Source organism: Protopterus annectens, chromosome 8.part0 (assembly GCF_019279795.1).
Source record: "Protopterus annectens isolate FY-2018-M chromosome 8.part0, PAN1.0, whole genome shotgun sequence".
NCBI lineage: Eukaryota > Metazoa > Chordata > Ceratodontiformes > Protopteridae > Protopterus > Protopterus annectens.
Window position 1 is genome coordinate 1,920,136,399 of NC_056741.1, and position 72,089 is coordinate 1,920,208,487.

The window sequence follows — 72,089 nt, forward strand, 5'->3', positions numbered from 1 at the left end:
GCTTCTCATTCTTCTGATAATAAAGCTCAGAGACACTTTGTCAGCTAAATCTTTTCCAATGTTCCAAAGAAAATGCTTGAAAGTCTAAAAAAGACACAGGGTTGATTAGAAGACTCGATTCTACCCAGGCTTGACCCACAGTCTCATGTTGGGAGACGAAGATGAACAGGAAGATTAGCAGCACTTAAATTAGTGAATAAATGTGAGACTATTAAGCATCAATCGCATGTCTGAAATATGACTTTACAAGAAAAACTGGCTAAGAATGAACAGACTTTTGTTGACTTTGTTAATCTTGGGGAGGGGACTGAAAGGCAAACACCCCACTTCATGAAGGACACTTAAAGGGGGGAAAAGTAAAGAAAAAGCAACTACAAACTTTTGTTCTTAACAGTATTTGTATACATTTCATGATATAAATTGCATGTTATATAGTAAATTTTCAGAGGTTGTTGCATATGATAAAGATACTGAAGTAAACAAGTACTTTTTTCTTTATTAGTTTTAAAAAATGTAGGCATTACAATGTAAAAAGAGAAGAAAGGCTGGACAAAAACATGTTTAGATTAAAAAGCTGTAATCTTGGGCTGCTGGGCATGGGGTGGGGTGTAAAAGTGCACTGGTTATAATATATGTAGAGTTGAGATATTTTATTTTACTTTTGCATAGGTGAATGCCTGGATTAGTGCCCTTGGCTTAATCTAATAAGTTTTTTTTGAGTGAGTGGGCTTTAAAAACAAGAGACTACTGGTAATGTAATCAATAGTTTTCCTTTAACAAATTATCAGTGTGAGTTGAGAAGTTTGCAGCTGATGACAGTCATACATTCTGTTCTTATGTTTCCATGGAAACATGCTGACTACAGGTGAAGACAATAAATCTTGAGATGTTTGGACATTGTTTGCTGAGAGAAACATGCAATTAAAAAGTATAAGGGCAAACAGCATAGTAAAATTAAAGTTTGAAATTGCTGAATGTGAATAAAATATAGCAGCTTTTCCAGTTCCTGAATTCTTCACTGCATTTACTATAACAGTGCATAATTTAGTTTTATTTAAAGTTAGCCAGTGCACTTTTTCTTAAGGCTAAACATTAATGCTTTCTGATTGCATATAATCTGTTTTCCACATCTGGGAGGGTAATAAACACAAGACAAGAGGGTACAGCAATTAATGCAAGTCTTAGAACAGGCTGTAGCATGTGCCTTAACATGGATAACGTTCATTTTAGGTTAGTTAATACTTGCAGCTGTTGGTCTGGGACAATTATTCTTATCTGGAGGGTTAAACTTCATTATTTAAAGATGTACATAGTTTTGTGTGATTGTTTTAAGTTAATAAAATTTTTTTGTTTTAAGTTAATAGGTTCTGAGGGTGCTTTTTTGTTTGAATGTTTTCATTAAAACAAAACTCTTGTAATATTTGACAGAAGTTCAAATGGAGATGACAAGAAACAACTGCATAAAGGATCAACCTGCCTAATATTAGTGGATGCATGTAACACAAAAACTGGAATAGACATTTAAAAAAGCTGTAATGTATTATAGGTGAGTATAATAACTTGTTATCATTATGACTACACAATCAGTATTATATTGGAACATGAATGACCTCAAAGGTATAGACAAAAAGATAAGCGTTTTAAATTATATTAAGAAATGCAGAGTGCACACAGCAATTACACAGAAGATACATTTGAAAAGCAGTGAGCATGCAAATTTGATAACAAAAGGATTTCAGGATGGATATTTAGCAGAATATCAGGGACAAAGGAAAAAAGGAGTACTTATAGTAATTGTTAGAGGAGCTCCAATAGTGATTGAAGAAGAAAAAAAGATGATCACAGGAGTAAGGTGCTATTGGCAAGGGATGAGGATTACCAACAACTGCTGTTACGGAGCTTAAATAAATTTTGGGAAAAACAATCAGCTCTCAGCAGGGAATATTACTTATAGGTGGGGACTGGAACATGATTTGCAACAGGAAGGATGCATCTGGGGGACCTAAGAGGGGAATATGTAATAAAAGAGAGTAGCTTTCTAAAGAAAATTATGAAAATATTTATCATGGAAAATGTGAATTCAATAATAGGAGCTTGGAGAGAGAATTAATGTATTATGCTCCAAGGTACAAAATGGTGCTAGGCTAGACAGAAATTATATTTTACAGGAACATGTGCACTGAAAGTTTTGCTATACGTCCAATAACTACTTCAGGTCACACACCAATAACAATTAAAAGAAACATGCATGGTAATGAAATAAAAATGAGACACTGCTACCAATCTATTAAACAGAGAGGAGGTAAAGGAATGGGCAGTGGAACATATAGCAAGGGTGTGGGATAAAATGAAAGTGGAATTTAAAAATAGGGTAGAAATAAAAGAAAAACAGATATGGTTAAGCAGTAAGCAGTAACAAGATTTATTTGAAGGGACTGACAAAGGTTAACATTTTGCAGAATAGGAATAATCTCAAAGAACAAGTGGTGCAACTGTAGAGTGCTAAAGAGAAAATAAGGGTGTACACTGGAGAATATGCATTTATTTTAGGAAGATTGCTGTTAAGCAACTATTTTTTGATAACTCCAAAGCAAAAGCTTTTAATATAATGGTTCAGGCAACAGAAAGTAGAAAGAGTTGTTGCCAAACTTACGGAGCCTAAAACAAGGAAAATAACCAGAGATCCTGTACAGGTAATAGAAATATTTTGGAAATATTATGAAAATCTGTATAAAGCAGAGAAATGTGGAAATCAAGAGAAAGTATAGATGGAAATGTTTTTGGAAGAATTAAATATGCCAAGGTTAGATGTAGATGAGGCTCAACTATTATAGCAATAACCCACGCCTGGGTGTGGGTAATGCTGGATTTACCCACGGTTGGCATGATTTGGTCCCGAGGACGAAGCCCGAGGGACCAAACAAAGCCAACCGTGGGTATATCCAGCATTACCCACACCCAGAAGTGGTTATTATACAATGACATTATTTAAGAAAAGAAATAATTACTTTTCTTAAATAATGGCATTGTATAATGCCTCTTTACTGCCCTTCCGCAGCTGTTTGGTATTGTGCGGCAGTTCTGATGTACTGCGCATGCCTACGCAGTACTTCAGAGCTGTGGGCAAAAGCACTGTTTCGCTATGTTAAATGGGTTTAACATAGCGAGACAGCTTTAAAATAAGCAACGGAGATCTCCGTTGCTTATTGTAAAGCTGTCTCGCTAGGTTAAACCCATTTAACATAGCAGTAAAAAGCAATGGAGATCTTGCGATCTCCGTTGCTTTTTTTTTTTTAAACTGTCTCGCTATGTTAAATGGGTTTAACATAGCGAGACAGCTTTAAAATAAGCAACGGATATCTCCGTTGCTTATTTTAAAGCTGTCCGCTATGTTAAACCCATTTAATATAGCAGACAGCTTTAAAAGCAACGGAGAGCGCAAGATCTCCGTTGCTTTTTACACACTATGTCGCTATGTTAAAGGAGTTTAACATAGCAAGACAGCTTTAAAAAAAGCAACGGAGATCTCCGTTGCTTTTTTTAAACCTGTGTCGCTATGTTAAACTCTTTTAACATAGCGAGACAGTGTTTTATACTAACGGAAAAGTCGGGCGACAGGACCTTTTTCCGTTAGTATATTGAGGGATTTACAACGGGCACGCTGGTTGGGCTGGCCAATCAGCATGCACGTTTTAGGGGAGGAATTGTATAATAACAATTAGTATAGGAGGAGAAGAGATAAAAATGATGATGCTTAACTAATCTATTGGAATGTCTCCAGGAATAGATTGTGTTCCTGCAGAAGTTTGGAAGCTAAGAGAGAAGAATGTAATAAAGATCTGGAACATTTTCTTTAGCAGTATTTTAAGAGGAGAAGATGCACCAACATCCTGGAAAAAAGCTGTGATGGCTATAATACCTAAAGATGATAAAGACCCATCAAACTCAGTTACATATAGGCCCATTTCAATTCTAAATTGTGATTATAAAGTGTTTATGTCTATAATGGCTAAAAGAATGGCAAAGGTGGTCACAATTAATAGATATGGATAAATGTGGTTTGTGGAGGGGAGACAGACATTTTACATTAATAGAACAAAGATGATCCAGAGGGAAGCAGGATGTAAGAAAATACCACTGCTGTTTGTGGGTCTTGATGCAGGGGAAAGCATTCAACAGAGTAAGCTGGGATTTTATGAGAAGGGCAATGAAAGCATTTGCATTCTCTGAAAAAAAAATAATGTTGATAAGGAGGATATATGAAGGGATCAGAGGGGAGAATTAAAGAGGGGGGGTTCCTCTCTGATAAGTTCTGTTTGAGCAGAGAAACCAGGCAGGGGTGTTCCCCTTCCCTTTGTTATTTGCTATATTTAGAACAACTGACAAGGAAAATAAAGGATTCAAAAATACAATTGGTATGGTAATCAAGAAAAGTTTTCTTTATTTGCAGATGATATTATTTTGTACCTGATAAAACCAGAAAAGGACAATTAAGTGTTGTGCAACATTCTGAGGCAGTTTTAAGTCTTTTTGGGATGTAAAATTAATGAAGATAAAACAAAGGGAATAGCTGTAAACTCCATAACCACACAAAATTTGAGTGATACCCATATTTATGGGGACACACTAAAATGAACTACTTAGGAGTATTGATTAAAATAGATTCTGTTATGGTAGTTAAGGATATGTGAAAAGAGACAAAACAAAAGATAATACAAAAACTGAGAAACTAGAAGGTCTGTTTTATGGATATGGACAGCAAGATACAAGCAATAAAAATGTTTCAGTCCCTTTATTTTTATACACAGGTCAGACATATTTTTATCAACCAGAGGAGAAGTTGTGGCTAGCAATTAATAAAGAGGTGAAGGATTTTATCTTGCAGGAAAAGGGGGAAAGAGTCAAGTGGGATAAGTGGATCTTTCCAACAGAAAAAGGTGGTTTGGGATTACCTGATTTGAAAGGGTATTTTAGAGCTGCACAGTTAAAGCTATCATTTAAAGGAGAAAGGGATGATAATGAAATGAGGAGAGCTCAAGAAAAAAGGAGAGACTGGGATTTGGGATGGAGATCTTTAAGGCGAATAACAATAATCATACACAGTATTATATTTATAAAGTAGCAGATAGTATTCTAAGAACTATGCTATCAGGGGACTGAAGAAAGGAGATTCTGCTGATAGGGTTGCTTGCAGTTAGAGGTACAAAGAATAGGCAAAAAGTGGCTGTAATTTACTGAAGAAAACTACAAAGGAACCAAATTATTGTGAGCAAATAAAGAGGGAAAGGTAACAGAATGGGAAGAGACCAAGTATTTATTTGCACTGTAGGCTAGAGATCATTTTCCCTGTCAAGGATTGATATCAGAGTATAGGCAACGAGAAAGGAATAGGGTGAGCCTAAGTGAAAGCCAGCACTGGTAGAATTTTTAGTAGAATCTAGAACACGAGCTGCTGTTAAAAAATGGATAATTAGTACAGCATATAAAATATTGAATGATAATTATAATAATCAGAGGAGGTTAGAAAGGATTGGGAAAATAGATTGAATAAGTAAGTCACAAAGAAACAATGGGAGAATATATGCCAGGCTCTCAAATATGCAACAAAGTCTAGAAGTTTTAGGATCTTTGCTTGGGAGTGTTTCCATAGGTATTTTTATACCCCAAACAGACTCCAAAAAATTTTTCTCAGGTAGAATGCAAATGTTGAAGGTGTGATGGGGAGAAAGAGGTAACTGAGAACATATTTTTTGGGAGTGTAATCAGTTAGCAGGCCTTAAAAATTCCATGCAGACTACTCTGTCAGAAATATTAGGTGAGCAAATTGTTGTAACTAAGAAATTATTTTTTTGAAATGTGATCAGAATCAGAATTGCCTAAACATATTAAGGTCTTGCCAAATTTAATTATGGTGGCTGCCAAAAAAAGCAATCACTAGACAATGGAAATCAAAGTGAATATAGTAACAGAGATAAAAGAAATGGAAATGGGCTCTATAGAGCTAAAGGGTAGGAGCAAATTACACAGAAAAATTGGAATTGGAAAAATACATGCAGAATAATGTTTTGGAGAAGTAATGAGGTTTAAGGGAAAGCAGGAATTGAATGGGCTATGTAATAGTTGACTGACAATGACTGTATAGAAGATTGTAAGTGATGTATAATGTTTACAACTGAAAATATGTCAATTTGGTTTATTTTCATTTACATAAATGTATGATTGCCTATGTCATAAGTGCCAATTCAATAAAGATGTTTACAATAACTGAGCTAGACTAGACAGAAATTATATTTCACAGGAACATTTGCATTTAATTGAAAGCTACTACACATATGACAATGACTTAAGCAACAGAAACTAGAAAGGGTTGATGTCAAACTTAGGGAGACTATAAAATAATAACATACATCTTGCATAGGTATTAGAGATATTTCAGAAATTTTATGAAAATGTATATAAAGCAGAAACATGTGGAAATCAAGAAAAACACAAATGGAAATATTTATGGAAGACTTAAGTATGCCAAGGTTAAAGGTAGATGAGGCTCAATAACTAACAGTTAAGGTAGGAGGAGATGAGATAAAAACAGTGAAGTATAATCAATCTGCAGGAAAGTCTCCAGGAATAAATGGTATTTCTGTGTAAGTTTAGACACAAAGAGGGTTGGGAGGGTCATTTAATGGATAAGGTGTTTGCCTTACAAACACAAGGTGCAGGGTTTGAGTCTTACAAGGGATAACTGGCTAGGCTTAAAATGGCTCGCAGGGGCAGTTAGCCTAGTACTAAACTATGAACCTATAAGAAAGTGACAAAGATCTGAAAGTTTTTTTAATAGTATTTTAAAAGGAGAAGAAGCAGCAACATCATCAAAGAAAGCTGTGGTGGGTGTAATACCAAAAGATGGTAAAGGCCCATCAGACCCAGCTTCATATCGGCCCACTTCAGTTTTAAACCACAATTATAAAATGCGTATGTCAATAATATTTAAAAGAATAGCAAAGATGTTGCCAAAATTGATAGATATGGATAAATGGTTTTGTGGAGGAGAAGAAAACATTTGGCAACATTAAAATAACAATGATGATCCACTGGTAAGCAGAATGTAAGAAAATACCACTGTTGTAGGTGGGTCTTATTGCAGAGAAAAAAATTGACAGAGTAAGCTGGGATTTTATAAGTTGGGCAATGGAAGCATTTGCATTTTCTGATACAATAATAAGAGATATTTGGAGGATATATGAGGGATTGGAGGGAAACATTTAAATGGGAGGGTTCCTTTCTGATAAGTTCTGTCTAAGCAGAGAAACCAGGTAAGGGAGTCCTCTTTCCCTTTTGTTATTTTTGTTATATTTAGAGCCACTGGCAAAGAAAATAAGGGACTCGTAAATTCAAGGATATAATTGATATGGTAATCAAGAAAAGTTGGCTTTATTTGTATACAACATTATCTTGTACCTACTAAAACCAGAAAAATCTCAGGTTTGTGGAACATACTGAGGCAGCTTCAAGTCTTTTCAGTATAAAAAGTTAATGAGGATAAAACAAAGGTTATAGCTGTAAACTATGTATGCTTGCATGAATTAGTTCAGCAATACCCATATTTACTGGGACATGATAGAATGAAGCATTTAGAAGTATGGGTTAAAAATGAGATGTGGGGTAAGACTAAACAAAAACAGAGAAACTAAAAGCTCTTGTTTTGGGGTATGGATTGCAAGATACAAGTAGTGAAATTTTTTTTACTCCCTAAAGTTTTGTGCATGGGTCAGGAATATTTTTATCAACAGGAGGTGAAGTTGTGGATAATAATTAATAAATAGTTGAATAATTTGATCTGGGAGGTAAAGTGGTCAAGGGTCAAGTGGGATAAGTCGATCCTTCCAAAATAGGTGGTTTAAGATTACCTGATTTGAAGGGATATTTTAGAGCTACACAGTTCAGGCCCATATAGATAACACAAACAGAAAGCTGTAATTCAAAGCGAAAAAGCATGATAATGAAGTGGGGGGAGGGGTTCAAGAAACAATGAGAGATGGCATTTTGGATGCAGATACTTAAGGAGAATATCAACAGCCATACAGAATATTATATTCATAAAGTAGCAGACAGTAATCTAAGAACTAGGCCAACATGAGATTGGAGAAAGGAGATTCTGCCAATGTGGATGAATAGATGACTATAATTGGGGTACAGAAAACAGGCAAGAAAGGGTTGGAATTTACTGGAGAAAACAGGCAAAGTAACCAAAATACTGGTAACAAATAACCAGACAGGGAAAGGTAATAGAATGGGAAGAAGCCAAGAAAACATTTTGACTGTAGGTGAGAGACTGCCTTCCCATCAGTGATTGATATCAGGGTATAAACAAAGAGAGAGGGATAAAGTCATCCTAAGTGAAAGACCTGCTCTGGAAGAGTTTTAGTTGAATCTCAAACAGAAGTTGCTGTTAAAAGGGAATAATTAGCAAGGCATATAAAATACTGCATAAGTATAGGAATCAATTGAAAGAGGTTAGAGGAGATTGAAAAGAGAGACTGGTTAAACAATTCATGAGGAAACAAGGGGGTGATATATGTATAGCTCCCAAATATGTAACAAAATCGAGAAGATTTAGGATTTTTGCTTCAAAGTATTTGCATAGATATTTTATACCCCAAGATTTTTTTTTCTCAGGTAACTGTTGGAGGTATGATGGGAAATAAAGAGGTAATTGAGAACATATGTTTTGGGAGTGTTATAAGTTGGCAAGTTGGCAGACTTTAAAAATTCCCCACAGAGTACTCTGTCAGAAATATTAGGTGAGCAAATGGGTGTAACTAAGGAAATTATATTCTGAGCTGGGATACAGAATCTGAATTGCCTAGATACAGGGCTCAATTCCAAAAAAACTTGCTCTCAGTGTAAGTTAGCACTTACACTGAGAGTAGGCTGAAAGTAGGTCTTTTGGAATTCGGACCCTAGTGTAAGCCTTTTTATAGGTAGGCTTTACACCAAAGAAGGTAACTTGTACTGACAGAAACTCTTTTTGGAATCAGGGCAAACATACTGTGAGAAACTCTTATGTAATATGGCTGGCTCATAGTAAGGTCTAGTTAAGTTTAATTCTGGTGGCTGCCAAAAATGCAGTTACTTGAAAATGGAAATCAAAGTCTAAACCAACCGTATTTGAAGTAGTGAATATTGTAACAGGGATAAAAGAACTGGAAATTGGATCTTTAGAAAAGGGTAGGAGCAAATTACATAGAAGAAATGGAAACTGTGGGCAAAGTACATGCAAAGTAATGTTTTGGAGGAGGAGTGAGGTTTTAGGGAAGGCAGGGATCGAGCAATTTATGTAATGTTGGATGGATGATAAGTGTATGAAGAATATATGTGATGCAGAATGTTTGTAACTGAACATGTTAATATGGTTTGTTTTCTTTTTTTTATAAATGTATGTTTGCCTATGTCATAGGTCATAATTCAATAAAGATGTTAAAAAAACAATGCTATCACCATGTGTATAACTGATTACCTATTTTCTACCATGGCAGCAAGGAGGAGGGGTAATGAAGTGCAATATTTATGTCTTGGCCATAGAATTTGATAGTGAGGGTGAAACTGACGCCTGATAACTCTCACCCATCCCATAGATTTCTGATATAATAAATGCCATGCTTACAAATCATTTATTGCTATTTCTAAATGGATTTTTTGTCTCATTCATTTTATGTATAGGTAATAGGTGAATGGCTAACCTAGACTTGGTTTCCAACCTCACTGTATGTGACAGTATAACTTGGCAGCAGAAGAAAGGACAGTCGTGTCTCACTTACCATAATTGTATCTGATCGAGTAAATCAGTTTTGCAGTACTGATTCTTAGGTCTACCTGCCATACAGAACCCTGTACCTGGCTAATTTTCCAAAGTCTTTACATAATTGTTAGTCAATGATATCCAAAGACTGACATCTGGATGTCAGTGTATAAGAGGGGGTGTCTGTCCGAGCAGTCTGATGCCTGGGGACAGCATGCACAACTTCCCCATTTGTCTGAATTTGAGGAAGAAGAGGATAAAACATAGGAGGCAGAGAGGCATGATGGAGATAAGAAGACCATCTGCAGAAAAAAAATCCTCTTCCCCTTGTACCCAGTAAGGGGGAGACCAGTGGTCAGCAGATAGTGGGGCTGCAGGGTGGGAGTATATTTTATTTTATTTTACATTTGTTAACTGGTAAAGTCCAACTGGACACAAGTCCTTTTTCAACAGAGACCCGGGGAGAAAAGCTCCCACATAAAACATACATATTTAACAAAGATTCAAGTACAATATATGTGACATGCCCAGTTGTAGACAGTAGTAAATATACAATGTATTACATACAGGCATAGTTAACATTGATTAGATATCCTTTTGTATTCAAAGAGTCATGAATAGAACTTTATAGGTATGAAAGAGTCTAGCAACAGAAAATTATTTTACAATTAATGTTTCTTAGTTATTGGAGTTAGAAGACCTTAGTTATAAAAAGTAGCGATATTGATATTTAATCAACATAGAAGCAGCATTTATAATAATAAGGAACAAGCAGTTTAATCAGGAGCCATACATGGACATAACCATTTTTGGATAAGTGAGTTTTTAGCATTAATTTGAACTGTGCAGAGGTTGTGGTGGATGTTATGTTGGGAGGTAGTGCATTCCAAGTTTTAGCTATATAGTTGGAGAAGAGGGATTCACCAGCCTTATTGTTGACATTGGTAATTTTTATCAGGGATTTGTTATTGGATTACAGAGTTTTTTACTGGAGTATAGCTGTAGTAGGTTTTGCAGGGCAGGTGTGTTTTCTTTATGATAGAGTATTTTCTGGGTCATGGTTAGTTGGTTATAATGCAGGAGTTGTGGAAGCTTGAGCCAGTTGAGCTGCTTGAGTTCTGTACAGTGATGTGACCTAAAGGGTTTACTATCATTATTTCTAATCACACTCGGTCGACCGCACTATGTTCGACAACGGAAAGTCGAACACAGCAATATTGAACTTTAAAAGCAAGCCTAGGAACGGGTTTTAACATGGGTCAAGATAGGGGTTCACTGCTATTGCCGAACGACAAACCTCGGCCTATCTCAACCCATGTCAAAACACATTCCTAGGCTTGCTTTTAAAGTTTGATATTGCTTTTTTCGACTTTCCATTGTCAAACATAGTGTGGTCGACTGAGTGTGATTTGAAATAATGATAGTAAACCGACCTAAAGTTTGAGTTGGTGGCAAATCTAGCAATTTTGTTATAGCATGTCTCTAGTTTCACAAGGTCAGATTTTCTTAGGTTGGTAAATATGGGTGACGCTTAGAGCAGGGTTGAGATCAAATGGATTTGAGCTGTGGTGACTTTTGTGTTTTTTGTGAGGTAGAGTTTGTTCCTTTACAGTGTACCTAGTTTTTTGTGCACTTTTTTATGGTTTGAGATATGTGGATGTCAAATCTCATGTTATTATCTATTTCAACCCCCAGCAGCTTAGTGTGAACAGTGGGTGTGATGATGGTCCTGTTTGATTATTCAATATTAAAAGAGGGGAGGGGGCAGTAATTTTAGTGGGGTGGAACAGCCTAAGTTTGGTTTTATTGTGCTTAAGGATAAGTTGTGAGTTTGTTAGCCATCTTTCAACTGCTAGAAAGGACTCTTGTGTAAGCGACTGTAGTTCTTGTATTGTAGGGGCAGCATATATTACCGTGGAGTCGTCAGCATACTGAATAACAGATGCATGTGGGGTTGAGGTATGGAGGTTTGTGAATAATGAGAAAAGTAGGGGACCTAGTATGGCACCCTGGGGAACACCTAGGGTCGCAGGTAGAAGGGATGATAGGTTTCCTTGCCAACATAGTGCTTGCTGGCATCCAGCCAGGTAATCCTGGAACCAAACAAGAGTAGCTTGGGAAAATTTTAGCTCCGAAAGGGTGACTAGGAGTTTGCTTTGTGAAACCATGTTGAAGGCTTTAGATAGGTCTAAGAAAACAGAGGATACATATTTGTGATTGTTTCTGTGATTATTTATTGTGTTGGTGAAAGACAATAAGGCAGTAGTGGTACTGTGGTGTGGACAGAGGCCATGCTGTGTATGGGATAATAGTTTGTTTGTTTGCAGGTATTGCATGATTTATGTGTGTACAATTCTCTCTAGTATTTTAGACAGAGGGGATAAGATAGCAAATAGATGGTAGTTATCTATCTATGTAGAGTTGCCTCCTTTGTGAAGTGGAATTATGTGGGAAGTCTTCCAAATGGTTGGGACTTGGTGTTCTAATATGGGTCTGTTTTTAAGTATTGAGACTGGGATTGCTATTGCTTTGGCTGCATGTTTTAGAAAATGTGCTGGTGGATTATATGCAGCTTGGGTAGTGAGCTTTAATTTCCTAAGCAATTTGTTTACTGTTACATTTGAGATGGATTGAAGGTAGAATGAGTTATTGTCTTTTCTTAGACTAGTAGTAGCTGGAGTTGGGGTGGGTGACTATTTTCTAGATACTGTTAAAATGTTTTTGGTAACATATTTGTTAAATTGGGTAGCAATATTTTCTTCATTATTAGGAGTAGTAGGTCAGAGAGCACTATTTTTTCTTGGTTGAAGTAGATTGTTCATTACTGACCAGAATTTTGAGGGTTATTTCAGTGTTTTGTTTGAATACCAGTGTAGTAGTTTATTTTGTATTGCTTTATTTGTTTCTTTTCTTTGTTTCTAAGTTCATGGTAGTTTTGTTTTGCAACATTAGAATAAGTTTTGTACCGTTGATCCCAGGCTTTGTCTCTTGCTATTAATAATGACATAGTTTCTTTTTTTAATCATGGGGCATAGTTGGATTTTACTTTTATGGTCCTGGTAGGGGCTTGTGTGTTTGGATAGTAAGGAAAATGTTATTGAAGTGATGGATAGCATCTTCCAAGGAAAGAAGTTTAAGTGGTAGCCAGTTTCAATGTTTTAGGGAGTTGGTGAAAGTATTGGGGTTAAATTGCTTTGTATTCCATATTTGTTGGTAAGTAGTTTGTTTATTTGAGTTAGTTCTTTGTCTGATTATACTGTATAGGTTGGGAGATGGTCACTGAGGCAGTCTGGAAGACAGACAGAGTGAAAGGAGTGGATTGGTTTGTTTGTTAAGATCCAGTCAAGTATGGAATATTTATTAGATGATTTATTAATCCTGGTGGGGGGTTGTATGAGCTGGGTGAAGCCATACAGATTAATGTGATTTGTGAGATTTTGAAAACTACATGATGTCCAGTCAATATTAAAGTCACTCATGATAATTGTTTCTTGGGGAAGAGATTTATCAGGCTAGCTTAATATGTTTTCTGATGTGTGGGTATTGTTGCTGGGTGGGATGTGGGTTACAATGAAGTTTATATGTTTATCTGAGTTCAGAGTAAGCTTAGTAAGTAATACTTCAGCATTGCTGAAAGTTGGAATGTCTTGATTTGAGGATTCTAGGAATAGGTGATTTTTTTATATAGAAAGGCAATACCATCACCCCTTTTACCTAATTTGTCTAGGCGTAGGATATTGTACCCTGGAAAGAAAACCTCATTATTGGGTATGCTAGGTTTAAGCCATGTTTCGGTAAGTAGGACTATGTCAGGGGAGTATAGAGCTAGACTGGCATGTAGTTCATGAATTTTATTACATATACTTCTAATATTAATGTTTAAGATTAGAAGATCAGTTTTGTTTCTAGTGGGGAATGTTGATTGTATTTGGATGCTATTGGTGGCAGTTAAACAGTTTAATTTAGCATTTAGACTGGGACTTGGGTGAATGTCACCACTAAGAGCTAGTTTGGAGGCAATACTAACCAGTGTTTTTAAGATTTAAAGTATGTGCCTATCATATTTTTGGGAAGGAGTGGGTGTGCTGGGGTTTGGGAGTGGAGAATAGCAGGTGTAGTGATGTATTGTATTGAAGATGGATGACATTATAGTGATATTTGTAGGTTTCAGTTTATGAGGATTGAGGGTGGAGGTGATGTGGGGTGAGACTGGTTGTTTTAGAATGGTGTGGTAAGAGGAGATGTGGGTGGCTAACGTTAGAAATGTAAGAGTAGCAATTTATGTCATTTGTATTCTAATGAGAAAGGATGGAAAACAGGTGAGAGTCATAATTGTAAGTTTGTTGAATCTATATTGTTAGTTATTAAAGTGGGGTAAATGTAATTTATTGTTATTTGTGTGAACAGAGGAGATGTAAAGTAGCATTTAGAGCTCTTAATTGGTATGATGTAGTTGACTGGACAGTAAGCTTTGTTTGTTAAGGTGCACTGATTGGATGAGCTGGGTTGTGGATGTGGCTAGTTAAGAATAAATCTAAGGAAAGTGAGGGTGGGTGGGAATGGGGTAGGGTAGAAGAGCAGAGTGAGCTCAAGCAGAGCAGGCTGAACCATTTGGCTGAAGTCACAGGCTGTCTAAAAAAACAATCTATTGGACCAGTTAGTAATGTTTTGCCAGTTTTGATCAGTATCCCAGCACCATTTACTTTTTATTTGAAACTTTGCACCACTGTTAACAGAGTAGAGAGGAGCTGGCATAAATAAAATGGGTTATTACTAGAGACAGATTTTTCAAAAAGAAAAAGGCAGAAACAATTTAGGGAAAAGGCACTAGATGGAATTGATAGAGGGACTGTGATGCTTATAGGGAAGCCCTAGCTGTGTGCACACCATTAAACAAAGATAAAATATAAATGACTGAAAGGCTGCTGCATTCTACAAATTACATACACTGCAGGCACTAGTGTTAAAGTCCCAATGCATTTCAGTGGGTAGTACAGGCTTCAGGTGACCGCAATCAAAGGGTGGACAGCGTGGAATGCTGGCTTAAAAGGAACTGCAAAAACAGAAAATATCCTGGTTAGGTGGGGTAGGGGTTGGATAGATGTGGTAAGGTAATGCTAGGGGATAGATTATATAAGTAACATTGCAAGCACTTAGTAAGTTAAAATAATCCAGTACTACATCATTTGAAAAAGAAGATGAAGAACAATATTTGCATTGGTTTTGTACGCCAATATCAGCTTACCTAAATAGGAGAACCTAAGCTTATGCTGAAACAATGTGAAATTTATCTGTATGTATAGCTTACACCTGCTGCTTTACTAGTACACTTAGCAGAAGTTCATTATTGTCCTGTAAAATATATGTCCAGCAGATACACTTTAGTAGCTGTAAATCTTAAAGAAAGCAGACACTGTACTAGAGCCTTGTAGTTTAGAGAAAAATCAACTACCCTAGCAGTCACAGTGTAAAATGAGCAGTAAACTGTTCTAAATGAGGCAAAACAGATTTTCAAAAACAACAGTACTCTAACTACTGCCTACTATGCAAAATGTAAAAGTTCCAGTAGCATTCAAAAGTCAGAAAACATAAACATAACGGCTGTAACTGCAGAAACTTACATGGCAAGCGCACTGCTAAAGGGACGCTGCAAGGGAGAGGTTATCCTAAGTGGCTATATATTTAAAAATGGCGCAGTTTGTGTTCCAGGATTAAAACACCTCAGATGGGACAACAAGGAGGGGAGGGGCACTACTTCACTCAATGAAATAGGAAATAGAGTAGAGACTGTTGTACTAAGCAAGCTGGGGACTGATTACTTTGGTCACAGTGGGAAGCGGGGGGGGACTAGAGCCACCACAGTTGCAAGTATTGAGAAAAAATAGAGAAGTGTAAGAGTAACACCCGCAGGTAAAGTTTATAAACCACGAGGTTGAAGTTGTAGGCTCTCTAAAAAAAAATAATCTGTCGAACCAGTTACTAACCTTTTGCCCAGGCCAGTATCCCAGCACTATTTACTTATTATTTGAAACTTTGCACCATTGTTAACAGTGCAGAGAGGAGCTGGCATAAATAAAATGGGTTATTACTAGAGAGAGATTTTTCAAAAAGAAAAAGACAGAAACACTTTAGGGAAAAGTCACTAGTTGGAATTATAAAGTGACTGTGACGCTTACAGGGAAGCCCTAGCTGTGTGCATGCCATTAAACAAAGATAATATAAAAATTAATGAAATGCTGCTGTATTCTACAAATTACGTACACTGCAGGCCCTAGTGTTAAAGTCCTGATGTGTTTCAGTGAGTAGTACAGGGTCCAGACAACCACAATCAAATGGTGGACAGAGTGGAATGTTGACTTAAAAGAAAACTGCAGGCACTAGTGAAAGTCCCAATGCATTTCACTGGGTAGTACAAGGTCCAGGTGACCGCAATCAAAGGGCAGACAATGTAGAATGTTGACTTAAAAGGAAACTGCAGGCACTAGTGTTAAAGTCCTGATGCATTTCAGTGGGCAGTACAGGGTCCAGGCAACTGCAATCGAAGGGTGAACGTTACAACATTGATCTACTCAAATATCTACAATTATGGAAAGTGGGACACAACTGTACAATGTTCTTCATAGTCAGTGTTGTAGTATTTATTCTTGGGAAGACTCCCAAAGCAAAAAGTTGGGTGGTGGGTAATCTGTATGACACTAAGAAATAAGATTTTGCAGGATGGCAGTAGCAAAATCTGCTCTAGCCCTGGAGACATTGCCTAGGTTATAGTGTTTTGTAAAGGAGTGCACTGAGTTCCATATGGCTGCTTCTAGGATGGCTTGCGTAGGGGCTCCTTTAAGGAAAACTGTGGTAGTTGCCCCATACCTGGTGGAGCGGGCTTTAGCATGCTGAGGTAAATCTTTTCCATGGGGTGAGTAACAGAACTTAATGCAATTAGGCCTCCATTTAGAAATGGTTTGTTTGGAGACAGGCTTGCCCTGTTTACCCTCTGTAAAAGCCATCAGTAATAGCTCTTTTCTGCTCTATTAGGTTTTTTTTGTCCCATCTAAATAGTACCCTATCTGCCTTTGAACATCCAGGGAGTGGATGACTTGCTCAGTCCTGTTCTATGGATTTAGGAAGATGACTGGTAAGTGGATAACCTGTTTTAAAGTAAATTCTGATACCACCTTAGGCATAAAAGATGGGTTTCTTCTGAAGGTGACCCTTTCCCTGTGGAAGACAGTGAAAGGTTCTTTACACATGAGGGCTTGTAGCTCAGATATTCTCCTAGCTGATGTAACAACTAAAAAAGTGGCCTTCCAAGTGAGCATCGACAGGCAGTGGTAGCAGGTTCAAATGGATCAAGACGTTTTTCTTGCACATAATTTATATCCCATGCCAGAATAAGGTTCCTTCTGGGTGGTCTCAAGTGAATCACCCTTTTAGAAAAAGTTTCATGTAGGGATGTGGGAATTTAGGTGGGGTACCATGCAGGCAAGTTGATATGGCAGATGCATGCACCTTAATGTTGGAATAGGAAAGCCATTGTCTAAAGATGTCCGACAGGTACTGCAAACTGAGTTCATGTCTGCATGAGAAGGATTAATGTTTCTGGTGTGACACCAGCAGGAAAATCTTTTTCATTTTGCCAGGTATGATTTCCTGGTATTGGGCTTCCTTGCTTCCCTTAGGATGGAAAGCACGTCCTTGGGATAGGATGCATTTCTTGATGTCAAAACCCAGTGCTGCAGACTGTTAACCTATGAGTGGCTAGGTGGGGTGAAAGACAGATCCCTGGGCTTGGCTGAGAAGGTCTGCTTCCTGCAGCAGGGTGCGGAATCCCCTTTACTGAGTGTCAGGGAGGAGGTATAACAAGTGTTGTCTCGGCCAGAAAGAACCACTAGGATCATGTTAGGTTTGTCTACCCTGAGTTTTGCCAGTACCCTGGGAATCAGGTGTAAAGGCATGAATGCATACTGGAACCAATTTATCCATATGAAGGAGAATGCACCTATTTTTCAAACTCCTGTCTGCTGAGTTTTGGAGCAGAACTTCTGTAGTTGTGGTTAGAAGCAAACAGGAATATTGAGGGGATCTCCCACTGTATGGTTAGGTCCAGGAAGGCCTCTTTCTCTTCAGCACCCTTTTTTGTGGTCTAGAAGGTCCCTGCTTATTGAATCTGACAGGGTATTGTTCTGACCTTGAATATAAGAAGCTATGAGGGTTAGGCCCATTTTTTGATCCAGTATTCAAGTTTTCCTGGAAAGGCTGCACAGAGTGTAGGACAGAATTCCCCCTTGCTTTTTTATGTACCACATTACTGTGGTGTTGCCTGTCCAGATTTGCAGGGTGGCTGGGTTTACATTCTGTCAAAAAACTATTATGGCCAAGTAGACTGCTAGTAGCTCCTTCTGATTTATATGCAATTTTCTCTGCTGAGGAGCTTTCTTGTACTTTCAGAGAACCTAAGTGGGCTTCCCAAGCTATGTCTGAACTATCTGTGCTGGTGGTCTTTTCTGCTTCTGGTAAAGATAAATTCACCCCTAGGTTCTTCTGTATGGTGTTTTTCCACCACTGGCATTCCTTTTTCAGGACAGGAAAGAAATGTAGTAGGGTTCCCAAGGGTTGGGAATGCTATTCCCAAGCATTTTTTTCAGGAACCACTGAAGTTTCCTCATGTGTAACTTTGCAAGTGGGAACATGAGAATGCAGGATACCATGTACCCCAATATCCTGAAGAACTATCTTGCAGTGATGAGTTGCTTTTGGAAGCAGACTAGTTAGATAGTCTGTCAAGAAAGTAATCTTGTCTTGTGGAAGGAAGGCTTTCTGTTGCACTGAATCTATGAGGACTCCTAGGAAGAGGATCCTTGTTTGAGGAAGAGTCTGGGATTTTTGAAGATTTAACATGAGGTCTAAATTCTAAAAGCAGTCTATAGTGATCTGTAAGGCATTTAGGGTCTCTGATGTGGATCTTCCCTTATTGAAATAGTCGTCTAAGTAGGGGCATAAATGAATGCCAGAGTTTTACAATATGGTATCAGAAGATCACATTTTGTGAAAACTATAAGAGCAGTAGATAGCCGAAATGGTAAAGCACAGAACTGGAAGTGAGAACCTGTTGCTACAAATTGTAGATACATTCTGTTACTGTCTGCTATGAGGACATGGATGTAAGCATCTTTTAGGTCTAGATTGACCACGAAGGCATCCTGGAAGATCATGGGCAGTAGTTTTTGCAATGTAAGCATTCTGAATTTTGGGATGCTGAGAAACTTATTTAGCTTTAAGAGGTCCAAGATGGGCCTCCAAATGCCCTCCTTTCTTAGAACTAGAAAAATCCTTGAGTGGAAGCCGTTTCCCTCTTGTCCTGGAGGGATAAGTTGGATATATCCTTGGTGAAGTAGTTCCCTGAGGATAGGTAGTAAGAGGCTTTCTTGCTCTTTTGGTGATTTTGGAATGCCCAAGAAGGGTGGTATTTCTCTGAACTGGATGTAGTACCTCTTTACTATGATGCTGAAGATGCACTGATCTCTGGTGTGTTTTCCATTGGGTTAGGAAAGAGGAGAGTCTTCCAGCTAGAGGCTTGGAGGGGATGGTGGGAAGGGGAATGGAAGGCTAGGGGTAAACATAGTCACAGTTGGTCTTAGTGCTAGGTGGGCTCCTTAGATATCCCTTGTTTGTGATTGTTCTGGTTGCCACCTCCTGGACTGTCTGGATCTTTTGCCATGGGGTGACCTCCCCTTGTCTTCTCTAGGTGGAAGAGGCCACAGTTTAGAGGGCTAATTCCTACTGTACCTTGGGGTTGCTGACAGGTAAAATTCTTTCACCATTTTAATTTGCCTTCATTTTTTTATCTAGCCTCTCAAAAACTAGTTCAGCGGGAGGATCAAAAAGAAATTCCTTGTCTAATGGAGCATTCAGCAGTTCTACCTTTACCTTGTCTGACAGGGGCTGGGTCATGAGCCATGCATGTCTGCAGATGGCAGGACTTGTGTAAGGTGTTATTTAAGAAGCATCTAAGGTATCGTTTTTAGTGAGTGTCTGGAGACTTGCAAAGCTTCTCTGGCTATATCCAGAAATTCCTTAGATAAGGTACTATTCACAATAGAGTCTATCTTAGCTAGAATTTTATCCTGTAGAGATTCAAGGTACTTTAAGGTATAGAATTGACAGTTCAAAGCTCTCATTTCCAGGGTGGCAGAGGTACAAGTTTTCTTCCCAAATCTGTCTAATGATCTGCTTTCCATGTTAGTAGGCAGGGGATGTCTAGTTAGTCCCTCAGGTACACCTTTTGTGGATTCAGTGAGACTACAGGAGAGTCAGACTTTGGGTTTTGTAAAGGTGCTTATGAGATTCAAGCACTCTGTAAAACTTGTCTGGCTTCCAAGAAGCTGGGGGTAGAGAATGAGGGTATCAAGTAATGTTTTAAAAAACTTGATCCAATACAATGTGTACAAGAGGAATAGCCAGTGATCTGGGTGAAGGCAAACTTAGCAGTTACCTGTAGTGGGTCAGCCTGTGAGAACTGCTTACTTTTCCAAATGAAAGCTTCCTTCATTATATGTAGGGTATTCCTGAAGGAAATTCCTGGGGGTGGAAATTAAGGTGTCATTTGAGTCTGAGTAAGAATGTGGTGGCAAGTGGCCAGAGTAAGACAATTCCAACTCATTCTTAGAGCTAGGGGAATTTTTCTTTTCCTGAAAATGTACATCCCTGCTCCCTTAAGATGGGGGGGGGGCTCAGTAGCGGAAGCATAGAGGGCTATCTAGATTTCATAAGGGCATAAACTTCTGTGCTATTTTAGGGAGGTCTTGGACTTTGGGCAGAGATGGGGGCAAAGAAAAGTAAGTGGTTCATTTCAGTTTGAGTGTCCATTTAAAAGGGGTGACCCGAAGTTGTGGGTGTCCCACCATGACTTCAGTTGTAGCTTCAGTAGTTGAGAAAGACTGAATGTCTCCTTCAAGACTCACAGTGCAGACACTGGAAGCTGAAGCCTGCTGAGCAACCTTGGACCCGACTAGCATGTGTACTGTGGTAGTATTCACATGTAAGCCAGAGATCATGGTGGTCTTCTGAGGGTTTGGGCCTAGGAGTTACCAGACCGGGGGACTACAGAGGCTCCTCATATGGTTCATTACTCAACTTATGACCTAGAATTAGAGCTTTCTTGGTAACACCAGGGTTCTCTGCCTTTTTATCTTTCCATTTTTTTGTTTTGGAATGACACTAGATGATGTCTAAGTCTGTGGAAGCTATGCAGTAGCAGTGGATGATAAGTCTATGGGGGGAGCCGAAGAGGAGAACACCATATGGGTGGCTAGTACCTCAGCCCTACATTTTAGAGTTTGTGCTCAGACTTTTGCACAGTCAGGACAGTTATAGAGACTGTGCTGAGGCCCAAAGCAGAGTACATAAAATGAGTGAAAATTTTTATGCAGGATTTTTTTCCACATTTCAAGCAATTGTTGATTTTTTTGAACATTAAATTAGTAGTGAAATTTCCCCAACAGGCTACTTACCTGACTGGAAGGAGAAGGTTCTCTTGTAAAACGAGCAGACTGATAGACTGCGAGTGGAGTGAACACATATGAAACACATGGGTTTTCACAGGTAGAAAGAAATATAAATGGCACCAACAGACAGCCCTCTTATACCCTGATGTCTAGAAGTTATTCTTTAGATGTCCATTGGCTAGGGATGATGTAAAGACTCTGGAAATTGGGCCAATTGCAGGTTTCTGCATTGCATGAAGACTCAATAATTGGTACTGCAACACTGACTATGAAGAACATCTATGTAGTCAGCAGTATGCAGCAAATGAGCTTATGTCTCAATATTCAGAGTCTGAGGCCTTCATTGTCATCTTGCAAACTGTGAGTCTGAACAAGTGTTTGATCAGACTAAAATGCTTATGAAGTCATACTGATAAACAAAGACCAAAACTAAAAAATCATTCAGTCTAAACCTAATATATTCGAATCAACCAAAAAACGGTTAATGAGCTATGTTTCTGCAAACAATGCAACATCACAAATGGACAAGTGAAAGTGGTTGATACTGGCAGTAACTAACTAATAAGTAGCTGTAGTAGGCATTAAGGTAATTCCCCTCCAGGCATTTGAAAGATATGAAAATAACCCTGAATTCTAGTACAAGGCCAATTTCTGACAAGGACTTGGTCACTTTCCACTGGTTGTTACTGTGAATAGCCAGAACAAAGTAATAAAACAGCACAGACAAAAATTATAATTTGAAGGACAGTATAGTATACTATAAATCATATAAGAGTAAGAGACTGGATTGGATATTTCTTAGAGCTTCTTCATGTCAAAGAATTTCATGTATAGATAAGAGCAAGAAAGCAATTTATGTGGTGCGCAACTTGAATCAGCTATTCCATTTGCTCATCTGTCAAACAGAAAAAATCTACTAATGTAGACTTGAAGCTAGTTATATGTGGTTTATTAGAAAACTAGAAAATAAACAAAATATATTTTTTGTCAGGCTCCTTCAGAAACAACTTCAAGAAATGGGTATGGTTTTACAGTGATGTTTTCTGCATAACATTACTTTTTACTAGGTCTCTTTATCGATTTAGCCCATGTTGTTACTAGATGGATAATTTAATAGGTTACATCACTTTTAAAGAGTACACGTATCCCACATTTGAGTTAAACACTGCTCTGTTTTTGCTAAATACTACTATAAAACAGAAGAAATTATTTATTTTGGAACATTTCACCCACTAGACACATTACTACTTGGGTTTCATTTAGCATTCCTTTCCAGGTAAAGCCACAAGACAACTAGCTAGTCACATTGCAGTCATAAAATAGAAAGTTATACATCAGACAAACTTCCAGTGGAGCCGTACCTTTGCAGTATCAACAAAAAAGACATTTCTGATGTTTTACACAGAGTTCAAGTTCAAGAGAAACACAGAGTTGATGGTCTACAAATTTAATAGGAAACCAAAGGATACATTTTGCCTTATCATGTGTGTAGTTCTTTCATTAACATGTAGCACTGCAGGAATTTACTACAAGTTGATCATCCTGGACTTTTTAGAGTCTTCTTTACAAGTATGCTTTTTATCCATTTGGAAAACTGTAAGTGATAACTAGCAGAGCACAGACACAGAATACCTGCACAAAAATGTAACTGCTTCTCCCTTCAGAAGTTATCAATACGTCCCTAGCTGAAAGACAGTTTTGCAAATAACAGCTATACTGCTGTCTTGGTGCACTAATTCATACAAATGGGAACATAATCTGGTAGCATATCTTTTGAATAAGGGAAAATGATGTAGTAAATCCATAACACATACAAACAAATAATAAGATGAACTTGTGGCATCTTTCCTACATCTGCATTCTAGTCAGTGAACCTACCAGATAAAGTGGAATTTTCAATAGAAAGACAATGTCATCACAGGCTGCATGCTTGCTTTTGATGCAAGAAAGATCTGAAGGCTGTGGGCTCTATTTTCACATCCACTCCTTGGATTCCTGTTCCAATACTGAGACTTCATATAGAACTTGGGGGAGGGGTTGTAATATTAGGCTGTTGTCCATTTGATGAGATGTTATGAAGCCCTATTCTCTGCCTGTGCTGCTGGCGGCTTAAGTTGCTGTAAACCAAAAAAAAAACAAAAAACAAAACTAATTTTACTTACTGAACAGTAGGGGTTAAATAATTTTACTGCAACTAAAATTAACATTTCTTACATCTTTATATTAACATTAATTTTTAACAAAATTTACATCACAGTCTGCAATTTGCAAAAAAAATAAATAAATAATCCTCCCATAAACACCATTGCTCTTTGTCATACTTCACACTTTAATTTCTTTTACATGCTACTTTGATATGTATCTCTTGAACAATACTCTCCACCCCCATTTCAACATATTTCCCATAGAATCTGACCCTTGTTTGCTAAACAACAAATGTAATAATGACAACAATTATTTGTAAAACTTTTCTCCTTTTTACTTCATTAAAATATTCCCAGATAAATTCCTCATACATAATTCCATCACCTGCTTACATACTATCTAGACACTTAGATAACCATTGTTTGCAAAGGAATATTCCAAGGAAATAATAATAAGATTCAATTCCATCTTTACATTCAGTCAAACAAAACCATTCATTTATGCATTTTGTGATTTAAATAAACTTTGCACACACCTTTTCATATACTACCATCCATGTCATATATATATTTTCACAGGTGTTACATAATCATTTAACATGTTTAAAGTTGTCCACCTCCTTACTTCTTTATACACAACTTGCAGTTCCTCTCATCATATTATATGTCTTTTCATCCATCACCACATGCTTAAGGCATCATCCCACCCCACTTCTTAAAATTGATTCTGACTATTTCCTCTCTCCTTCAACAAAATCTTTAATTCTTCCCACAAAATTGCAAAATACCTGACTTCCACATAAATTCACTTTCCAATATTTACACATGATCCCACCATTTATTGGCTTAAGCATCTGTATGTATCCCTGTTTAAGGAATTCACATTTAGAACCCCATATTAATAACGATGTTAAAGAAGATATTCTGATGTTAAGCTTCTTAGGTACCAAATCACAGCCACTATATAAACAACCACTACCAAAACAAATGTGTTAAATCTGTACAGGGTTCCATCGTACACAAATTTCAGTTTTAAAGTTATTCTTAACTTTTCTCATAAATTCAAATAAAATGTTACATCTAACACTATTAATGTACACTCTAGCTGTCTTAAACTCATATTGCACACTGTCATTATTAATTCTAAAAATTAAATCCTTTCCCTATTAATCCTTGCACCATACCTCTCAAGTGTCCCTGAGTTTCAGGGAAGGCCCTAGTTTAAACTCAGTTTTTAGCTCTGCCTTTCTTTTCTAACACTGTTACTGAATTATTACTTAAGAAATAGGCAAACATACATTTATATAAAAGAAAACAAACTATATTAACATATTTACGGTTGTATACATCACATATATTCTTTTCTATAATTATCAAGCCAACATAAATTAAACTGAACAGTTCCTGTTTTCCCTTAAATCTCACTTTGCCTCTAAAACATTATTCTACATGTATTGTTCCCACAATTTCCATTTTTTTCTATGTAAGTCGCTCTTACCCTTTTCTAAAGATCCCACTTTCAGTTCTTTTACCTCTGTTACAATATTCACTACTTCAAATACAGTTCGTAAAGACTTTGATGTGTATTTTGTAGTAACTGCTGTTTTTTGGCAGCCACTAGAATTAAACTTAAAAAGGTCTTACTATGTCTAGGCAATTTAGATCCTGTATCCCTGTTCAAAAATAAACAAAAAAAAATTCCCTTAGATATAACCATTTGCTCAACCAGTATTTTGACAGAGTACTTTGTAGGGAATTTTTAAAAGTCTGAAAACTCATTATACTCCAAAAACATATGTTCCCATTTACCTTTTTCTTCTCCATCACATCTCCAAACACTTGCCATCTACTAGAGGAAAAAAATCAATGGAGTCTGCATCTATGCAAAAACTTCCAATTAAGAATCCTAAATCATCCTGAAATCTTTCATTTGTTAAATTCACATGCTCACTTCCTTCCAAAAGTGTCTCCTGTAGCACTGCTATTTGCACTCTGCATTTCTTAACATAATTCAATACTCTTATCTTTTTGTCTATGCATATGAGGCTATTCACATTGCAAAATAATATGGATAGTGTAGACATTATGATAAGAAGTTATTATACCCATATATTATATATGTCAGTTTTTTAAAATGTCCACTTCTAGATTTTGTGTTATAAGCACCCACTAATGGTTGGCATGTTGAACCTTTATACAGTTGTTTCTTGTCATTTCCACATGTACCTATGTCACATTTTATAAGAACTTTTGATTTAATGAAAATCTTCAAACAAAAAAACAAACAGATATCCAGAACACCCCCATAATCTATTAACTTAAAACAAGCACACAAAACTATATACATCTTTACATAATGAAATGTAATCCTCCTGATAAGAACAATTATCTCAAACTCACACCTGCACCCACTGGAATTACCTAACCTAAAATTAAAGTCATCCATGCTAAAGTGCATGTTACTGCTCCTGTGCTCCTTCTTACACTAACTGCTGTTTATTCTTGTCTTATCTTCATTGCCCTCCTAGATGTGAAAAACAGCTTGTATACTTTAAGAAAACATTAACTTTTAGCCTTATGTAAAAGTGCACTGGCTATCTGTATATAAAACTAAATTATACACTGTTCTGTTAAATGTCTTGAGGTATTTAGGTACCAGGAAAACTTTTTCTTATTCATTTTCAATAATTTCAAACCTTATCTTTGACTAAGCTGCTTGCCCTTCTACTGTTTACTTTTACAGTTCTCTCAGCAAACAATGTCCAGGACTCTCAAGATTTATTTCATGGACCTGCAGCCAGATTATCTTCATGGAAATATAAGAACAGAATGTACAGTTGCCCCAGCTTCAGACTTCTCAACTCACACTGAACACTTATTTGCTAAAGTAAATCTTTTCATCACACTCTGTGTTCTCTTATTTTTATAGCACACATTATTACACAACAAACTTGTTATTAGATTATACCAAGGGCACTAATACAGATATTCACTTATGCAAAATTAAGAGAAAACATCTCAGCTATACATATATTATAATCAGTGCACTTTTACACCCCATTCCCAGTCACAGCAGAAATGCTTTTAGCCAGCCTTTCATCTCTTTTTGCATTATTGTAATGTCTACATTTCTTAAAATAAAAAGTACTTGTTTTCTTTAATATCTTTATCACATACAACAATCACTGAAAATGCTTTATTGTGCCACATACAATTTATCTCATAAAATGTTTAATACAAATATTACGAACAATTTATCTCATAAAATGTTTAATACAAATATTACGAACAAAATTGTTTTACTTACAATTACTAGTTTTTTCTTTTTTTCCTTTTTGATTCCTTCTAAATATTAATGACAGAGTGAATTATGTACCTTTCAGATTTCAGTCCCTCAAAAAATTTAATAAAGTCAGCAAAAATCCAATTATTCTCAACAACTTTTTCTGTATAGCCATGCTTCACAAATGTGATTGATGATTTATAGTCTCACATTTATTCACTAATTTCTGTGTTGCGGGTTTTCTTCCTGTTCATTCCCATTTCCCAACCCCAGACACCAGTTCAAGTCCAGGTTACTCCAGATTCTTCTAGTCAACTCCTGTGCTTTTTTCTGTCTCTTAAGCATTTACCTTTGGAACATTTGAAAAGGTATCACTGACAAAGTGTCTCTGTGGGTTTTTATTATCAGATGAATGAGAAGCAAAGTCCCCTTCTATTTGATGGCTCACTTTTTCTTGGACAAACTTTTGTATTTCCTTCTTAGCCAGTTCTGGATCAAAGAATTAATTTGATTGACTTCCAAGATGGCTGCAAATTGAGTAACAGCTTAATTCTAGCTGTCCCAGTGTGAAAAATAAAAACTTAGCAAAGAAAGCCAATGGACCTAGATTTCTGAGTAAGTTTCAATAACTGCTAGTAAATGCACTGCATGGATGTCTGGAAAAAAAGAAATACAGAGGATCTAAAGGAAAATCATCTACAAAAGGCAATGAAAAAACACTGAGTGGGAAAAGTACTATAGCTGTTCATCAACAAGTGATGCACAGTCCAGACATGACTTCCAATAAACTAGGGGAAAGTAGAAGGCAAATGCTCACAGACTTGACTAAATTAAAGGAAACACTGATCGAGTATATCAACTCAAACAATAAAAACATGGAAGAAGCTTTAAACAGATATTCAGATAAGTTGATAAAACTGCAAAACTCAGAGGTGGAAATGAATAAAAGGCTGGCTGAATATGAGACTGCACAAGAAGAGAGGTTTCAAAAAATAATCTCAATAGAGGACAGAGTACATGGGGGAAAACCTGAGATTTTCTGCTGTACCAGAGAAGCTAGAAGGAACAGACTATATTAATTTTATGAAAGCCCAAATAAGCAACTGGACTAGAATTCCACAACAGGAATTGTTAATTGATAGGGCACATCGTGTGTATGCTCTAAACCTGACTATGAGAAAACAACCTGGACCTTTAATATCAAAGATGCAATCTTACCAGCAGGGGTTGATTCTGTTACAACTGTGGCAGAAGGACAATGTACTAACAGTGGGAAACAGGAGAGTATTTGTGGAGAATGACTACTCGTTGTACATCAGGCAGAAAAGGAGTAAGTTTATTCCATTCTTCAGGGAATTCAGGCAGAAGAGAAGTAAGTTTATTCCATTCTTCAGGGAATTTGAGAAGCAGGCATGAGACTCAAACTGCTGCACATAGCTATCTTCAAAATATTTTTCCTAGAGGAGCAAAATCACTTTTTGATGAAGTACATGCTAAGGAAGAAATGTAAAAGTTTGTCCAACAAAAAGTGAGCTGTGAAACAGATGGGGATTCTACCTCTTGTTATTCTTGTAATAAAGGCAACAGAGAGACTGTGCCAGTGAAACATTGTCCAGTATTTCAATGGAAAACACTTGAGAGAGGGGGAAAAAGGTACAAGAGTTGACTAGAAGAATCAAGAGTATGCATACCTCTCAAATGTATAGATTACTGCACAATGTCCAGATTTGTGCCTCATATTTTGGTCCATTTCTCATAAAATCATGTTTCTCTGGCAAATTAGTAGCAAATCATTAAAGCCTGAAATTAGAAAATAATGACAGACATCTAAGTTTCAGACTGCATACCATTCAGAAAATTAATGCTAATGAAAAACCTGTTATTCTATCTACTTTCTAAGTTTGTAAGAGCAATATTTAAAAAAAAACTCCCTCTTTTTGGTTCTCTGTCCCACTTTTGTTTATGGCTTTGTCCAGATTTCTTGCTTTAAGAGGTTGCGAGGTATGAGAATATGTTGGAAATGAAGCAGAGATAGGGTTTGGGAGATTGAGATAAACAGAAATACAACAAGAAAATCTGGAAATATTTGACTTTCTTGGACTTTGTTAAACTTGTAGGGGACTCTAAAGCATATGTCCTACTTCATGTTATTAATGTTCAGAAAAATACTCATGAGAGGGGAAGAGGAAGGAGAAAGTTAATTGCAAGTAAAACATTTTTTCTTAATAGTACTATTTAAATAGTGCATGATTTTCTTTGCATGTTTTAAAATATTTTTTCAGTTATTTTTAAGTGTAATGGGAATACTAATGTAAATAGGTGCTCCTGTTTTTCCCTTTTCTTTCTTTCTCTCTTTTTTTCTCCTTATTAAGTTTTAAGAAATGTAGGCACTGCAATGTAAAAAAAAATCTGGTTAAAAGAGCATGACAAAACAAAAATAGTGTGCCTTTTTTCATTCATACATAGGGGAATGACTGGGTTAAGGTCATTAGCTTAATCTAGTTTAAGAGAAAGCAAGTAAATGAAAAAAAGAATATTGAGTGTCATAAAGCTTTTTCTAGTAAACAGTTTTGTGTGTAGTTTTGATGTCTCTAGCAGACAATCTGGATAAAGAAAAATGGCTTGGACAAAATTTTTTTTGAAAGAATTCAAGTGTTTTTCCAGTTGAAAGAACTATAAAGATAAAACAAAACCAGATAGTACTTAATAAAACCAGAGGCTGTACCATGCATTATGTTTATTTTAACTTAGCTGAAATCTGTGTATTTGGCTGTCAGTTTGGGACATTTGTTCCTATTAGGAGGATAAAACTTTATTATTTGAAGATCTACACAGTTTTGTGTGTTATTATTAAGTTCATAGGTAGGTACTAGGCTATTGGCCCAAGGGCTTAAGTAAGCCTAGCCAACAAGGTTCCCTGGCTTACGCCACCCAAAAAAGGTAATTTCCTGTGCCCCTGTTGAGCAGAGCCACAGAAGTAATCCCCAGGCTGTATTTCCTATTTCCCATCCACTCATCAAAATTTTTCTTGAAGAGCATTAATGAGAAACTTTGCTTGACATAGATGGATAGCTTGTTCCAGAGTATAGGAAGTCTCTAGGACAGGAATCTATCCCTCCAGCATGTCCTGTTTATTGTGGTGACAAGGTTTAGGAACCTAGAGTGTGTAGCTCAGAGGGATTGAGATTTCTTTAGGTGTAGCATGTCCAACAGCTCTGGGTTTAGCATAGCTTTATATGTTAGGCAGAGATCTCCTCGGAGTAGGCAATATGCTACAGAGTAAAGCTGAAGTTTTTTGAGATGATCAGTATAGGGCATCTGTGTGAGGCCAGTAATCCTCTTTGTGAGGTACTTTTGTGGCCTTTCCATCTGCTGCAGATGTCTTGTGAGGTACAGTCCAAAAGGGACATTGTACTCTATAATGGGTCTAGTGAGTGCCGAGTAGAGGGGAACAATGACCTCTTTTTTCCTGGATGAGAACCCTTTTATGATGAGGTGTGCCACATAGAAGGATTTCCTGACTACTGTGGAGATGTTATTATCAAAGGAGAGACTACTGTCCATCTGGGTCCCAAGGTCTCTTATCACACATTCGACGTTAGGTAGACTGCCATTTATGTGGTAGTTCATGGGTACAGAGTTTTTACCAAAGGGGATGACAATGCACTTTTTGGCATTGAGCTTGAGGCCATGCCTCTGACACTAGGCATCTGTTTCAGTGAGGCCCTTCTGTAGGATGTCTACATCATTTGGAGACTCAACTATGGCTCCTAGTTTGCAGTCATCTGTGAACTTCATTAGCCAGAGACCTTCTGTGTTAGCCTGTACTTCAGAGAAATAGATACCAAACAAGAGAGGTCCCAGGACCTCAGTGGTACTCCACTTGTCACTGGTTTGAAGTCAGATTTGGAGTCTGCAACTTTTACAGTGTGGGTTCTTTCAGTGAGCCAGTTGGCAACCCATCTTGTGACATAGGGATTTACACCTAGTTTAGTGAGTTTAGCTATAATTCCAGAATGGGGGATGGTGTTGAAAGCTTTGGCGAGGTCAAGATAGGCTGTGTGAACCACCTTATCCTTGTCTACGGCTTTGGTGACTGCCTCAAAGACATCAATCAGATTCAGAAGGCATGATCTGCCTTTCACAAACCCAAACTGGGTGGGGTCCAGAGTTTGGAGGTTACCAATGTCTTTGTTTATGAGTTCCATGATGATACGTTCCATGGCCTTGCAGACCAGGCTCATCAGGCTAATAAGGTGATAATTCCCAGGATCAGTGGTGGATCCCCCTTTGTGGAGCGGAATAACTGTTGCTGTGCACCATTCAGTGGGCACAAAGCCTGACGTGAGACTATGATTGAACATGGTGCTTAGGTGGGGAGCCAGTTCATTCTGAAGTTCGTGTAAAACGCAGCCTGGGATGTTGTCCAGTCCCATGGATGTTGTGTTTTTGGTTTTAGAGAGTGCAGCTTTTACCTGCATAGATGTGATTACAGGGACTCTGAATTCTTCCTGTATAGATATGGATCCTTTAGGGGGTGAGAGGGGGGTAAAGTTAGCACTGAACCTATCTGCCAGGATGTTGGCAATATCAGTTGGTTCTGTAATTTTTGTGCCATTGTGCTGTAACTCAGAGCAGATCTGGGTATTGACATTGAGATTCTTGACACAGCTATAGAATGCTTTGTGGTTGCCCTTAGAATCAGTGGCAACTTTGTTTTCATAGCTAGCTTTGGAGGATCTTATAAGGGATCTCGGCTTCTTACTGAGGCCGACTAGGGAGCTCCTCCACTCATGGGATTTTACTCTCATTTGTAACAGTTTCTTCCTTCTGTTGTAGAGCTTGTTTATGGTAGGGGACCACCAGATTGGCTTCCTTTTTTTGGAGGATAGCGTCTTGGTTCTGATTGGGATAGCATGATCCATGCACTAGTGTAAGTGCTTATTAGGAGGTTTTAGGGAGGTATTGGGTGTGTGTGTGTATTTTTGTTTGATGATTGTCAATAAAACAAAAAGTTCTGTAAGATGTGACCTAGGGTCAAATGGAGATGACAAGAAACAACTGTAGAAAATATTAACCTACCAAACAGTACATGCATGTAACACAAATGCTGGAACTAGACATTAAACAAAAAAGCTGTTATATGTAAAAGTGGGAATAATAATTTTTCAAGAATATGATGCTTTTTATAATGTCTTTAAATGTTAATGGCCTCACATATAAATACAAAAAAGAGTAGTGAACTATATTAAAAATGTAGACTACAAATAGCTATGCTACAGGAGACACACTTGGAAAGAGATGAACATGTGAATTTGATAAAGAAAGCTTTTCAGGATAGTTATTCAGGAGAATACCTGGGACAAAGAAAGAGAGGAGTACTTATATTAATTACAAGAGGAGCTCCAATAGCAATAGAAGAGGATAAAAAAGGACAATAATGGTAGATATGTAGTACTACAGGGCTACTGGCAAGGGAAGAAGATTATACTGGCATGTATTTCTATTGTACCAAAAAACACTATAATGGAGCTTAAGTAAATTTTGAGAGAAATAATCAGCTTTCAGCAAGGAATATTACACATAGTTGGGGACTGGAATTTAATTTGCAACAGTGAAGATGTGTCTGGGGCTCATAAGGGAAAATATAACAAAGGAGGGTAGATTTAAAAAAAATATGAAAATATTTGGCATGGAAGATGTGAACTCAGTAGTAGGAGTTTGGAGTGAATTTACATTTTATACAAAAAGATACAAAAACTGGACTAGGTTAGACAGAATTTACATTTCACAAGAACATGTGCATTTTATTGAAGGTCTTGATATGCACCCAATAATGATTTCAGATCATGTTCCAATAAAACCTAAAATAAAAACACAAGGTAATTAAATAAAAATGAGAGACTGGTGCTTTTCCACCTATCTGTTGAAAAGAGATTAATTTAAGGAATGGGTAGAGGAAATTATTCAGAAGCTACTAGAAAAGATAGACATTTCTTCTGAAAATATAGCCAGGGAGTGGTATAAAATTAAAGTGGAGTTTATAAATAGGATGGAAATAAAAGAAAGGGCGATATGGATAAGAAGTAAGAAGAATTATTTAGAGGGACTGACAAATGTTAAAGTATTGCAAAATGGGGGAATCAGGACAAGACAAAAAGAAGAGCAAGTGCAGAATGCTAAATAGAAAATCAGGGATTATCTCAATAATATGCATGATTTTAGAAAGATTGGTATTAAGCAACTGTTTTTTTTTATAATAACTCTAGAGCACAAAAACTTTTAGCACGAAGACTCAGGCAACAGATAGTAGAAAGGGCTGTCACCAAGCTTAGGGAGCTTATAACAAGGAAGATAACAAGGGATCTTGTAGAAGTATTAGAAATATTTTGGAAATTCTATGAAAGCCTGTATAATGCAGAGAAATATAGAAATCAAGAAAAGTTGCAAATGGAAATGTTTTTGTAATAATTAAATATGCCAAGGTTAGAGGTAAAGAAGGGTCATTTGTTAACAGTTAGGATAGGGGATGAGATAAAAATGGTGATGTATAACCAATCTAAAGGAATGTCCCCTGGAATAGATGGTATTCCTTTGGACGTTTGGAAGCTAGGAGGAAAAAAACTGATAAAGATCTGGACGGTTTTGTTTAACAGTATTCTGAGAAGAGAAGTATCAACATCCTGGAAGAAAGTGGTGGTAGCTGTAATACCTAAAGAGGGTAAAGATCCACCAGATCCAGCTTTATACAGGCCCATTTCCAAATACTAAACCATGATTATAAAGTGTTCATGTCTATAATGGCTAAAAGAATGACAAAAGTAATGCCAAAACTGATAGATATGCATCAATGTGGTTTTGTGGATGGGAGGCAAACATCTGACAACAATTAACAGAACACTGATGATCCAGAGGGAAGCAGAATATAAGAAATTACTACTGCTGTTGGTGGGTCTTGATGCAGAGAAAACATTTGACAGAGTAAGCTGGGATGTTATGAGTACAGCAATGGAAAAATTTGCATCCCCTGATAAAATTATAAGGTTGATTAAGAGGATATATGAGGAATTGGAGGCGAAAATTAAAGTGGATTTGGTACTCTCTGATAATCTCTGCTTGAGCAAAGGAGCCAGGCAGGTGTGTCGTCTCTCCCCTTTGTTATTACATTATATTTAGAACAGTGGCAAATTAAAAAAGGGACTCAGAAATTGAAGGATATAATTGGTATGGTAGCTAAGAAAAGCTGGCTCTATTTGCAGATGACATTATTTTATAGCTGACAAAACCAGACAGGGACATTACAGTGTTGTGGAAAATATTGAGACAGTTTCATACATTTTCGAGATATAAAATTAATGAAGCTAAAACAAAGGCAATAACGGTAAATAATGTACCCACATACGAATTGGTACAACAATATCTATACTTACTGGGACATGATAAAATGAAGTATTTAGGAGTATGGATTAAAAATGATTCCAGTGTGGCAACTAAGGATATGTGGGAAGAGACTAAACAAAAAATAATACAAAACCTAAGAAAATGGAAGCTCTGTTACATGGATATCGATAGTAAGATACAAGCAGTTAAAATGTTTTTAGTCCCTTTAGTCTTATACACAGGTCAGGCATATTTTTATCAACCAGATGAGATGTTGTGGATAGCAATTAATAAAGAGCTGAAGGATTTGATATCTAGGAGGGGAGGATGGCAAAAGTCAAGTGGGATAAGTTGATTCTTCCATTAGAACAGGGCGGATTGGGATTACCAGATTTGAAGGGTTTTTTCAGAGCAACACAGTTAAGGCTCTATACATAGCACAAGAAGAAAATTATAATTCAAAATAGAAAGAGATGATGAAACAGGAGGGAAACTCAAGAAACAAAGAGAGACTGTGATACTGAATGCATTCCTTTAAGGAGAATAACAATAATCACACAGAAAATTATATTCATAAAGTAGTAGAAAGTATTCTGAGAACTAAGCCAACATGGGAATGGAGAAAAGAGATTCTTACCATAGGAATGATTGCAATTAGAGATACAGACAATAAGCAAGAAAGGTTGGAATTTATTGGAGAAAATTGGAAAAATGAACCAAGGTATTAGGAGCAAATAACTAGAGGTGGAAAGGTAATAGAATGGGAAGATGCCAAGAACTTATTTGGACTGCAGGTTAGAGATTGCCTTCCCTATCAAGGATTGATATCAGAGTATAGGCAAAGAGAAAGAAATGGGAGGTCCTAAATGAAAGACCAGTACTGTTAGACTTTTTAGTTAAATCTAAAACAGAAGTTGCCATTAAGAAAGAAATAATTAGTAGAGCATATAAAATATTGCTGATAGCTATAAGAATCAATCAGAGGAGGGTAGAATGGATTGGCAAGAGAGATTGGATAAGCAATTCACAAAGAAACAATGGGGGATATTTGTATGTCTTCCAACTGTGCAACAAAGTCTAGAAGATTTAGGATATTTCCTTGGAAGTGTTTACATTGGTATTTGTATACCCCAAGTAGACTCCAAATAATTTTTCCTCAGGTAGACAGCAAATGTTGGAGGTGTGATGGGGAAGAAAGAGGTAACTGGGAACATATTTTCTGGGAGTGTAATGAGTTGACAGACTTTAAAGACTCCCTCAGACTGCTCTGTCAGATATGTTGGGTGAGCAAATTGGTGTAACTAAGGAAATGATTTTTTTGAGCTATGATACAGAATCAGAATTGCCTAGACATAGCAAGGCCTTGCTGAGCCTAATTATAATGGCTGCCAAAAAAGCAATTACTAGAAAATGGAAATCAAAGTCTAAACCAACTTTACTTGAACTAGCGAATATAGTAACAGAGATAAAACAATAGGAATTGGGATCTTTAGAAAAGAGTAGGTGCAAATTACATAGGAAAAAATGGGAATTGTGGGATCAATAAATGCGGAGAAGGAACGAGGTTTAAAAGAAGGCATGATTTTAATGAGCTATATAATGGCTGACTGCCAATAACTAGATGTATTAGAAGTGATGTATAATGTTTGCAGATACAGTTGTGTCCACATGGTTTGTAATGTATAATGTTTGCAACTGAGATTGTGTCAGTATGGTTTATTTTCATTTATATAAATGTAAGATTACCTATGTCATATGTGATAATTTAATAAAGATGTTTCTTGTTTAAAAAAATGACTTTCATCCCCCAGGAAAGAATATTCTTAAGACAGTGGGATACAGCAGCATGAAACTCACATCTGCCTTTTGACATTCCCTGATTTCTGGGAAAGACTAGTATCTTTTCTGCTGGTGTGCAGTAAATAAAAATTTTCCGCAAACACTCTGTTTCCAATTTTTAAAACTTTACCCTTTTGTCACAGATTTGCCAGGATCAATTCTTATTGCTGATATGATTACATCTTTACTACTAGAGGTTTTGGCTGATTTCTCATGGTCAGGTTTGGAGCATACACACAATGTATCCTTTCAGTTAATAAATCCAGCTGTAGAATACCAGTCCTGTTGCTTATCTGTACTTTCATAAAATTAATACAATCTGCTCCTTCCATTTTCTCTGGTACAGCAGAAAATCTCAGGTTTTCTATGCGTGTTCAATATTCTTACTCTGTCATTTCTGAAACAGCTCTTGTTGAGCAGTCTCATACTCAGTCAGCCTTTTCTTCATTTTGATCTCTGATTTTTGTAGTTTTATCAAGTCATCTGAATATCTGTTTAAAGCTTCTTTCATTTTTTTCTTGTTTCATTTATGTTAATTAAATCTTAGCTCATTTGCTTTATTTTTTCCTTTAAATTTCTTGATGCCATCTTTTGTACCAAAGCTGAAGTTTGAACTGCCTTTTGCTGAACGGCTGCAGGATTCTTCTCAGTCAGTTTTGTCTTTGCCTTTTCTAGCTGATTTTCTTTCAAGGTCTCTAAATTTATTCTTTGCTGGCATCCAGGTAGTGTACTTACTAGCCTGTAAGTGAATTGTACTAACATTGGTAGAATTTCTATCCCTTATCTCTCTGTTTCTTTTTTTTCAGACTGGGAAAGCTAAAGTGAAGCTATTGATCAGTGTCCAGCCATCTTGTAAGTTAGTTTGTAGCTCTGTCCTTCTTAATACCTCCTAAAACTGGTCACTTTTGGAGAAAAGGTTGTGGGGAATTACCCTTAATAAATAATGACAATAATCAAAGTTATAAATGTCTTTTACTTCAGAATGTATATATTAATTCACAGTCTCTTATTCTGCCATGTCTCATGTTAATCACACTAGTATTTTAGAAGTGTTGATGATTATTTCTGAATTTGTTCCAGATTCTGTTGACAGTTATTCTTGATTCATTAAGAGCTATGCCAGAATACATCTCTGTTTCATATGTCCATATCACTTTTTGCAGTGCATTAACAGGCTTAGTATAATTTACACATGACCAAATCATCTGCAAAGGCAGAAACACTTAATATTACCCCCATTCTCTCATAATAACTTTAGTTTCCTTCTTATTCTCAGTTCTTTCTGTGACCACACTAATATAATACATATAAATAAAAAAATGACTTTTGCAAAATTTTATAAAAAGAAATTTGACAGTTTGTAACAGAACCAAAATGAAACTGGACTAGTAGGTGGTTAAAGTACAGAAAGAAAACTACTTAACCGAGAATTAAAGAGTCAACTAAACAGTTTGCAGAATGTTTAAAACATAAAATAGCAAGTTTCTCAAGTAGAATAAATATATAAAACATAAAAATCCATACACAACTTAGGCTAGGTCTCTAACAATTTGATATAAAAACCTCCACTTGATGGTTTCTTGTCTGTGATTTTTTTTTAAACTTGGGAGACTGGTTGTTTGCATTTAAATACCCGCTACATCTTTATTAAATAATCCCATTTTAATTTGTACATGAGTTCACACAATAATAGAAAACAAACATTAATATCAGTTTCTAGTCTCAGTGTGCAGTAAACATATTTTCCTTCACTACAATATTACATACATTGCTGAATTCCAGCTTTTCTTAGATGTCACTGCTCCTTTTGAAAAATAATTCTGCATGCATGGCTCCCATAAATTAATTTATTTCTATGAAATTTGTTTCTTCCCTTTACTAAATATTTCACTTCTAGTTATTTTATCTCCTTTACAATAGTCAGTTCTTCCATCTCAGCTAATTTAGATTTTGAGTTCTAGTAATTGCTTTCTTGGCTATCCATATTATTAAAGTTAGTAAGGCCTTACTATACCTTAATAATTCATATTCTATATTCCAGCTCAGTGAAATAATGTTCTTAGTTACTACCATTATTTCCCCCTAGCACTTCTGTCAAAGTACTCGGTACAGAATTTAAAATCTGCCATCTTGTTACATTCTCCCCAAAAAACATGCTCCCAGTTCTCTCTCTCTTCCCCATCACATCTCCAACATATATTATATACCTGAGGAAAAATCCTCTGAAATTTACATGAGGTATAAAAATACCTAAAGTAATCTTGTTTACTTCATTGAAAAACAATGCTGAAAAAAAAAACTTCATGACATGAGAACTGCAGACAGTTAATTTACTTACAAAAATGTAATTTAGCAAAACTTGCCAACGCTCACACCTCCAATGCAGTGGTGAATAACAGCTCTAGAAATCCAAATCCGCTATAGCAAATGTACCAAATAGTAACGCTGAACGCCAATAAACAAAAAAATGGTTTATTAAGCCAAACAACTCAATGTAGCTTTTCGCTTCTGCACCAACTTCTTCAGAATTTAGAAAACAGAAAACTCGCGCCATTGCAATGGCTTACATAAATACATTAAAACTAACCATGTGGTCAAACACGCCCCCCTGTTCCTTCTATCTGAATTAAAGGTACTGCGATCACCAAGCATAACTTTAAAATGAAAACAATCGCTGCCTAAGATCTAAAATTAAAATTATAATTATGATTGGTTACCTCTATCAACCATATATATGTAAAATATAAAAAATAAAAATATATATATAAAAAATATATAAAAAAACATAACCCATACTAATGTATCTATTATAAATTGTTGTATTAAAAAAACATTTTAAACTACATTACTACAAAATACAAACATTTGAATGCCCACTCTATCTGAGGTATGAAAATACAATAAAAATACAACTGGATAACTTTGACTTATTAAACTTGATTAGCTGCCAGAGCCTCAAAAGAAAATAAACTACAATGAAGGATAATGTCCATTACTACACTAATAGGATATACCCTACCTCTCTAAACTTCTCAGTTTGAGAACACTACTAATTGATAGCATGTTATTGAGGCCAGGGTGATGGTAAGCCTCCAGTTTTAAATGCCACATTAATTCTCTGAATTCTAATCTCAGAGATTCCAGCCCCCCCCCCTATTCTCGGAGCAAACTTGGTCTATCACCAAAAAGGTGAACTCATGACCAGGGTTATCCTTGATGTGCTTAGCCAAGGCGTTTTCCATCTTCTCCTTCTTCATTGCATACAGGTGTTCATACAGCCGATCCTGTAACTTCCAGTCTTTCTTGCCTATATAAAATACAGGACAAGATGAGCATTGGGCCAAATAAACTACCTGATTGCTTGCACAATTGTACCTCCCTTTGATCAAATACTTCTTGTCCCTTATCAAGAAAAATGTGCCTGCTTTAACAAATCTGCAATATTTGCACATGTTACATTTGAACATCCCAGACCTTGAAGGTATGGTCTTAACTTTCATTTCCAAGATGTTCTTGATATTTGGACCTCTCCTGAAGGTGACTTTAGGCTGAGGATTCAACCCAGGGGTCCCCAAATTATCTGCCAATAACAAGCACCAATTCTTCTTGATGATTGACACAATGTCCTTCACATCCAAATTGTAGAAGATGATAAAATTACAGTGGTACATACCACTACTGTGGTCGACCCATGGATGTATAACAGACTCTAACTTAGGATACCCCAAAATAGGCTGGAAATGACCATTAGACCTCTTTGATTTGACTTCCATACATAGGTCAACAATGAGCTCCTCTGGATACCCTCTACACAAAAAAAGATTCGATATGAACCTACACTCGTCATGAAAGTCACTTTCTTTAGAAACCATTCTGGCTGCCCTGATCAGTTGGCCCTTGACTATGGATCTCTTCTGGTGGACAGGATGGTCACTGTCAAAATGTAAATAAGAGTTGGAAAAGGTAGGCTTTTGGTGAATTCTACCTAAGAAACAACCCCTACCTTTATCCTTGAAAAGTTCCACATCCAAGTAGGCTATCCTTTCTGTTTCGAAAGATGAAGTAAATTTTAAAAATTCAGTTGACCTGTTGAAACTATCAACCAAACAATATGCCGCATCTTGGTCACCCTTGAGAATAATAAAAATATTGTCCAGAAAGCGTGTATATAATGTCACCTTTTCTTGGATGATGGTGTTAGAAAAAACAAATTCCTTCTCCCAATGGGCCATCACCAAGTTGACCACACTGGCCCCATAAGGCGACCCCATCGGGACTCCCACCAGTTGGTGAAACCATCAATTGTTAAATGAAAAAAAGTTACACGTTAGGATGATATCCAGGAGCTCACTAACCATCGAGATCTCATCTATAGGTGCTTGTTTGGAAGTAATTTCTAATTGAATCCATTCAACTGCCACACCATGAGGAATAGATGAATATAAGTCAATAATGTCGATGGTTAAGAAATTACTATCTCCACTATAGGGGGTAGAACCAAACTTCATCAAAAATGACCAAGAATCTCTTGAAATATGGGGTTCACTAGTCACGTATTTTTTAAGGATTGAATCCACCACTTTGGTCGCTGCATAAGTAATACTCCCTTTAGCACTCACTAATTGGTGCATGGGTGGGTCCTGGATATTCTTATGGATCTTGGGATTCCCAAACAACACCAGGATTCTTGGTGTTGAAGAGGAGATGAAATTGAACACATCCAAGCCAATCACCCCACTAATGAACATATCCTCGTAAAAAGAACGGACCCGAGTCATGCTTCCATTCAATTCATTTTTCGATACTTCTCGATATGTATCAGAGGAAAGAATGGCTAATATCTTATCATTGTAGTCTTCTACATCCATGGTGATCAAGCCACCACCCTTATCCAGTTGCATGAGTCTGACTGATGAACAACATAAAACATTTAACAAGTCCCTTTCTTTCTTTGTAATATTAAATTTCGCTGGACGTTTCGAGTTTAATAAAAACGATCACACATTTGCTCAAAAACTCCCAAGGTGGGGTGTAACGGTGGGTTGTACATACTAGGAACATGATAAGGTTTCATTGACCTGGACTGGTTACCCAACAAGAGGGAGAGATTAAGCTTCCTCACAAAAAGCTTCAAGTCCAAAATAGATCTTTCCACACTAGCCCTCCTGGAAGGTACAAAAGACAGCCCTTTGGCCAAAACATCGACCAAGGGTTGTGGAAAAACAAACTGAGAATAATTATAAATTTTAAAATCCTTCCCGGCATTCAAATGTTTGTATTTTGTAGTAATGTAGTTTAAAATGTTTTTTTAATACAACAATTTATAATAGATACATTAGTATGGGTTATGTTTTTTTATATTTTTTTTAATATTTTTTTATATTTTACATATATATGGTTGATAGAGGTAAACAATCATAATTATAATTTTAATTTTAGATCTTAGGCAGCGATTGTTTTCATTTTAAAGTTATGCTTGGTGAGCGCAGTACCTTTAATTCAGATGGAAGGAACAGGGGTGTGTCAACCACATGGTTAGTTTGAATGTATTTATGTAAACCATTGCAATGGCGCGAGTTTTCTGTTTTCTAAATTTTGAAGAAGTTGGTGCAGAGCGCCGACGAAAAGCTACATTGAGTTGTTTGGCTTAATAAACCATTTTTTCGTTTACTGGCGTTCAGCGTTACTATTTGGTACATTTGCTATAGCGGATTTGGATTTCTAGAGCTGTTATTTACCACTGCATTGGAGGTGTGAGCGCTGGCAAGTTTTGCTAAGTTTGTCGTTCTTGTTTTTGTTTTGGTGGTGCAAAAATGTAATTTAGCTTAGTGCTTTTGTCCTTAACAATAAATCATCAGGATTTTAATCAGAACTATAGCAAAAAAGTTTCATTTAAATAGCCATGCTAACAACCATGTGACTAATATAATTAAAGCTACAACACATTGTTTAGTATTTCATTAATAAATATATGTTGCATAGTAAACCTAAAAACGTACAATACTATTTAACAATATTTACAAATAGCTATGTTTAAAAAAACTAAAAAATAACATTCATAAAAATGACACTCATTATTCACAATTATAATTTAGCTGCATGCAATTTTAAAACTGAAGTCATATACAGCAGACCTCATAACAAAAGTAACAGTAAATCAATATTTCTATAAGCTAGGAGTCTCTCTCTTGGGCGGCACAGTGGTGCAGCATTTAACATTGTTGCCTCACAGCAAGAGGTTTTCTGTTTCAATTCTCAGCTGGGCTGCCTTCTGTGTGGAGTTTGCATGTTCTGCCTGCTTTTGCGTGGGTTTCCTCCTGTTACTCCAATTTCCTCCCACATTCTAAAGACGTGCATCTGGAGTGTTTCTCCCCGGACCTCCACTGAAAATAGGCTCTGTCCTAGTCTGACTTTCTGGTCAATAAATGTTAAATAAATAAATCTCGTTTTTGGTAACAGAAATGTAGGTCTCAGTATCATATAAAAGAGCAAACATTTCACTGGCATAGTCGAAAGAGTTCATCAACAAAATATGTATATTTACAACTTATTTTTCTTTATGTGAACTATGTAGATATTAGTTTTATATTTTTAAACTAAGCCATGTGTCTTTACAATGGGTATAAAGCAATTCAATTACTTTAGTTACATGGTCAATTAATGTTATTTAAACCGGAGTTGTTCTGCATTAATTCATTCTGATGAAGTACTTGTTCTTGTAAAGGATGAAAGGACTTAATTTTTGTTTGATTAAATATTTTTCAGATTAATGGACTAGTACTTGGTGGTGATTTTGTTGTGGCTGTCAGTTCATATTACCACTGTTCGCAACTCTATTTTTGATTCCTGGTTTTCTGTATGAACCTGGGTCTTTACCTTCTTTGGGTAATAAAGCCACCACAGCTTTCTTCCATGATGTTGGTGCTTCTCATCTTTTTAAAATACCTAAACAAAATCTTTCAGATCTTTATCACTGTCTTCTCTCCTAGCTTCCAAACTTCCTAAACAATACAATTTATTCCTGGAGACTTTCCTGTAGATTTATTATACATCACCAGTTTTATTTCATTTCTTCCTGTCTTAACTATTAGTTAAGCCTCATCTACCTCTAACCTTGACATAATTACATCTGCCATAAATATTTCCATTTGTGTTCCATATTTCTATATTTCTCAGCTTTATAGAAATGTTCATAAAATTTCTGAAATATCTCCAATATCTCCCCATGATCTCTTGTTATTTTTCTTGTAATAGGCTTCCAAACTTTGGCAAGAATCCTTTATACTTTCTGTTGCCTAAGTAATTGTGTTAAATGTTTGTGTGCTTTGTTGTTATCAAAAAATAGTTGTATAACAGCAATATTTCTAAACTCATGCATATTATTTAGATACTCCGTTATTTTCTCTATAGTACTCTGCAGTTGTGCCTCTTCTTGTTCTGTGAGATTCTCCTTATTATGCAATACTTTAACCTTTGTCAGTCCCTCTAAATAATTCATGTTACTTCTTAACCTTATCACTTTCTCCTTTATTGATACCCTACTTTAAACTCCATTTTCATTTTATCCCACTCAGCAGCTATTACTTCTGAATAAATTTCTATCTTCTCTTACAACTCTCAAATAATTTCCATTACCCATTCCTTAAATTCTTCTCCTTTTGGTGGGTGAGAAACCAACAGTGTCTCATTTTTACTTCATTACCCTGCATTTTTTGTCATAATTTTTATTGGTGCATAGTCTGAAATAGTTATTGGAAGTGTATCAAAGCTTTTGATTAAATGCACATGTTTCAGTGATGTATAATATCTATCTGGTCTAACCCTGTCATTGTTCCTTGGGGAATATGTAAATTCTGTCCAAACTACTACTGAATTCATATCTGCCATACCAAATATTTTCTTAAATTTCTTCAGAAATCTACTTTTTTTGGTTATATTTTCCATTCAGTCCCCTGATACATGTTCACTATTGCAAATCAAGTTACAGTCCCCACCTCTAAGTTATATTCCCTGTTGAAAGCTAATAATTTCTCCCAAAGTTTTCTGAAGTTCCATGCTAGCGGTTTTTGGTGGAATATAAATAGATGCCAGTGTAATCATGCTCCTTGCTAACAGTCTCTTACTAACACAAATCTACCATTATTGTCTTTTCCCCCTCTATCATTATTGGAGCCCCTCAAGCAATAAGTATTACTTCCCATTTCCTTTGTCCTTGATATTCTGCTGAATATCCACCCTGAAATCCTTTTGTTTATCAAAGTTATACACTCATTTAATTCCAGATGTGAATCCTACAGGATTGCTATTTATACTCTGCATTTCTTAATACAATTCAATACTCTTTCCTTTTTGTATGTCTCTGGGTAGTGTAGCCATTATGATAAAAAGCTATAGTTCCCAGCTATTTTATATGATAGTTTTTTTTTTATGTGTATATCCAACTTTTGTGTTACATGCAAATGTCAACATTTGGAAGGCTGGTCTTTTATAGGGTTATTTCTTCTCATCTCCATTTGAATGCATGTCACAATTTTCAAAAACCTTTGTTTCAATGAAAACTCTTAAACAAAAAATTAAATAAATTTTCAAAACACTCTCATCTCCTATTAACTTAGAACAAATACACAAAACTATGTAGATCTTCAAAAAGTGAAGTTTAACTCTGCAGAATGGAACAATTGTTACAAATTCACTGCTGCACCCTCAGGCATTGCCTAACCTAGAATTAAGGTTACCACTGCTAAAGTGCATGTTGCAGCCTGTGTTCCCACTTAAATTGATTGCTGCCTGTTCTTCTGTTTCTTGTCCATATGCCTGAATGCTCATTTGCCTGAAACCCAAAATGGTTGAACCCATTTTCCTAAAAACTCAATTGACTACAAATCTAGAAAGCTAGCATGTGAGAGTGTCATTACTTATTATAGGAGTTCTGGGGATGTGAGTCTAGCAGAATATGTAAGAATTGTAATGGTAAACTTCATGTTGTACCCCCAGATGTGTAAATGTTTGTGATTGAGCTTCAGGGTTGACTGCATGTGACATTTTTGACTTGTCTTCCTATGTGTGCAACCACAGAGTTAGTATATATAATTAAGGGGGTGGAGGGTTCAAGGGGGCTTGCAAACCTGTAAAAACATTTTATATGGTATTTTTGGTTTAGAGACACTTTTCAGTCCAATAAGTTTTCAAGGCAAATGGGTTTGAGCATTTGTGTTTCAGGCAAATGATCTAGAAGTGTTTTTTTTTTCCTAGTCTCTATTCCCTTCTCATATGTGAAAAAACAGCTTGCATGCTTTCAGAAAACATTAACTTTAGCCCTAAGAAAAACTACACTGGGTATCTATTTACATCTGTTTAATTAAAACTAAACTGTATGCTGTTCTGTTAAATGCATTAAAGTATTAAGGCATCTAGGAAGGCTGCTATCTCTCATTCACCTCCCATAATTTCACACTTTATTTTGAACTGCTTGCTGTTTAACCTTTCAATTTAAATTTTACAGTTACCTCAGAATGCTCAGAACTCTCAAGATTATTCTTTTTGCAGCTGCAGACAACTCACCCTCAAGTAAATTAGTCAGCAATGAGAAAAAAAACAGCTAAAATCTCTGCAGATGCATGAATGAATCTTCTTAAATTTCACTCAGAACAGACTGTACACCTACCTTCAACTGCAGACTTCTTCACTTCCACTGAGAACATTTGTTAAGCATAGGAAAAACAATACATTTGCAGATGCAAGGAATTTTGTATTTTTCATGGCTTTCATCATTTGTCTTATTTTTTAAGCCTACTTACTTACAAAAAAAAAAGAAAAGAAAAAACTTGCTTATAACATAAGCCAAAGGCATTAATCTAGAATCCCCCCCTTGTAAAAATAAGAGACGTTATCTTAACTTTATATACAGCATAATCAGTGCACTATTACACTTCACCCATGTCCCCAGCAGCCCTGGACCTCACCATATTAACTTAAAATTGCTTCTGTCCAGCATTTCTTCTCTTGTTATACTCTAAAGCCTGTATTTCTTATTTTAACACATACAACATTCACTGAAAAGACTCCCCCACACTTAAAACACCAGACTACTCATTGTACAAAACTGCTTTACTACATAACATGCAGTTTATATCATGAAATGTTTTATACAAATACTAGTAAGAACAATAATTGTTTTACTTACAGTAACTGTTTTACTTTCCTTGTTCTAAACATTAATGTCAAAGTGGAGTATATACTTTAAAGTCCACTCAAGTTCAACTAAGTCAGCAAAAATCCAATCTTTCTCAGCCACCTTTTCTTGCAAAGCCATATTTCTTAAATGTTATTGATGCTTTATATTCTTTCATATATTCATTCATTTTAGTGTTGATGGTCTTCATGTTCATCTCCATCTCTAAACCCCAGATTCTGTTTTAAGATACTCCTGATTCTTCTAGTCAACTCCTGTGATTTTTTTTCTGTCACTCAAGCATCTTCCTTTGGAACATTGGAAAAGGTTTCACTGGCAAAGTCTCAATATGAGCTTTATTGGAAGAAGAATGAGAAGCAGACTCCACTCTATATTCTGGGTCACCTTTTGTTGGATAAACTTGTTTATTTCATTCTTAGTCTGTTCTGCATATAAAATGTGACTGATCCTCCAGAAAAAATATTCTGAAGACAGCTGGATATAGCAGCTTGAATCTCACACCTGTTTCTCGACATTTCCTGATTGCTGGGATAAATTTACTTCTCTGCTACTTGTTGTACATTGAATATTCATTTTTCACAACACTCTGCTGTCTCTATTTTTAACACCTTTATTAAATTATCACTAAAGACATAGCCAAACAAACATTAACAGAAAAAAACAATGTTGAACATTGTTTCCATTTAAATATAATATACATTACATATATTTTCTTTGCTACTATCATCAGTCCAACATTATACAAAATGCCAAATTCCTTCCTTCCCTTAAGTCATTCCCTCCAGTGGGTGGAGCCTAAGCTTTTTGACAGAATCAAATTATGTCCTGTCATTTTAAACAAATGTTCATATCTCTAGAACCATAGGACTTACTAAAAAAGTATAAAAGGAAAACTCTGCAGCATAAACTATTTTATAATGGTAGTATTATTTAGAGTCTATGTCTTAAAATGAATTTTATAAGCCACAGTAAACATAATAACTATTTTGTTTGTAATATTTTATAAACAACTTACAATATATCAGCAATCACTCAATTTGCAAATATACTGTCAGCAGCATTTTGTTCTGAGAGCTTTCATATGAGGCTAAGAAGTACTGTCTGTGTTAATTGGTTGTTGAGATTCTTAGAAACTGATTAATTGGAAATAGTTTGTGATTGGGGGCTGTGTCATATGGTTTTGATTTGAATGCACTATTTAACTGAATGTTAGTCTTTTTTCTGTTTGTATGTACACACTGATGAAGGATTTTTATCTGAATGCTTTGTGTTACTTTAAATAAACTAAATGTCAGAATATCCAGCATTTCCAAAATCTATAGTTTTGCTTTGCTATACTTAGAAAAATATAACATTTGCATCTATATAAATAAATATATGAACAACAATTAGTATCTCTTTACCTATACTAGACAGGGGTCAAATATCAATTCAGCTGAGTTCATAGGTTCATAGGTTAGTACTAGTCTATTGGCCCTAGGGCCTATACAAGTCTAACCATAACAATTTCCTGGCTATTTCTTCCCACAATATTTACTTCCCTGGACCCCTGTCTACCAGGGTGACTGATGTGATCCCCGGGGTGAATTTCCTATCTCCCATCCAATCGTTAAGGTTCCTTTTGAAGAGGGCCAAAGAGGTCCACTGCTTGACATGCATGGGCAATCTATTCCAGAGTCTGGGCAGTCTCTGGGTCAGGAACCTATCCCTCCAGCATGTTTTGTTCATTGTGATGACAAAGTTTAGATCCCTGGTGCGTGTGGCTCTGAGGGATTGGAATTTCTTTAAGTGTAGCATGTCCAACAGCTCTGGGTTTGACATGGCCTTGTATGTTAAGCAGAGATCGCCTCTGAGTAGGCGATATGTGACAGAGTATAGCTGGAGGTTTTTTAGACGGTCAGTATAGGGCATCTGCTTTAGGCCTGTGATTCTTTTAGTGAGGTATTTCTACAGCCTTTCCAGTTGTTGAAGATGTTTTGAGAGATACATATAAAATGAGGTGTTGTATTCTATAATGGGTCTAATGAGGGATGAGTACAGTAGGACAATGACCTCCTTTTTTCTGGATGAAAAGCCCTTAGTGATGAGGTGTGCCACTTAGAGGGATTTCCTGACTGTTGTGGTGATGTAGTTATTGAAGGTGAGACCACTGTCCACCTGTATCCCTAAGTCTCTTATCACACTTTCGGCGTTTAGTGTACTGCCACTTATGTGGTAATTCATGGGTACATGTTTTTTCCTAAAGGGGATAACTATACATTTCTTGGCATTGAGCTTGAGCCCATGGCTCTGGCACCAAGCATCTGTTTCTGTAAAGCCCTTTTGTAGAATATCTACATCATTTGGGGATTCAATAATGGCTTCCAGTTTGCAGTCATTGGTGAACTTTGTTAGCCAGAGTCCCTTAGTGTTGGCCTATACTTCAGAGAAGTAGATGCCAAACAAGAGCAGTCCCAGGACTGAACCCTGATGTACTCCACTTGTCACTTGTCTGGAGCTGAATTTGGAGTCGGCCATTGTGTAAGCTTTGAGTTTGGCATTGTGTAAGCTTTAAAATGAAGTCTTTTAATACCATGTATGAGGCATGGTTTTGTAATTATTGATGCAAATATGAACAAGCAATATTTGATATCTAGAGGTGTCAGTAGGATGTGACTGCACAAGCAACTGGAAGCATCATTGGGCTGCAATGAGCTAAACATCACTTCTGCTCCAACTAAACATTATTATACATATATTTTTCCTACAATTTCCATTTACTTCTATGTAATTTGCCCCTCCTCTTATCTTAAGATCCCAATTCTGATTATTTTATCTCTTTTACAATATTCACTACATCAAATTCAGTTGGTGTAGTCTTTGATCTCTGTTTTCTGGTGAATTCCTTTTTTCCCAGTTGAAAGAATTAATCTTAATAAAGGCCTTACTATGTCTAGGCAATTCAGATCCTATATCCCAGTTTAAAAGGATCATTTCCTTACTTTCAGCCATTTGCCCACCCAATATTTCTGATGGAGTACTCTGTAAAGAATTTATAAAATCTGCCAACTGAATACACTCCCAAAACATATGTTCCCAGTTATCTCATTCTTCTCCATCACACCTCCAACATTTGCTATCTACCTGAGGAAAATTCTTTGACGCCTGCTTGGGATATAAAAATAACTATGCAAACACTTCCAAGCAAAGACCCTAAACCTTCTGGACTTGGTTGCATACTTGGGAGCCATACACGTCTTCCCATTGTTTTCTCGTAAATTGCTTTTCCAGTCTCTCTTCCCAATCTCCTCAGGCCTCCTCTGACTGATTCTAATAGTTAGCATGCAATATTTTATATTCCCTACTAATTATACGTTTTTCAACAGCTGCATCCATTCCAGATTCAGCTAAAAACTCTATCAGAGCAGATTTGTTGTTTAAAATTCTCCTATTCCTTTCTCTTTGCCTGTACTCTTGAGATCAAACACTGGTAGTGAAGGCAGTTTCTAGCTTGTAATCCAAATGGTTTCTTGGCCTCATCCTTCTTTATTACCTTTCTTGCTTGAGTTATTTGCTCCCAATATCTTGGTTTCTTTGCCATGTATCTCCAGTGAATTTCATTCTCCTCTTGCCTTATTTCTGTATTGCTACTTGCAGTCATCCCTACTGGCAAAATCTCCTTTCAACATTTTCACTTTGGCTTAGTTCTTAGAATACTTTCTGCTACTTTATGAACATAATATTCTATATGGTTATTATTCTCCTTAAGTACTTGCATCCAAAATCCCACTCTCTTTCTATTTCTTGAACTTACCCCTTGCTTCATCATCACCATTTCAAATTATAACCTTCTCCTTGTGTTATGTATATGAGCCTTAATTGTGTATCTCTAAAATATCCCTTGAAATCAATAAAACCTAAACCACCTTGTTCTATGGGAAGATCAATTATCCCACTTAAATCTTGCCCTCTTTCCCTCACAGGTAAATTCCTTCAATTATTTATTAATTATTGCCCAAAACTTCGCCTTGGGTTGATAAAAGTGTGCATGACTAATATAAAAGAATAAAGGGACAAAAACATTTTCACTGCTTGCATATTACTATCCATAGCCATAAATACGAGTTTCCAGTTTCTCAATGTTTGTATTATCTTTTGTTTAGTCTTTTCTCATATACCCTTAGTTACCATAACAGAAGCTTTTTTAATACATACTCCTAAATACTTCATCTTATCATATCCCCATGAATATGGGTATTTTTGAACCAATTCATGTTTGGGTGCATAATTTATGGCTATAGCCTTTGTTTTATCTTCATTCATTTTACATCCTGAAAAGACTTGAAATTGTCTTAAAATGTCCCACAATACTGAGATGTCATTTTATGGCTTTATCAGGTACAAAATAATATTGTCCGCAAATAAAACCTACTTTTCTTGATTTCCATACCAGTTATAAACTTGTATTTTTGAGTCTTTTATTTGCTTTGCCAATGGTCCTAAATATAAAGCAAATAAAGATGAAAGAGGAAACGCTTGGTTCCTCTATTCAAACACAGCTTATCTGAGAGGAATCCTCACACTTTAATCCTTGCCTCTGATTCTTTATATATCCTTGTAATTAACCTTATTATCATATCAGGGAATGTGAATGCTTCCAAAGCCCTACTCATAAAATCCCAGCTTACTCTGTCAAATGCTTTCTCCGCATCAAAACTCACCAACAAGAGAGATATTTTTTTATATTCTGCTTCCCTCTGGATCATCCTTTTTCTATTAATGTTACTAAATGTTTGCCTTCCCTCCACAAAACCACATTGATCCATATCTATTAATTTGGCAACACCTTTGCCATTCTTTTATCTGGTATAGACATAAACACTTTATAATCCTGGTTTAAAACTGAAATGGATCTGTATTAATTTATTTTATTTTATTTTACATTTGATTACTGGGTAAGTGTCTGGCTAGGCTGGAAACCTATTTTCAGTGGAGACCTGGGGTGAAAAGCTCTATACAAAAGCAACAATTTACATTTAAAAAGAGAAAATACAATAAAACAAATAGTACAAAAAATAAGACAATGATAACAAAAACATCTGGCTGGGGAATTGCTAGTACAATGTAAGCATCATCAATACACTATAGATAGAGTCATATACAAGCTACTCTGAAACAAACATTGAGTGAAATCTATATATACAGTGAATGATATAAGACTGATAGACTGTAAAATTAGTCAGAATATAATATGGTTAAGACATCATCAGTGGCAGGAAAGGAAAATATAGACTCCCTAGTCTGAGTAAGGACAGAGCCAGTGGTTGGAAAAGTGTTCTTTGAGACTTTGCTTGAATTTGGAGGTGTTGTTAAGGTTGAGGATGTGCTGAGGTAATAGGTTCCAAGACTTAGATATTTTGTTGGAGTACAGTGAGTCTCCAAAACTGTTTGTAGATTTGGTAACTTTTAGCAGAAGTTTATCAGAAGAATGTAGGTCTCTGATGTTACAGTTAGCATGGACTAAGTCTTTTAGGTCTAGGCAGTTATTTGGTTTGGTTAAAATTGTATGGGCAACAGTGAGTTGGTTTAGTTGAAGTAGATTGGGTAGCTCAATTCAGTTAAGTATTTTTAGAGCAAGGCAGTGGTGTTCCGTAGAGGGAATGTTGGCAGCAAATTTGGCTATTTTACTGTAATACGACTCTAGAGGGTTTAGTTTGGTCTTATGTAAGTTAGTAAAGATTTGTGAAGGGTAGAGAAGGACGGAAAGAAGAAAACACCTGATAGTGACTAGTCTGGAGGTATTGGTGAGATAGGGTTTAGATCTATAGAGTTGACCTAATTTTATATGGACTTTTTTATAGTTATAGCTAAGTGTTTGTCTAGTTTTAGTTGGTTTTCTATTGTTATGCCGAGGAGTTTGATATGCTCTACTGGTTCAATAGCAGTTTGGTTGGAGGAATAGATGGTGAGTGGAGAATTATTATAATTAGTCTTATTTTCGATGAAGACCATGAGTTTTGTTTTGTTTTTTATTGGGAGGTTGAGGATGAGTTTATTTTCTGCTAGGTAGGTTTCCATAGCTATCAAAGATTTTTGTGCTTTTTTCCTGAAGTTCAAGGGTAGCAGCAGCAGAGAAGATGAGGATGGCATCATCTGCAAAATGGATTATGGTGGCATACTTAGTGGCAGTGAGAAGGTTATTAGTGAATATTGTGAAGAGAAGGAAACCTAAAATGGAACCTTGTGGAACTCCTACAGAGATAAGCATGAAGGGAGAGAGGGTGTTAACCCATTTGTTGGAGTGTTGTCTATTGGAGAAGTAACTATGAAACCAGTGAAGGGATGAGGAACTTAAGTTTTAAGTGGCGAGTCTGTTAAGAAGTTTTTGATGGCAGACAGTGTCAAATGCTTCTGACATGTCTAGAAAGACTGAGGTGATGAGAAGGCCTTTGTTTTTAAGGTGATTTACTGTGTTGGTGAAACTGATCAAGACAGTACTGGTGTTGTGCTTGAGTCTGAATCCATGCTGACAATTGGATAGCATGTTGTTAAGTAAGTAATCAAGTAATTGATGGTGGATGCATTTTTCCAGGATTTTAGCTAGGAGAGAGAGGAGAGCAATAGGATGGTAGGTAGAGAAATCAGTGGATGGGCCACCTTTGTGGAGAGGTATGATATGTGAAATTTTCCAGATAGTGGGGACATACTTCTCAGAGATGGAATGATTAATGAGAATAGATATAGGATAGCAGATAGATGGAGCAGCTAGCTTTAAAAATTCATTTGGGAGAAAGTCAGCAGCAGGGGATGAGGATTTAAGCTTTGTGAGAAGCATTTGATGTAGCTAGTCTGGATTGGTGATATAATGAAAGAGTTAGAGGAATTGATGGGATTTGGGATGGTTAGGGACACATTGGAGTTATTTTTTATAAGGGATGTTATAGAGTTGAAGTGCAAGTTGAATTGTGAGGCTAGGCCATCTGTGACATTTGCAGTGGTGGTGGGGTGGAGTGGAAGATTTGCCAGACTTTAGGAGATGGTTAATGCTATGCTAAAAGTTTGTGGGGTTGTGTATATGTGGCTGCTGAGATTTAAGGAAAGAAGATTTTTTGTTGAGTAGAATTAGATTTTTAGCTTGGTTCTGCAGTTGTTTATATTCTAGCAGGTTTGTTGTATTGTTAGTATTGTGGTAGGTTGACCAGACTTTGTCTTGTTGTTTTAGTAAGGCTTTGGAGTTGCATGTTAGCCATGGTAAATGTTTAGATTTGGTACGAATTTTCCTAATGGAGGCAAGTTATTAAGTATATTCAAGAAAGCATTACTGAAATATTGGACTTCAAGATCAAGCTGGAGGGTTTTTAGGGAGGCCCAGTCATGCTGCTGGAGAAGAGTGCTAAATAAAGAAGAGAGAAGTATTTTTTTGTTGCGAATGACTTTGAAGATGATATTATTGGGGAAGTGAAATTATTTTCTGAGGATGAAAGTTGGTGCATGGTCACTAAGGGTATCAGGAAGGCAGCTGACATTGTAATCTGAGGTTAACTTATTTATAAGAATCCAGTCGATGATGGATTGCTTGTTAGAATGCTTGTTAATGCGGGTTGGTGAATGAATAGTTTGGGTGAAATTATAGAGGTTTATAAAATTAGAGGGTTTTCAGATGAGCATGTAAACCAGTCTAGGTTGAAATCACCAAGGACAATGGTTTCCTGGGTGAAATTAGTGGATATCAAATACAGGAGGTTTTCGATTATGGTTAAGTTGTTTCCTGGGGGGAGGTAAGGTGCTTTGATGGTAAGACTCTTGAGGAAGTTTACTTTGAGGTGGGCTGCCATTAGCTCCATGTATATTATCTCTGTGTTCTTTACACCAAGCTCTATGAAGCTTGGTCTGAAGAACTACCTCAACTTTCTTCCAAAATGGTGGTGCTTCCCGTTTTAAAATATTGTCAAACTTTTTAAACTGTTCATAGTTGAATAAAACAAAAATTTAATTCAGTTCAGACTACAGTTTGAATAAATTGCATTTATTTAAATGGTATTTGCTCTAATATCTAACTCAAGTGTGCTAGCTTGCACTGCACTTGAATTGTTTTTAGTGCTGTTTTAGCTGCTTTTCTGTAAAAAAAAATTCTTAGCTTGTATCCTGCATTTCCTGTAACTAGTCTAGTCCAGATACAGATTTGCTGTACCCAGGACTGCTTGTAAGCTTCTGAACCCCCCAAGCCTTTCTGTGTTGGAGGGAAGCCTTCTAGCTTATCAGTGGGAGCAGTAAACACTAGCTAGCCTATCTACCACAAAAGGAGTGTTTTCTGGCCCAGAAGTTGTAGTTTGACTGTTTGGGCAGTTTTTCCATCTCTTTCAACCTTCTGATTTAAAAGTCCACTTTTGTATTTGTTTCCTCCCTTTTCCAGTAACTAGTCTAGTCCAGATACAGATTTGCCATATCCAAGACTGTTTGTAAGCTTCTGAGCCCCCCAAGCCTTTCTGTGTTGGAGGGAAGCCTTCTAGCTTATCAGTGGGAGTGATAAGCACTAAGTAGCCTATTTACCACAAGAGGAGTGGTTTCTGGCCCAGAAACTGTAGTTATTGGCCATTTGGGCAGTTTTTCCATCTCTCTCAACTTTCTGGTTTAAAAGCCAGGATTTGCGCTTGTTTCCTGCCTTTCCTATAACTAGTCTAGTCCAGATCCAGATTTGCTGTATCCAGGACTGTTTGTAAGCTTCTGAGCCCCATAAGCCTTTCTGTGTTGGAGGGAAGCCTTCTAGCTTGTCAGTAGGAATAGTAAGCACTAGGTAGCCTATCTACCACAAGAGGAGTGGTTTCTGGCCAGAAATTGTAGTTTATTGGCCGTTTGGGCAGTTTTTCCATCTCTCTCAACTTTCTGGTTTAAAAGCCCACGTTTGTGCTTGTTTCCCACCTTTCCTGTAACTAGTCTAGTCCAGATACAGACTTGCTGTATCCAGGACTGTTTGTAAGCTTCTGAGCAGTGCCAAAGTCTGCTCTTCAATTTTTCCCTTAGATCTGCTAGTTCTCTCCACTCCTGCACTTTTACTAGCTTATTAGTCTAGCACTTTACCAGACCTCTTGTAACAATTATTGTAGCACACAAAAGTGTTACCAGCACTAAACATTCAACAAGGAAGCAGATCCAGTACTTATTATTAATGTCCACCCCTCCAGGCATGTCTAAAAGTCAGTTCCCTGTGCTTTCTCCCATTAACCTGATGAAGTTGAACATCCCGAGACAATGTAGCAACTGCCTCATGTACACCGACAACCCTCTCCTCTTACCTCCCAACACTCTGACTTGTGAGAGATGCACTTATATATCCAGATTGGAAGCCACGCTCTCTCCAGCCAAGACCGGAATAGCTGGTCAAGAGGAGAAGGTCAAAACTTGCACCACTCCACCTTGAACACATAGCCCTCCAGAACACACACCAGCACTGCCTTCACATAAAAACACAAACCACACACCCGCCTTTGCGGAGGCTGTCAATAAAATCTACCCAAACAGCAGAGACCTCCTAGGCAGAAACGCACTCGACCACCACAACACAACACTAATCACGAGACACATAACTCTCCTAAACAGTGTGCCACTCAGCCAAAGCCCCTAAGGCAAAACAGCTTGCCCAACACACTAGTCATAGGTGATTCGATAGTGAGGCACACTGATGTCCCACTCACTAGGTTGAATAAGGAGAAAATAACAGTCAACTGCCTGTCAGGTGCCAGGATCCGCCACATAATGCATGCACTCAGGTCCCTCAACAACAGGTACAACTATGACTCTGGACTACATGAAAAGAGACATGGAGGAGCTCTCTGATTATGTAGCCCAGGTGGGTATGACCCTAGCCCTGAGCAGCATCCTACCATTACCCAGAATTATACCACAGTACAAGCAGAAAATGACGGATTTCAACAATTGGCTAAGTTTCTGGTGTCATTCTAAGGGGAGCCAGTATCTGTCTGCCTGGGATGGCATGATTGACAGACCTCTATGCTTTGCCAGAGATGGCCTGCATCTGTCAACCCTGGGCTTCTGGATACTGGCCAAGGCTCTTGCCACCCCTATAGTGCCTTTTTTAGGTGGTGTTCCAAAGACCAAATTACCACCATAACAGCTACAAACAAATAACACCAATAAAAGTCCAAAATGGATGCAGTGGTAGAAATAAACCAACAAACCAAAAACCACTGTGTAGGCAGAATGAGAGACCAAGGTCAAAAACCACCTTCTTTAGCGAAAAAATGCTTTAATGTTGGTTTCGTCTCAAAGAGACTTCATCAGAATAAAATTCAATACACGATTCCACATTATATACTATCCAAATAAAACAATTAACACTTCATTAAGACTTAATTTGATTAAAACATCAATTTAAAGAACCATGGTTACTAAACATGTTGTTGTATCTTTCGGCTTTTTTCCCGGTTAAGGGTCGCCACAGCGGAACTCCGGTCCGCTAATGATTGGCAGTAGATTTTTACGTGCCGAGTTGCCAGCTCTGATGCACAACCTTCAACGAAGGTACACCCATTCATGCATGTCTCCACACAGAAGACGCTCTAGCTGAGAATCAAACAGGACAGCGTCTTACTGTGAGGCGACAATGCTACCACAGCACCACCACCGCAGTGTACCATGGTTACTAAACATATCTAAACAAAAATCTTAAAGTTAAACTACAATAAGAAAAAAGAAAATAAACCATGTCATAAGAAAACTTGTAAAACATTTTATATTTATATTCCTGGAATTCATTAATTCCAATGCCCTGGAACAGCTTGTTCTTACCCTCACTAGAGGTAGCAACATCCTTGACCTGGCCATTACTAACATGGGCGACCATTGCTCTACACCAGTAGTCAACTCCTTCCTGGTTAGATCCGACCATAAACTAATCACCTTGGAAATCCCCCCCCCCCTCCGCAAAGGTAACCACTATGAAAAACTTCTCCAAAGCTAAATTTGGGCTCCTAAAAACAGAGGTGACTAACTTCATGGCACTCATGCAAATGGAGAATAGTTGCATGACCGCCGAATCATAAACCAATTTACTGTACGAACATGTGCACAAATGCATGGATCTCACCATACCCAATAGAGCCAGATGCTCTCCTCCAAAAAAAGGAAGCCAATCTGGTGGTGCCTTGCCATAAACAAACTCTACAACAGAAGGAGGAAACTGATGTGGAATAAGGTGAAGTCCCAAGACTGGAAAAACTCCCCTATCAGCCTCAACTAAAAGTTTAGATCCCTCATCAAATCCTCTAAAGCTAGCTATGAAAACAGAATTGCAGCAGATAGTAAAGACAACCACAAGGTCTTCTATAGTTATGTAAAGAATCTCCACGGCAATACCCAGATTTGCTCTGAGCTACTGCACAATGGTACCTCCTATACTGAGCCAACAGATATTGCCAATGTACTGGTCAACAGATTCAGTTCCAACTTTACTCCTCTCACCCCCCCAAAGGACCAATCACAATACCAGTAGATACCAGGCACCCAGTATTACTGCTGCACAGGTTAAAGCAACAACATCCAAGCCAAGAATACAGCTTCTATGGGACCTGACAATATCCCTGGCTGTGTTCTACATGAACTACAGAGTGAACTAGCACCTCACCTATGTACCTTGTTCAATCACAGCTTCACCTCAGGCTTTGTCCCTACCAAATGGCACACTGCTACAGTCATCCCTCTCCACAAAGGAGGAGTAGCCCATTAGCCTGATGAGCCTGATATGCAAAGCTATGGAACGCATCATCATGGACCTAATAAACAAGGATATAGGGAATCTCCAAACCCTGGATCCCACACAGTTTGGTTTTGTGAATGGTAGATCATGCCTGCTCAACTTGGTCGACTTCTATGAGTCAGTCAACAGAGCTGTGGATGAAGGCAAGGTGGTTCATACAGCCTCCCTTGATTTGGCCAAGGTCTTTGATACCATTCCACACTCGGGGGGAACTACAGATAAAAACTGATATTTATTCCACATGTTTTCACATATGGACACACATAGTGACATTATATGTTCACAAATATACACATATACTGACACTATTTCTGAAAAAGCCAGGTCTAACACAAATCAGACACACGCTCACACACACACACACACACACACACACACACACACATGCTCTCACATGCTCTCACACACACACATGCTCTGACACGCTCTCACACGCTCTCACACGCTCTCACATGCACACACACACACACACACACACACACTCGCTCACACACACACACACACACACACACACACACACACACACACACACGCACACACACACACACACACACACACACACACACACACACACACACACACACACACACACACACACACACACACACACACACACACACACACACACACACACACACACACACACACACACACACACACACACACACACACACACACACACACACACACACACACACACACACACACACACACACACACACACACACACACACACACACACACACACACACACACACACACACACACTCATGCGCACACACACGCACGCACACACACACTCACGCACACACTCACGCACGCACGCACGCACACTCGCACACATTTGCCTATAGGCAAATTGGAGAAATGCCAGTTCACCTACAACATGCCTTTGGATTGTGGAGGAACCAGAGCACCTGGATAAAATTCAGAAAGAAGAAAGACTCAAAGACTTTACTCAGAGGATACAGAAGACCAAGAACTAAACTAGAAAACCACTTGCTGTGAGAATTGAATGCTACTCTGTGCAATACTACACCAATAATCAGCTGCTTTCACACACAACCTGCCTAGACACATCTTGTTTACATTAATTTATGAATATGATAGAAAGTGAAAGAAATATATTACCCATTACTCTTACATACCCCACTATGCACAACCATGCATGAGCCATATCAATGATCATATTAAACTGATTTTATTAAATACAGTACATTGTGTGACACTGTCCCAGCCAAGGCAGTTCAGTGATTGTTTAACTGTGATTAAACAACAGCAGGGTTACACCACTTTTCTGCATAAACAGTTTCTGTTATTTGTGTTATAGCTACTTTGACTGTGTACATGCACCTTATATGTCAGATTGTTATTTTTAAAAATGGCCACAGCAAAGCATTCCAGCTTACTGAATACAAATGCATATTCGTTCTGCAAAGCCAAATTAATGACTGTTTAACTTAATCACAACAGCAGGGTCACTTTTGTCCATATATGAACCCCATAATAAACAATTACAGCCACATTGTTCACTCTGCAGAGCTCAGATGTCTGACTGTAGAAATAAAATGGTCAAAGTAATATATTTCAAATGTATTTCAACCAAATGCATACTAGTCTTGCAAAGCCAAATTAGTGTTTGCTTAACCTGGTAAATTAAAACAGGATCAGTCACTTTTATCTACAGAGCACCCACATGTCCTGCAGTTGTAGCTACTGTGTCAAGTGTCTACACCTCAGATATCTCTGATAAAAATAATGCCTACAATAATGAAAAGTGTTTCGACTTGCTTCAAATATGCATGCGGTAGTCATGCAAAGCCAGAATAATGACTGTTTAACTTAAATAAATGACAACAGGGTTAGCCATTTTAAAATGCAGTGTGCTCCCCCATACCAAGCAATTGCAGCCACTATTTTGTCCGCATATGCATCAGTGGTCTGCTTCTAATGAAATAAACTGGCTATAGTAATTTAGTTCAACTCAGTTTCAAATGAACATACTGTAGTGAGCCACAGTAACGTTTTCCCATCTGCTTCAAGCAAATACATATATTCTGACTTTGCAGGACAAATCTGTTTAACTTCAGCAAAAGGCAGCAGGCCAGGGTCAGCATCTTATCTAGAGATGGCCCTTGTACCCAGCCATTACAGGGACTTTATATATACCGCAGAAGTCTAACAGTAATAAAATTAATAAAAAAAAATAATAATAGCCACATCAAAGTATTTCAGTTGTATTTTATACATGCAGTATGCTAGCCATATTATAAAGTACTCCAACTTATTTCATACAAATACAAATTAGTCCTGCAAAGTCCACTGCCCATAGTATCTGTTCACCTGCTAAGGATGAAAAAAACTTTCCTGCTATAAACCAGTCTGTTGTGCATGAGCTGTACAGCAACCATAGCATTCTATTGTAGATAGATCTTCACAGTACCATTGCTTGTACATTCCTAACATTGTTTGCTGTAGCTTTTTGCTTGGTTCCACTTACAATAACTTAGACAATGAATCACAGAGGCTTCAGAGGCTTCAAAGGCTCTGTGATTCATTGTCTAAACTGTGGGTGAGACAATGCAGAAAGTCTCAAACTAATCAGTGTACAGTACTTTCCTTAAAGTGCATCACAGTTTTTGAGTATTTCAGCAGTGGTGCTGTAACAAGATTATATTAAAAAAGTGGAAAGGTGCCTCTGGCTGAGTGGTGACCCAGGTCACCACCTAGCAAGCCTACGCCTAAGCTTTACCATGTCTGCATCATGTACCTGTGCATATGGAATATATTTATCCATCCTAGTACCAAATTTCTCTGTCACCAACACTAGCTGTTCTCAGAGCAACTTTTCATGAACTCCAGCCTCCATATCAGGCACCAAATTATGTGAAACAGCCACTGCCTTAGCACTGTCTGCCACTTGGTTAATAATATTACAAATGACTACTGCAACTTCATTTTTTGCCCATTTTCTTCTGTAAATTCTTTGGAAATATAAAGCTTGTGAAAACATACCATTTTCGGTCACTTTCAACTAAACTTAAAATAAATTATATTGAAATAACTTGGGAGTGACAAGGTGACACATCTATTTATATCACCATTACTGAAGTCCAACCCATGTTTTCTTAATGCAGAAGCCACTGATACTCCAGCAGAGTAGAAAATTGCCTTCCTAATTGTATTCAGTACAATGCTGCATGAGTTGCCACTTGACTCAAAAGACAATAAGTGCACAATTATTGCACTTACACAAAATAACCCATGGATCAAAACAAAAAAGAAGCTGATAATTCTACTGTAACATTCTGCAATCTTTAATCAAACAATCGAAGGACAAATTACTAACTCTGGCTGCAAGAGTCAGAAGAAACTATTTCATTCCAACTGGCATATCTGTGTCAGGAATGAATAATTCTTTAATACTGACTTTCCAAGATAATTTTCAGTACTCTGCTGGCCCCACCTGCTCAGGTCTGCTCAGGTGCAATCTACATAACTCAGAATGCACATCAGCTGTGTACTGTCCCTCCTCCCCAAAGGAAGTTGCTGAATTTCCAAGACAGGGAGATCTCCACCTAGGCAAAACAGTGTACTTATTACATTAGTTAAACCAAGATGATCTTTCCAAGTTTTAAAGAGAGGACTTACATGATGGAATTAAATCTTGTGTATAGGATCTTAAATGGTATACAAAAGACCATGAACAGATAGCTATTTTGGTATTTATTCTACAATTCTACAGTGATTATAGTATACATCTTCTAAACTTATATGGGCAATATTAATCAACGTCATCAAAATGTATTGTCTCTGTGTACTGAAAGTAAAGGACATAACAGTATGGGAGAGGCTATGATTACATTAGGTAGAAAGATAACCGATAAAAATATTTGTTTTGCCCTTAATGTTAGTTGCATCTTCTTATGCCCCATGAGGCAGCAAACATGAAATATAATCTGGATTAAGCCCTATTAAAATTTATAAAGCATAGCCTCATTGCTGGCAACTTGAACTATACAGATCCCAAGATGAAAGTATTCAACAAATAAACCAGTTTTAAATTAAGATTTTGCTATTGAAGAACTAATGCAAAACTACTGCCTGGTAGGCTGCTTTATGGTAATGAATTTAATATTTCATTTTTTTCAAAGGTTCAAAGGTCACAGTCTTGCATTATTTCCTTCTTTCTTCCCACTCTATGCCCCAATCACTGAGACGACACTTGCATTAGTACATATTAAGTGTACTGCAAATCATTAAAATTCAAGATGTTGATACTTGTTAGTTACTACTGAACAAAGAACCCTTTAAAATTTAGAAAAGTACAAGGGCTTTTCTAATTGAGATACCACAATACTGTGTCCAGTGTAGCATGGCCAGCATAGAAGGCAATGATTAGTGGCAGATTATTAGCCAAGTTGCATACATTATACATGTAAAATCATGACAAAATCATATTTGGAGAAAGAAATTTAAACAGTGGAAGGTGAGATCCCCAGAACGTGGAATAAAAGCAAGAAATTTAACTTTGCAAAACAGTGGAAGGTGAGCTCCCCAGAGACAGGGATAAAAGCAAGAAACTTAACCTTGTAAATCTACAAGAAATATGCTGATCCTTCATTGTGAGAGATTAGATGTTTTTGACTATAAAATGAAAGCCCATTACTCAGAACACAACCAATGACATTTAACAATTTAGTAGACATATGAAATATGGCACATAATAAAATTAATTTACATAAGATGCTTTTAAAAAATTAAGAACACTGCACCCAAATTTAATAAATGCTTTTTTAAGAAATATAAAAGGTGTATAGTAGAAATATGACTGATACTCATATCAGTGCTTTTAAAGTTTACTTGATATAATGCAGGGTTCCTTACTTTCAGATGAACATAAATATTTACACAGATCAGGTGTGAAAACTAGACTTCAGAGAGGTCATGGAAACTATATTCATAAAAAAGATATACAATTCTTCAAGGCCAAACAGATTTACATCAGAATTCTGTAGTCTACTCAAATGTAAGAGAAATCATTCAAAATGCTTTCACTGAACCTTGCATTAACAAATATATAACAGTGTTCATCTATAAGTGAAATTCCAAATGCAAAGAAATACAGAGCTGTATACTTATTTCATGAATAAATTTAGACAAAAATGCTCACAGTTAGCCTAGAATCTGGGAGGAAAACAATTACTTCCACAACTGTATTTCCTTTTCAGTCAATGTCTGTACCTTTGAGAAAAACAAAAGATAATATTTTAACATTAGACTCAGATAGTAAGACTCTATCCATTCATCGTTAACCACGTTTCCCAACTTTGCACATTGGGTCAGAATGACAATCATCTGGAGCCATTATTCACATCATTGGGTGTTTAGCCCTGCTGTGGTTGGTCTTCCATACCATACTCATGTGTACATCTATGGCCAATTTAGAGTGAACAATCCACCTACTGCATGAATGATTTACTATTTTACTAAACATATCCAGGTAGTGATTGTCTTGGATGCTGCAAATGTCTTTGAAAGAAAGTCTGCGCGTTCTCTAAAGCTTCACATGCTATTTTTAGTAGAAAAAAAATAAGTTATGTACTCACCATATGTTCCATCTGTGTTGTCCATTTTCATTCTTCTTCAACATATGGTTTGGATCTGATTCTCGGATCTGACTCTGCTGCTGTTTTATAGCTCATGGATACCACAAGCTCTCGAGCCCCTCCCTTACCCACAATGCAGCAGTCCCCCTCAATCCCCAGATCTTGTTTGCAGTTTCTTATTGTATGACACAATGAATGTATAGTTTTAAGATGGAAAGTCACTATCTGGAACTCAAAGAGAAGGAACTTTGGTTCCCATAATACTCACCTGTTCTTCCAGGAGTCATCAAGAGACAAAGGGTAGGGGGATGGAGGGTTGATGAAGAATGAAAAATGAGGAAGAATGAAAATGGACAACACAGATGGAATGTTATGGTGAGTACATAACTCCTTTATCTGATGTTGTCAATTTTCATTAATTTTTGATAAAGAAACTGATGAAGTTGCCATACACCTGGTTGAATGGGCTCTTAAAGGTTTTGGCTAGGTCAGACCAGAGTTGTTATAAACAAAGGAAATGTAATCCATTACTCATTTTGACAAGGTTACTTTGGCAACTGGTTGACCCAATCTTGTTTCCAAAAGGATACAAATAATTAATCTGATTTTCTAAATTTCTCTCATCTGTGAAGATAGAAATGTAATTATAAACATGCAGTAAATGTAAAATGTATTCACCTTTGTTTGAAAAAGTTGTAAAGAACACTGGGAGGTTAATAGATTGAGTAAAGTTAGATCCTGACACCATATTAGGAAGAAAGGAAGGACTGTTTCTTAGGGGCATCCTATCCTTATGAACAATTAAATAAGCAGGCTTAGAGGATAAGGCTTGAAGTTCTGAAACTCTCCTAGCTGATGTTATGGCTATTAGAAATATAGTTTTCCTAGTTAAATATTACAAATCACACTTTGCAGCAGGTTCAAATGATTTTTGAGTTAAGGATGTAACATTAAGTTCAAATCCCACAGTGGAGTAGGATCTTTAAAGGGTTGTTTGAGTAGAAAGGTTCCTTTTATAAATGCCTTACAAAGATGTGAAGAAGCCAATCTAGAATTATCAACTCCAGTGTGGAAACTGGAAGTGGCAGCTAATTGAAACCTAACTGTTGAGGGACTAGCCCCATTATTAAAAATAGTAGCCAGGAATTCAAGAATTTTTGATACTGGTGCTGAAAAGAGATTGATGCCTTGTTGCTGTGCCCAAAGGACAAATCTTTTCCATTTGCTCTTATAAATTTTTCTAGTGGAAGCTTTGTGGGATGACAAGAGAATATGGTGCACCGGGGAAGACAGCTTTGGTTGTCTGGGTATCAACAGAAATTGGAGAAACCATGCAGTCAACTTTAGGCCCAAGATATCCTGGTGAGTAATGTCTGTCAGGTGAGACAGGAAGTCTGGAATTGGATCCAGAATCCAAGATAGGTAAACTAGATGGTGCCAAAGGAAGGGAAACCAAATTTATCAAGGCCAATAAGGGGCAATGAGGATGACTTTGTTCTTCATTAAGCTGCTTTCTGTAGCAATTTGAGGATTAAGAGAGTTGGGGGATAAGCATAGATGAGACCTGGGCCATTTGTGAAGGAGATTTTTTCTTAGTAGCTCCCTCGGCAGGGGTATTATGGCAAACAGCCTGCTGCACTTGTTCAGGGGAGATACAAATAAGTCACAACATGGTTGGCCCCACTGGCGAAATATCATTTCCTCCACTTTTTTGTTGAGAGACCACTCTTGAGGTAGAAGTATGGACCTGCTCTATTTGTCTTCTATCACGTTGGATTTCCCCAGTATATGTGTTGCTACTAGAAATTGATTTGAAGAGATTGCCCACTGCCATACTCTCATAGCTTCTTGACAAAAGGAGTAAGATTTGGTTCCTCCTTGTTTGTTGATGTACCATACTACAGACTTATTGTCCACTTGAATTGCAATAATTTCAGAAGGGAGAGAGTCCTGGAACACCTGCAATGCTAGGAGTACTGCTCTCATTTCCAGGACATTGATATGCATGTTGGCCTCTTCGGGGGACCAAGTGCCTTGAACCGTCTTTCCCAATAAATGCCCCCCCCCACCTGATCTGGTGAATGGACGATCTTGTAAAATTTGATCTCAGTGAATTCACTACCAAAGGTACTTTTTGCAGACCTGAGTTATACTGATCTCAGTGGACATAAGTGGATGTAGAATGGTAATCTAGTGAAGTGTGCCAAGTAATTCCGAGACCTGTCATCTGACTGCAAAGGTTGCTGATGCACACACATGCTTCCCAAATCTGTCCAGTGCCCTAGACTCCCTGTTAGGGGGATGAAGAGAGGAACTCTGTTCTGCAAGTTCTTTCTTGGTGGCTGCCGCTATAACCATAGCATCCACTGGTGCTCCTTTGTTCCAGAATTCCCTTCCCTTTGGTGGTGTCAGGATCCTATCTGGTTTCTTGGGGATTGGCTCAACAGAATCAGGCTCCTTCCATGCCCACTGAGAGAGCAAATCAATGAGCTCATCAGTGGGCAGAGTCAACCATGAAGTAGATGGGTCAGTACCAAATGCCTCCGAATACTAATTTCTCTTGAGAAGGGTTATCGGTACACAAACCACCCATTTGTTTAAGGATCTCTAATAAAATGTCTCTGAATGAGACATCATCAGGTGGTGATCTTAGGGACCCTTCCCCTTCATTGAAATCAGTATCCTCCATGACCAACTCCTGAGGAGATTCCGAGCGCCTTCTCTTGCACTTCCTCTTCCTAGGGACTTCTTCAATGGGATGTTCCAGAGAAGTATCATAAGAAATAATTATACTTTGCTGGGTATCCTGGAGACTTTGGACTGGTTGTCCCTGTGCAGTAGAATGTTGAGGCTCACAACATAAAGACATCTGAGATCCAGAGGGAAGATCTGAGGGGGGAGGGACCATCTGACCTCTAGAAGAGAATACTTTCTCTGTTACCTTGAAGGCAGAATGCCCCAAGGAGAAGGAAACTTATGGACCTGAGAAGACATGCTTCTGGACTGATGGCTCCCTCTGACCCAAAGGCATACCACCTGAGGCATGTCAGAACTGAGCTATTGAATGATGAGGCTCCAAGGGGTAGAGATGGTGCCAACAGTTTTGTTGTTGACTCTAAAGCCTCAGATCCAACAATGAAGCTTTTCATCCAAGAGTCATCTGACTCCGACACACTTGGAGATGGATCACTCAGAGAAGATATCGGATCTAAAAATAAAACCATCTTTGGATCTAAAATAGATGGTGCTGGGAGTCTCTGATTCAAAGGTTCTGAAGCCGAAGAATGAGAGAATGAGCTAAAAGTGGTGGGGTTTATGGCTTCCCCTCTCTGGGCCAGTAATCAAGGAGCCTGAATCCTCACCACTGACATTGGAGAAGGACATTCACTTGGAATAAAAAAATAGATACACAAGTTATTTCCAGATGCAGCTCTCTGCGTCAAGCACAGTTTCCCTTAAGAGCACCCAGGGAGCACACTCAGTCCAGGAGCTGGGTTCTCTCTTTCTCTCTCTCTCTCCAGGCCCCCAGTAAGACTCCTCACTGGCACAGCTGTAGAGTTGAGTCCTCAGCTGAGTGTCCAAGCCAAGTACTCCAGCACCTTCTCTGTAAAACCAGTGCTTTACATCCCTGCTCCAAGCAACTGACATGCACACACTCTTTGAGAATTGATTTGCACACACACAAAACACCACACTCACACATACCTGGGAAATGCTGGCACAGATTTACTAGCTATAACCTCTTCTGCCCAGACTATAAGGTAGTTACACTGCCACCAGACACTCCAAAACCAGCTACTCTAAGGCTCTTGCAAGGGTACCCAATTATACTGAGTGAAATTAATATTAATACCAATGGTAGTGTTTGGACAATGCAGTAAGGTTTTCAGGAGTGGCCACAGAGTCACCAAATAGATACAAGTACTCTCAAAGGTTAAAATGTTCTCTAAAGGACCAATCACAATGAAAAGTTTAAATATATTTAATAATAAATAATAAAAGAACATGAAAATACAGAATATCTTATTACAATAAACACCAGAGTTTCAATAACAGGAAATATAAAAAAACACAGCTGAATAAATTTGTATAGATACAAAAAACAGTACTTAACTAATCTCACTATATTTTCCTGACTGATCTAAAGGATTGCTATTCCCTGGTCACTTACTAGAGCCTTTTTTCACTAGCTGCTTCATCAGATCTAACTAGTAACACACAAACTAACATTTAGAAAGAGACATGCACTGTTACCGCATTATGTCACGTGACTTCAGTATACGTTTTAAGCGGACGATAATTTATATAGTTTCTGACACATACAATGGATTTTTTAAAGTTTGCGCCATCTATATCTGAAACAAGTGTTGATTTTTTTAGATGTAGGTGCATTTCTGAAAGATAATTCACTGAGCACAAAACTTTACAAAAAAGGAATGTAAGAAGAATAATGTATTGCATCGAAATAGCATGCATCTGAAGCATGTTCAGCGAAATCTCCTGAAGGGACAGTTTCATAGGCATGCACGCTTAAATGTAAGTGTTGACACCATGAAAGAATCTTTTGAGAGTCTTAGAAATTATTTTTTGACAAGGGGATATAATGAGACTGAGGTTAATACTACCTGTGATGAAGTTGTTCATCACTGGAGTGATAAGGCTAGACTTTGTTTTTCTGCACAGACTGAAAATGTAACATCTGCTAAATTAAATAATACACATGAAATTAACTTTAGAATGAGTATTACTTGAGTGATGTTGGTACAGTGTGTGAAGTGGTAAAGAAGAACTGACATATTTTAACAACTGATATGAGGTATAGGAACATACTGGGTGATACACCACATAACTGTAGGTATATAAAACAGATTCTATGTTACAAACCCCTTATTAAGCAGAAAAATATATCAGAAAGGAAAGGCACATATTCATGCAAAACTTGTAACTTTTGTAAATATATATGTAATGGTGTGCATATGCGCACCCCCACCACAAGACACACTTATACTTTCCATTTCTATGCAGACTGAAAAAGTAGTAGTCTTGTTAACCTTGCATTCTGTGTGCTCTGTAACAGGTTGTGGGTGAAACAAATAGATGCCTGAAGGACCAGATATGTGAGCACTTATTTAGTATAGGAACATGTATTAAAATGTGGTACTTCTCATCAGTTTACATTTTTGGTATTAGAATTAACTGCAATAAAAGGAGTGGTGACATAAGAACCATGGTTGAATGGACAGAAACAAAATGGATTTTAGAAATGCAAGATGATAAAGGGATTGGTTTAAATGAAGCTGACCCCTTAAGACCTATACGTCAAGTCACTTGATGAGGTAACAGTGCTTATCTCTTTTTAAATGCTAGTTTGTTTGTTAAATGCTAGTTTGTGTGTTGCTAGTTAGATGTGATGAAGCAGCTAGTGAAAAGAGGCAGTGAAAGCGCTTATATCTGTTTTTAACTTGTTAAACTTGTTTTTGAAACATTAAACATGTTTACTTATGTGGAACTTCTGGACGTTTTCTTGTGTGTTTAACCGGGTCATTTTGCTGTGCTGTCCTGTGTCTATCTGTTTTATTTGGATTTAAACTTTTTCTTTTGATTACCAGCCTTTACCTTGCATCTGGTGTTCTTCTGATTGTGTTTAATTATACTGATTTAAAAAATCTTTTCATTCTAGTTTCTCTGATAATTTGTTTGTTAGCATGTTTAAAATCAGATAAAGACTGTATTTTTAAATCAATAAGATATTTTTTACTTGAAAATGAAAGCTGTTGTAGGATTTCATTTTTTATAGAAAGCTGAGCTAGAGCAAAAAGTTTTTACACCTCTTTTTTAGAGATTCATTGCTAAAATAATAGCTGCAGTGCATGTCATGTAGTCTTCTGGTAACATTTTACAGTGTACAATAGACTATTTACCAGTGTGACCAGTCATGTTGCACTAGTTGAGACCTAGCTAGTCATATAGCACTTAAATTAAAGTTATGGGGCTCATAGTCCTTTCTTCCGGAATCGGCATTATTTGCATACAAGTGCTTGAATTTACAGGCTATACCAAAAAGCAAATTAAAAGATTATTTTTAATTATTTGTATATTGTACAGATATTTATTGGCTATGACAAACTGTAAGGACTTGATTTTAGACAGTTTAAACTAGTAGAACTCCAGGCCTTCTTATAACTGCTGTTTTTTAAATGTCATACGGAGGCACAAACTAAATGCCAGTTGAAATAATTAGAAATGTTTGTTCAAGTCAACTGTAATAATCAGAAATGTTTGCCTAAGTCAAAAGAATAAAGTAGAACATGACTATAAATTTTCCAGAAAACAATTATGCAATCTTTAGTATGTTATGGTCAAACATTTTACATCTAGCGACTACTGTTTATTTTTATTCTTATTTGTTATCAGGGAGGTTCAGATGGACACAATCCATTTACCGTGAAGGCTTGGGGAGAAAAAATCCAATCATAGAAAATTTTCATACAAAAAAAACAATCTTCTGTAATCACACTGAAGTGAGTGTGCACAGACTGTACATGATGTAACAGCAAGCATAAGCAACTACAGCTGAAGTCCTTTGCAAATACAATATTTATGCAGCAAAAAATGTATTTTTGATATTTGCACATTCCTGATTATACATTTAATCCACTTCGGGATTGAAAGGAATATGAAGGTTATCCCACACTCAGTAACTGCAAAGCAGAGAAATTAATCAACAGGACAGCAACTCATTTCAGGATATACGTTTGGATAAAACACCAGGGTTAGTGAGAAGCAGAAAAATAAAATAAAATTAGAAAGTAACAGAATGAATGTAAGTAGCTACAGCAACAGCAGTTACAAAGAATCGTTGATTCCATTTCCCCTCTATAATTGTGACTATTAAAAAAAAAAAAAAAGATGCAGTGAGTGGGGTAAAAACAATTTTTTAAGAAAGTAATGCAAATAGCTTGGTCGTAGCAGCAGTTAGAGGGATGTGTGCCACTAATGATTTGCACTACATCTGAAAGCAACAAAGTAAATGTGTTGTGTGTTGTGTGTGTGTGTGTGTGTGTGTGTGTGTGTGTGTGTGTGTGTGTGTCTGTGTGTGCGTGCGCGCACATGTGCACGTGTGCATCTGATTTCCTATATATTTGACAAACTGTGTCTCACTGTGTCTGCATCTGTTTGTGTGCATATACACAAGTGTGTGTGTGTGTGTGTGTGTGTGTGTGTGTGTGTGTGTGTGTGTATGTGTGTGTATGTTTGTGTGTGTGTAGACATTATTAAACACCTACATAACTTATATTTTGGATGTAAAATACTGCTTCCAGTAACTCTTACTAACTCTACACCAACTTTGAAAACATTTTGCACTGGGAAATAGCTCCTCTAGGGATGGGGAGACTTGAAATCCATGACATCCTGTCTTACCACAGTCCTAGGAAGTCCATGACTTCCCTGAAATGTCTACCCTGAGGGCATTATCGCTTGCAAGTTTTTAACCGTAGGGTGTATTACAATAGTGCTTGCGTAGATATGAGAGGTAACCATCTATGATAACCAGCCATACTTGGAATAAGATAGGATTGGCATGTGTACTTTTTATGAAGACTTTATGTGTGTTTATCTTCCTTTCAGTCTTTACTAATAAAGTTTTTGTGGTGGGATGTGAGTGGTACATGGGAAGTGAAAAATGGGTTGATGACTAAAGCATGACAATAATACTTTATAGCTAGTAGCATACCCCTTAGGCAGAAAAAAAATAAAGTATCCAGAATCGGGTTGAAGTACATGGAGTGCTGTGATTACTCTAAAAAAATGGCTAAATTACATCCTGGTAAGCGTTACTCTAGAAAGAGATACAACCTTAACAACACTTAGAAGAGTTAATAAAGAATTGTTAAGCACCACGTACGTGCTGTTATACTGAATTTGCACTAAAACAGACAGTGCTCAACTGTAAACATTGGCAGGACATGAAATTGCTTCATTTCAACTGTGTTTCTGCCTACTCAAGTACTCATAGCATTTTGAATTAAACTGCTTACCTTAGATAGGAAATACGCAAGGACATCAATCACTCCCCCACTGAATTTGTCACAATGCAGTGCATTTTTTTTGTTTGTTTTTTTAATCTTACATTTTACTAGCTAGTAGTACATGGAGCAGATAAATCTCTATGCGTTACAAAAAATTATTATTGGATCTAATAATATTATTATGTGTTCTTGATATGGATGCCAAGCTTCACCTGGAGAATGAATTTCTTGGCATTCATGTCTTAAACACATAATATACACATTACAATATGTGACCCAATCATAATCCTGTATATTAATAATAAGGCTACATCTAGGAATAGTAGCAGTCTCCCACGAAACAGGACAAGAGGATTATTGACTATATGGCTGAGACCAATGTTTGACATGAGATATGGAGGGGTGGAGTATGTATTTTTATTCTTTATTAGACACAGTCTAGGAGGAAAAAAGGGTAAGTCTGGAAGTGTGTTTAATCTAGGAAAAGAGACCGGAAGGACTCTAGCAAAATTATATAACCCAGAGGATCAACAGGATTTGGCACCAACAAAATGCAGTATCCTGAG